The sequence below is a fragment of the Equus quagga genome, chromosome 14 (assembly GCF_021613505.1).
Source record: "Equus quagga isolate Etosha38 chromosome 14, UCLA_HA_Equagga_1.0, whole genome shotgun sequence".
Lineage (NCBI taxonomy): Eukaryota > Metazoa > Chordata > Mammalia > Perissodactyla > Equidae > Equus > Equus quagga.
In genome coordinates, this window is record NC_060280.1 from 92,564,387 (window position 1) to 92,634,516 (window position 70,130).

Below are 70,130 nucleotides of genomic sequence, written 5' to 3' on the forward strand. Positions count from 1 at the left end.
ACAACAGCATGAATATGTCAGACTATTGAACTGCACTTGTAAAACTGGTTAGGAGGGTAAATTTTATGTTAGGTGTATTTTGCCATAATATAAAGTCTTAAGTAAAAAAAACAAAAAAGTCTGGCCATATATGTGGAAGAGCATTTATCAGGCTCAGCCGACTTCTCTTGCAACAAAAGATATCACGATTCCCCAATGTGGACAGGAAGAGTTGGGCGGGGGAAAAGATAGTTAAACTCAGAGATGGGTCCAGGGATGCACCCTTCTGTCTTACCTACCCATCCCCAGTCTAGATGCCTTCAGAGTGATATGAGAAAAAGAAGGTTTCCTGGAGCCCTCAGATTCCAGGATTTAGCAAGCTCTACAGAGTTTCCCCACATCCTGCATATGGCGGCCATCCACTGAGTAGAGATGGCTGTAAAAGGGTGTGCATGCCATTTCTCTGTATTTAGAGAGAGTGTAGCAGACCCTGTTGGTGTCCCATTCATAGCTTCCCAGCACAGACAACATCCATACAGATTAATGGCTCCAAAATCACCTGTGGTTCTCTGGCCACCAGAGCAGGCACCACCTATCACGAGCAGCTCTCAGGCTCTGACTGACGGAAGTTGGTGGACATACCCCAGCTCCCTTGCCCCTCATCTCCAAGCCATGTTCTACACTGACTTCCAGAGGTCCCCAAAAAAGAATGAGTTCCCCCATTGCCCACAGCCGTCACCTGCTCATCAATGCTCCCTGTCTTGGCTCCTTCCCTTTCCCATCTCTCTTCCCCACTCCCTTCCAGCTGCTTCCTGGGATCACCTCCCAGATAAAATTTGCAGGCCCAAATCCTTGTCTCAGGCTCTGCTTCTGGAGAAGCCCAACCTAAGACGGTGGCCATATTATGTATCATTCAAACCAGGATGCTTTGGAGAATGAAAAGAATCATGATTAATAACTGCACCAGGACAAGAGTCAGGACTGTCCTGGGTACACCAGGCTGTATAGTCATTCCACCCAGCATATAAGGGGAAACAGCCAGATGTCCTGCATGTGGAAGATGCAGAGGAACCAAAGGTGACGCGGATGCCATGACATGTCAGCAGGTGGCAGTGTGACAGAAGGTAACCACCAAGGACCAGGGGTTTCCCCACTGCCCTAATGCCGGATCCCCTGGAATTTAAACATGATCTGGGGGAGAATTGACGGGGAAGACCCAGCCTTAACTGAAATGAAGTTTCTGCCACTTCGCAGAATTGGAGGAGCTCCAAATAGGAATTAAGTTCTATGATAGAAAAAAACATGTGAGAGTCAGGTTTTCGTGATCTGGAATCCGTGAGCGTAAAATTCTTTCCTGCTAGACGGGGTCGCGTTTCCCTCTTCTGGTCTTATTTTAAATGGCAGAGAAAAGTGATAACGCCAGAAGGCAGGGATTGGTAAAAGGGCTTTTCTCCACGCCCCGGTGCCCTTCCACATCTTTCCCCTTCCAGGTCCTCCTGAACGACACCGGCCCCTCCATTCATCATTTTATTAAAAGCGGTTGCCTTGAGCCCCGCCTTCTCGGGGGACCCAAGAAGAAATCAGTGTGTTATAAATTAACCATGACAAGGCATCACCCCAGGAGCCCTGCCAGCTGGATGCCGGCCCTCCACAGTCCAGCCCAGATTCTCAGCCTGCCAGGACCTGTCACAGCCCCTGGTCCAGCTGCCTGCTCGTCCTGGGCTCAGAGCCTGGAGTTTCTCCTCTCTCTGCCAGCATGCTGAAGCTCAGCAGTATTCAGAATAATCTTCCTCCACATAGTTGGAGGGGAACCAGCCAACCTGGAAAGAGAGGAGGAAATAGTCAGGGCAGCCTCTCCACATTCTCTTGCTGTTCATCAACACACCAGGCAGCTTCGCTCCCACCTCAGGGCCTTTGCACCTGCCATAACTGCTACTGCAGAAAGCACATCCCCTAGATATACACACAGCTGATTTCCCTTGCTTCCTACAGTTCTCTACTCACATGTCACCTTATCAGTAAGGACTTCTTAACTATCTTGCTTAAAACTGCAAACCCCATTCACCCCAACACTCCTTATCTCTTTTTTCCCGCCGAATTTTTCTCCATGGCACTTATCAGCATCTAATTGATTATATATGTTATTTATTTATGTGAGCTCCACAGGGCAGAGATTTTTGTCTGTCTTATTCATCATTAAGTCCAAAGAGCTTAGAATAGTTCCTACAACACAGTAGATACTTAATAAATTTAGTTGGATGGATAGATAGATAGATAGATAGACAGACAGACAGACAGACAGAGAGATAGATAGATGGAAGGAAGGATGGATGGAAGGATGGAAGGAAGGAAGGATGGATGGATGGATGGATGGAAGGATGGATGGAAGGAAGGATGGATGGATGGATGGATGGGTGGATGGGTGGATGGATGGATGGACGGATGGACAGAAGGATGGATGGATGGATGGAAGGATGGGTGGGTGGGTGGATTGATGGAAGGAAGGATGGATGGATGATGGATGGATGAATGGACAGATGGATTAAATGATGGATGGATGGGTGAATCCTTTACAGCTCAGACCTTCCTAAACACCCCAGAAGGCTCTCTCAAACCCTAATTGTCCTCCACTGCAGACTAAACTTACCCTCCATGGTTCTTAACAACACTGCACACTTAAGCAATTATCCAGGTCATTTTGTCACATACATTTCCCCAGGTAGAAAGTAAACTCCTAACCACTGTCCTTGTCATCATTCAACAAATATTTTTGAGAAACCATTACAAGTGAGGCAGTATTCTAGTGGCTAGGAATTCATCAACAGATGAAATAAAGAAGACTCTCTGCCTTTGTGAGACAAAAATAAGAACCAGGCAGAAACAAACTTTTTGAGGAAATTTGAGGCCCCTTCCTGACAGTCTGAATTCAAGCAGGCAAAGGAGCACAAAAGGCAAAAATGGTTAGTCCTGGCTCTGCCTCTTCACTCATTCAATATTTATTGAGTACCTACTATGTGCTGATCACTGTTCCAGGCGCTGGTGACATTGCAGTGAACAAGATAGACACAAATCCCTGCCTTCATGTTCCCCAAACATGCCAATCACTCTCTCACCCCAGGGCCTTTGCACATGCTGATCCTTCCACCTGGAATAATTCCTCCCAGCCCCCCTCATGACCTTTTAGCCTGGCTAACTTTACTCATCCCTCAGTGATCAGCTTGGTCTCTCAGAAGTTGTCCTGACTTGCTCTCACGGTAAGTCAGGGGTTCCCTTCGGGGGGAGTCCCATGCTGCCCTGTGATTCCCCATCTCAACTTGATCATGCAACATTGTAACTGCTTGGTTGCAGGTCTATTCTCCTCACTGGACTACAAGTTTCATGAAGGCAGTGATTGTACTGGATTTTTTTCTGTCTCCTTGGCACCCAGCAGAATGCCAGGCGCATAGAAAATAAATGCAATAAACAAATGTAAGTTGCATAAATGAATGAAATCTCTGTGAAATGAAATGTCCCTTCCTCCCGTCCGACCGGGAAGACCTCCACGTGAGCCACTCCCCACCTTCTCCATTCCACAATTCCAGGGCCGCTCCACCATGACCAGGTCACCCCCACGCCCTTTCCCCAGGCTGCCAAGCTCCCCCCAACTCACCCGACCGTAGATCTCCCCTCGCCACCAGCCTTGTTGCCCCTTCTTATTAATGATTTTGATGATGTCACCCTCCTTGAGGGACAGCTCTGATCGGTCCCGGGCGCAGAAGTCATAGCGGGCTTTGGCGGTACCAAAATACTTGGTGCTTCCAGCTGTGTAGGGAAGAGCAGAGGTGGGTGAAGGACCTGGGGCAGACACCTGCCCACTGTCAGGGAGACAGGTGAGGGAAGGTAATGCTCTCAGGAGGGTGATATCAAGATGCAGGGTCCCTCAATGCTTCTTTATGCAGAACCTCGGGTGCCCTGTGCTCTGGTGGGGCCACCATTGTACTCCTGGAATCATCGTTCCAGCCCAACCGGCATCCAAATTTAGAAAATAATACCATTTATAAATTTTTTAAATGGTTTGTACATATTTATAATAAAAAGAACAGAGGAAAGATGTGGAAAATTTCATTCTAGGCTGTTAACGCTAATATCTCAAGGAGGACCAAGGGTCCAAAAACAGAGAGGGAGTGGGGGAAAAATAAGAGGAAAAAAAAAGAAATGAAAAACTTTCCATAGTACAATACTAAGCAACATTGTAAAACATAAAATTAATTTGTAGTATTTCTGCAAATATGCCAAGACTGAACACCCATATATCCACCAGGACAAATAAGTAACACACAGACAGATAGAAATATTTATTTTGGGGTCAGCCCGGTGGCACCGCTTCTCGGTAGCCTGGAGTTCACCAGTTGGGATCCCGGGTGTGGACATGGCACCGCTTGGCAAGCCATGCTGTGGCAGGCGTCCTGCATATAAAGTAGAGGAAGATGGGCACGGATGTTGGCTCAGGGCCAGTCTTCCTCAGCAAAAAGAGGAGGACTGCTGGTTGTTAGCTCAGGGCTAATCTTCCTCAAAAAAAAGAAAAAAAGAAATATTTATTCGATTGGGTGATGAGAATAGAGGCAATTGTTGTCTCAGAGTCCTGATGTTACATTGGTGTTGCTTTTTAAACAATATAACAGTTTAACAATAATTAATTTTTAAATCCCTCTTTTAAAAACTTTCGGACATATAAGAATTTAGACACTATACCGCCTGTACGACTTTTCTGAAAAACGTTCTCCAGAATACACTCCAGCAAAATGAAATTTGAATCACAATGAGGAATTTAAAAAATAAAGAAAAACATGGAAAACAAGAAATATAGATGGAGTCTAAATAATTCTTGATACTATATTTTCAAAGTTAAATGCAACTGTCAAGAAAGGATTCCTAAAATAGGTCATAATTGTTTTAATTCATAGAAAACTGTAGCCAGCATTCCAGACAATTTCAACAAACCTGGTGGGTGAGAGATGCAAAGAGAAAGGAAAGTAAGAGTGCACTAAAGGTCTTGCCTTTTTGTGGGAGAAGGTTATAGATACTAAATAATCCTTGATATTGATACAAAAATATAGGCTTACAAGGTATAGATGAGGATCCTTCTGTTCCTAGTGTCCTCATCTTCCCAAATACAAAGTAACCCCTGGTCCCCTCTTCCATCCAAGCAAACCACTCAAGAACAAAGGGACAGCCAGGAGTGGGAAGGAGTTCTTGCTGTTTCACAGCTATGACCTCTGCACACCCACTGGAAGGAAAGCCCATGGCACCCCCAAACTTTCCCTCCACAGTGGGAAGGAGCTGGGGCTGCAGGCCCCCAGCCTGAGACCTCCTACCTGCTGGTTTGCTAATGGCTCTCCTCTCTGGCTCCTTGAAGGGGAACTGCAGGGTGGTGTCCAGCGACTTGAAACAATCCTTTAGGGAATTCTGCTGATAAAACTCCACCAGCTCCTGGAATGAGGACAACAAGACAGATGCTATCCCAGCGGGCCAGCCCAGCATGGGGCAGAGCAGGGAGGAGCTAGAGGGGCCACATCCAACTCTTCGCGTGAAGCAGGCCGCCCTGCTGGCCTCCCTGGCAAGTCACTCTTTGAATGCTCCCCATGATGGGGAGCTCATTCTCTTCCTGAGCAGCTAGGACCATTTCATGGGGAAGAGACCACATCGCCTATGGCCTGTTTTCCTAGTAGCCAGTTCACTTCATGATAAATTTACCAACTTGTCTGATGACCAGCTCACCAAAATCAACCTCCCCGTGGGCGTCAAGAGTCTCATTTTTACAATTACTTATTATAATAACAGATGCTGTTTCTAAAGCACCTACTATGTGCTGGCCAGTGTGCAATCACACATTATCAAAATCTCCTAAAAACCCTGAGAGGGGAAATGCATTCATGATTCCCCTATTTTCTAAAAGGAGAAACTGAGTCATTAAGGAGCCAAGTTCCTCAGCCAGGGTCCCACAGCTGGAAAAGGGCAGATCCAGAATTCAGCCCCAGGGGAGGGGGCAGTAGCATGGAGTAGCCAAGAGCTGGCTTCTGTGTCATTATAGACTGATCTGAATTCAAGTCCCAGATTTGTTGCACATGTGAATATTTCTCCCACAAATGCTCAAGCTGATTCTAATAGTGGGGAGACAATCAGGTCAAAATTAAGAAACAGTCTTCAAAATAAAATATCTTGTGTTTTGGAGTCCTAGCCTCCAAAATTGCTAATATCGTGAAAGACCAAAAAAATAAATTAAAGACTGGGGAACTATTATAAACTAAGGAGATAAAAACTAAATGCAATATGGAATCCCTAGTTATGTCCTGGGGGAAAACATTGCTATAAAAGGCATAATTGGGGCAACCAGGGGGATTGGGGTATGGACTGCATATTAGATAATAATTTTGTATCAGTGTCCAACTTCCTGAGTGTTATAATGGTCCTGCAGTGAGGCGTGAGAACGTCTTGGTTCTCTGGACGTTCATGCTAAAGTATTTATACTGATGCCAACCACTTACCCATAAATAATGCAAATAAATGTGTGAGTGTGTGTGTGCAGAGAGAGAGAGAGGGAAGGCAAGAGGGGCAGAATATTAACAATTAATAAACTAGGTGAAAGGCTTACAGATGTTCATTACACGATTCCAGTAACTTTTCCAAAAATTTTCAGAAATAAAAAATGGAGGAAATATTCTTCTGAATAAAAAGTCTGGGGGAAACAAAGGTTTGCGGAGTGAATTATCAGTCCCTAACCTTTTGGGGAGTCAAGGATCCCTTTGAGGAGCAAGCGAAATCTGAGACACCACCCCGCCCCCACCCGCCAAAAAAAACCACAAAAAACACACGTATGTGCAAGAGTTGGGATTTTCTTTCAGAGGATCCAAGAATCCATAGGCCATGGGTAAGATTTATGTGATTTAGTGCGATGGGGTTAAAATGTCTAAAACCTAGCCCAAAATTACAGGACATCAAATAGAAGCAAAAACACTCGAAAAGCATTTGAATTCTCAGTGAGATGGTCAATAAGCAGATTAGGCAGAGCTGAGTCATGAAGTCTGACAAAAATAGGGGCTCTACAGACCTCAGCTTTACCCATCTGTGAAATGGGAACTCAGAGAGTGAGTTGAGGGGATTAACTGGAGTCCCATCTATAATATGACCATCACTCGGTAAGTGATCCATAAATGCTCACTGTTGTTATTTATTATTACTATTAATAATCTCATTGTTAGTCATTAAGAGAATGAGTTTAAAGCCAATTGCTCCATAGTGTCCTTGGAGGGGCTGCTCTGAACGTAGGTAAGTGGGGGATCCTAAGATAGAGCTTCAAGGACAATCCTGGCCAGATTCTGGGGGTCTGGGGTTAGGGGGTAGATTGGCCCTTACCACAAGCCCCCGGAAAGCTTTCTTCTCTGTAATCCGGTACAGTCCTTCCGCTGTCATAATTTTAATATGCTTGACCTCAACATTATACCTGGAAACAGAGAGAGAGAGGGCCAGGAGTTCTTGGGGAGGGGTCTCAGCCCCAGACCACATGCCCCCGACAATGGAGGAAGCAATCTTGGCTACTTCCTGGAGGGGGCGACCACTGGAGCCCAAAGAATGAAGCTGCCTCCTGCTGTTCCAACAGGATCCCTTCCCTGGGGCCATTGCTGCTCTAAGCCTTCATTTCTTCCTCTTTAATAGGAGTCATCTTCCCTGACTCATGGGGTTGCTGAGAAGTCGAGAAGACCTTGTAAAGAAAGTCATGTTCCAGAATAGAGAGGACGAGATCTCCATTGCCATCAATACGGCGGACACAGATTAGCAAGGACACAGGAAGGATATTCACTTCTGCCAATATGCAAAACTAGATTTAAAATATCTACTACAGAAAACCCCTAGAAATGTTGGGAAAAAAAGTGCTGCGCTCTCAAAAAAGTAAGGGAAATTCCTGGAGGCCAAAAATGAGGATGAAACTAAAAACTGAGCAATAAGCATCAACTGCTGCCCTAAGGAGTTGCTGATCTTAGTAACCAAGGAGTTCATGCTTTGATGATCACGTCGAAAGAGGAGATGAGTTACTGGGTCTACACAGGGTGGAGGGTTGGCATTGGGTCCAGCCATAAGGCTGGACTGTCGAAAAGCTACACCTTCAGGAAAAGAGGTGAGCTAGAAAAACCACACCCATGAGCACGATAAGAAGCAGGGACAATAAGAAAGCTTGTCTCTGGGGCCGGCCTGGTGGCGCAGCGGTTAAGTGCGCACATTCTGCTTCGGTGGCTCAGGGTTCGCTGGTTCAGATCCCGGGTGCAGACATGGCTCTGCTTGGCAAGCCATGCTGTGGTAGGCATCCCACATATAAAATGGAGGAAAATGGGCACGGATGTTAGCTGAGGGCCAGTCTTCCTCAGCAAAAAGAGGAGGATTGGCAGCAGGTGTTAGCTCAGGGCTAATCTTCCTCACAAAAAAAAAAAAGAAAGAAAGCTTGTCTCAGAGACCCCAAACAGAAAAGTCACCCTTAAGAATTTACAGCCTCAGTCCTGCCCTCACGTAGATTTGGGATTTGAAGTGAAACCACCTGTGTGGTCTGGGAAACTAAGAAATTCACCTAAAATTTTTTAACCTGAAAAACAAATGAACCTGTGGGTGATCCCCACAGGAGCGAATGCAAAATTTCTGGAGACCCAGGCAGCAAAAGATACCCATGGGGAAAGCCCCGCTTAAGATCACAAGACAAAATTAGAAAATCCACAAGGAAACGGGTCACCGTGGGCGAGAAGCTGTGTACACAACAGACAGAGCCAAGGTCTGCGAGACCTGGGTTCAGACTATGTTTCTGCCTCCTCCTAGGTTGTCAATGCAAAGAAATAAAAAAGATTTTAAAACACTGAGGACCCACAGGGGCTCAATAAATCGTGGCTATCGGGACTGGACATTCTCTTCCTCTCAGGCACCTGCAACACCAGGTCACAGGACAGATAAGTCAGGGAGGGAGGAGTTACTTAATGCTGATGGCAAACTCCGCCGCGTCCTTCACCCTCTGCCGCACCAAGAACGTCCCGTCCGACCGATTGGTGAGGATGCTTTCCGCTCCCGCGCGCTCCATGGGGCCAGCATACCTGGCAAGAAACACCAAAGAGAGAGGTCCACACAGCCCTCATATAGTTATACGGAGGCTGCTTTTCCTCCCAACTCTGCGATTTCTTAAGTTGGCGACAGCCTGGGTCCAGCAGGCTTAGACACTAATGTAAGCCCGGAGGAGGCAGTGGCCAGAGTTCAGAAGTGGGCAGTGACCATCACACCTCTGTAAGTCACACCTGGGGTTTTGGCAAATGGATTGCGGGAGAAAACTCAGTCCTTCGGGTCTGGTTGTGTTTCTGTGCGACATCATAAGAAATACATATTTGGTCTCTGACTCCACTTCCCGGCACATAGCTTCTAAAACCTTCGAAACCTCTGAAGAGATAAACATCTTTGTATATACTGACGAGATGTCTGGGGGCTGGGGGCTTCTGGACAGCCTCTGGACGGGGGAGGGTGGCCAGAAGAGGAGCCAACCACGTGATCAGAGGGTTGGAGCTTTCTGCCCCATCTTCCCGAGCTCCCGGGAAGTTGAGTGAATCACTAATGGCCAATGATTGACTCAATCATGGCTATGTAAGGATGCCTCCAGTTAAAAACCCTAACCATGGGCATCTGGAGAGCATCTGAATTGGTGAACACATGGAGGTGCCAGGAGGGGGGCACGCCTGGAGAGGGCATGGAGGCTCTGGACCCCTTCCCCCACACTTTGCCCTCTGCATCTCTTCCATCTGGCTGTTTCTGAGTTGTATCCTTTTAGAGGAAACTAGTAATCGGGCAAGTAAAATGTTTCTCTGAGTTCTGTGAGTTTTGTGTTAGCAAATTATCGAAACCAAGGAGGGGGCTGTGGGAACCGCATTTTCAGAGCCAGTTGGTCAGAAGTACTGGAGACCTGGGCTCGAGACAGGCATCTGAAGTGGGGGCAGTCTTGTGGGACTGAGACCCTAACCTGTGGGATGGACACTAACTCCAGGTAGATAGTGTCAGCGTTGAATTGAATGGTAGGACAGCCAGCTGGTGTCGGAGGATTGGAGCACTGTTTGGTATGGGGAAAAGATAACACATTTGGTTTCAGAAGTATTGAGAGTGTGCATATAGAAAAGCAGTTGCTGTTTTTTCTTTTACTGGAATTCGGCATTCTCGGATAGGCGTTTACTGAGTGTCCACTGGTTACCCTTCTCTGTGGTCACCAGAACAGACAGTGAGGAAGGTGAGGCACTAGCCTCGGGTACACAATTTAAAGGGGGAGCCAAAAAACTCAGACATCAAGATAAATAATAACAAATAAAATAAGTAGTATCTTCATGCAATATTTTTAAAAATCCAAATGACAGGAAAAGTGGCTACAAAAAGGAAGGAAGTACCGATATGTGCTACCATGTGGATGGACATTGAAAATAGGATGCTGAGTGAGAGAAGCCAGTCACAAAAAGTCACATGTTTTACGTTTCCACTTATATGAAATGTCCAGAACAGGCAAATCCACAGACACAGGAAGTGGATTTGTGGTTGTCACAGGCTGGGGCAGGGGGATGGGGAGTGACTGCTAACAGGGATGAGGTTTCCTTTGGGGGCGATGGAATATTCTGGAGCTAGATAGAGGTGGTGCTTGCACAGCATCGTGACTGAACTAAATATCATTGAATAGAAATGTGAATATGAATATATTTATGCTGTAAATGTAAATATATAATAAGTACTATATATTAATTATAGATGATATCTAATTATAATATAGAAATGTGATTATGAATATATTTATCCTATAAATGTAAATTTATAATATATGCTATATATTAATTATAGATAATATATAATTATATATAACATACAAATGTGAATATGAATATGTTTATGCTATAAACGTAAATACACAACATACATAAGATATGTTAACTATAGATTATATGTTATTATAGGTGATATGAAAATGTGAGTATCTCATGCTGTAAACGAAACACAACATAAATAATATATATTAATTTTAGATAATATATAATCATATATGATATATAAATGTAAGTATGTAACATAAATGTAAATATTAACATAAATGCCACTTTAAATGGTTAATTTTACTTTATGTGATTTTCACTTCAACTTAAGAGATGAATGCAAAAAAATCCACAGTAAACAAAATGTCAAAATTTTAAACAAAGCCAAAATTCGACTCCACACTTGCCCAATTCACTGCAGCCACCCCTCCCTCTTCCCAGCCTTGTCATGTCCTGTTTTTATTTACAATCTTGATATTTTGCTCATCGTGAATTTTTTTTTGCCTCGTTTTTGATTGATTTTTTAAAACATTACGGATCTCGATAGCTGAGTTTTTTGGTGCCCCCTTAAATTTTGCACGTGAAGAGAGTGCCTCACTCTCCCCACCCTAGTCCCGGCCCTGGTCCCCGGTGACCACGTCTGGGGAGGGGCGGGCAGCGTGAGCACAGCCTCCAAAGACCCCGGTTCAAATCCTGGCTTTGCCACTTAGTCGCTCTGTGACCTCAAGAGCTGATTTGGTCACTCTGAGCCCCAACTTCCTCTTCTGAAAAGAGGGAGATGAAACTACCCACTCCAGGGCGACATTTTTGACCAACGGTGACAGTGCCGTTGAAGCACTTCGTTCATGGGAGACACTCGGGAATTCTGTCTCTTGTGTTATTATGACTTCCAAGAGGCAGTAAAGTCTGGCTTTGGAGTCAGGCAGACTTGGGTTCGAATCCCACCTCTGTCACTTCCTCACGGTGTGACATTGAACAAGTCACGTCCTCCTCTCCCAGCCTGGGTTTCTTCCTTTACAAGAACGGAGTAAGAATAGCACCTACCTCAAAGGGTTATTACCAGAATTAAAGGAGCTCCTTAAAGAGCTGGCACACGGCCACAAACACAATACCACATCACATCACGTCTAAGACGCCGAGATTGTAAAAGGCACTGTTCTTTTATGGGCCATTAGGAAATAAAAATTACTACCCATAAAATCAGGCAGAAAACTGAGACTCCACTGATGTAAGAGCCATTCTAATGTCAGAGATGTTAAAACGTGAAAAAAAAAGTGCATTTTAGAATTGATGCAATGTGGTCCTAGCAGCTAATCCTAATAATAACAGATAATAAAGTGTTTACATGTGCCAGGCACAGGACTAGGCACTTTACAGGTAGTAGCTCGCTGAAGCTTCACAGCAACTTTATGAAGCAGATACAGGTATTAACCTGTATTTTCCAGAAAGGAAAGCAGGAATAACCAGGTATTTTACAGAAAGGAAAACCGCAGCACAGAAAGGTTGAGTTACCGGCCCAGGGTCACACAGCTGGGAAATGGTAGAATCTGGATTTGCACCCAGGTCAGTGTGCTCCAGGAGCCACACTGTAAACCTCCACCCCTCATGCTCCATATGCAAAAGGTGATCAAAAAAAGGAGGAAGGGGCTGCCATTACCATCACCACCATCATTTTCTTCCAGTGGGACCATAATCTCCAAAAGGACAAAAGGACTCTCTTTTGTCTGTTCTCTCCTTGGCAGCCCTCCAGTGCAGGGCTGGACCCTAGCAGTCGAGGCCCAGGGTTTGGATAATGAATAACTGATTGGTTTGGAGCCCCCTCCCACGCCCACCCTAGGCACCCATCACAGAGGCCCCAAGGTAAAAATAAGAAAGGTGGTTCTACTCACCAGAGATGAACAGACAGGTCTTGAGGGGGACCCTAGGGACAGAGACAGAGACTGAGACTTAGGGAAAAGGGCCCAGCTTGGCAATAGACTACAGGGCACTTCATTCATTCATTCATTCATTCAGAGACTGGTCCATGATCAATTAAATCAAGGAGTGTCCAACCACCTGTTTTAGCATGACCCTCAAGCTAAGAATGGTTTTCACATTTTTAAATGGTTGACAAAAATCAAAAGAATATTTCCTGGAATGCAAGGATTATATGAAATTCACATGTCAGGGTGTATAAATTCAGTTTTATTAGAATACTTCATGCCCACGCATTGACAGATCATCTGTGGCTGCTCTTGCGCTGCTATGGCAGAGCTGAGCAGTCTCAACAGAGAATATCTGACCTACAAAGCTGAAAATGTCTACTATCTCTTTACTTACAGAAAAATTTTGCCAATCTCCGATCTAAATAAATGTAAAAGTGGTTGCTTTCACCACCTTACACCCATTAGGATGGCTACTGTTTAAAAAAAAAAAAAAAAGAAGGAAAGAAAGAAAGAGGGGCCAGCCCAGCAGCTCAGTGGTTAAGTTCACATATTCCACTTTGGTGGCCCGGGGTTCACTGGTTCAGATCCCAGGTGTGGACATGGCACCACTTGGCAAGCCATGCTGTGGTGGCGTCCCACATATAAAGTAGAGGAAGATGGGCACGGATGTTAGCTGAGGGCCAGTCTTCCTCAGCAAAAAAGAGGAGGATTGGCAGCAGTTAGCTCAGGGATAATCTTCCTCAAAAAAAAAAAAAAACTATAAAAAGAAAGAAAATACCAAGTATTGGTAAGGCTATGGAGAAATTGGAACCCTTGTGCATTACTGGTAGGAATGTAAAATGGTACAGTTGCTGTGGAGAACAGATGGCTGTTCCTCAAAAAATTAAAAATAGAATTACTATATGACCCAGCAATTCCTCCTCTGGGTATACACCCAAAAGAGTTGAAAACAGGGACTCAGAGAGGTATTTGTACATCCGTATTCATAGCAGCATTATTCACGGTGGCCAAGAAAGGAAGTAACCCAAGTGTCCATCAACAGGTGAATGGATAAACAAAATGGGGTATATACAAACCGTGGCATATTATTCAGCCTTAATAGGGAAGGGAATTCTGACACCTGCTACAACATGGATGAATCTTGAAGACATTATGCTCAGTGCGAGAAGCCAGACACAAAAGGACAAATGCAGTATGATTCTGCTTATGAGACCCCTACAAATTCGTAGAGACATATCTAAATTCATAGAGACAGAAAGCAGAACGGTGGCTGCAGGGGCTAAGGAGTAGGGGGTAGTGAGAAGTTAGTTTTATCGGTACAGACTTTCAGTTTTGCAAGATGAAGGAGTTTCTGGAGATGGATGATGTGATGATGGCGGTAAAACGAAGTGAATGTACTTAATACCGCTTAACGGTACACTTAACAAATGGTCAAAATGGTAAACTTTATGCTATGTGTATTTTACCATAGTTAAAAATAATGTTCCAAAACGTCATCCCCAAAGAAAACCCACACCCATCACCCATTAAGCAGTTAGTCCCTATTCACTCCATCTCCAGCATCTGGACACTACCAATTTGCTTTCTGTTCCTACGGATTTACCTATTTTAGACATTTCATAAAAATAGAATCATTGCAATGTTTACTAAATACCACTGAAGTGTACGCTTTAAAATGCTCAAGTTTACATTGCCCAACTTTCATCTCAATTTTTTTAAAAGGGAGAAAAAAGAATGAAGTGTTCCGTGTACAGTGATAGAGAAAGATCCTAAGATATGTTAAGTAGGGAAAAAAAGCAAGCTGCAAAATAATGAGTATTGCACCTTTTCAGTAAACCATGGGGGAAACATAAATCCATATTTTTATCTGTTTGTATTTGCATTAAGAAACTCTAGGCAGACATACAAAGAACAAAGAATAGTAATTATCTTGTGAGTTGGGTGGTGCCAAGAGGACAGGGAGCCTTGAATAGAAAGGAGAATTGTCATTTTTTTCTGAGTTTTCTCAGAGCCGTCATTGTAACAGGAGAAGAGGAGGCAAGGATGGGTGTAGATTTAAAGAGGCAGCTACATTTGCAGACAGAAATTGGAGAGATGTCCAGATCTTGGCTTCTGAATGCATGTCCCACTGGAAGGACCAGGGCTCCTTGGGAAAATGGTGGATTCCAAGAACAGGGGAGGGAAGATACAAGATAAGTCTGATACTGTGCTGGAAAATAAGGCAGGGCTCAAAGAATGATGAAGACATGTCAAAGGGAGAGAAGAGCCAGTGTGAAGGGGCATCCCGCTGGCAAAGGCTGGGATGATTTTAAAATAAGAATCCACAAGCATTTCCTGAGATAGACAGATACACACAGGCATAGATGATTGATAAATAAATAGATACTTAGACACATAGATACAAAGAAGATTGATAGATACCTTGATATATAGGTAGATACATAGATGATTGATAGATACATAGATAGATAGGTACATAGATGATGATCATTAGATACATAGATGATTGATAGGTAGATGAATACACAGATGATTGATAGATAAATAGACATATAGATGATTGATAGATACTTAGATACATAGATACATAGATGATGATCACTAGATACATAGATGATTGATTGATAGGTAAATGAATACATAGATAATTGTTAGATATATAGATAACTGATTGATACATATAAAAATACATGCATAGATACATACATACACAGATAGATTGGAAGAAACAGCTCCTCCCTACTCTAGAACGCCAGCTAATAAATTTGGAAGGGATGGTGGGGTTGGAAATTCATAACGTATCTCCCCAGGAGAAACCTGGACAACCCCAGGCCAAAAAAAAAAAAAGGAATCTCTAAAAGAGTTTTTGGGGAAAGCTGGCAAAATTTAAATACAGACTATGGATTAAATAATAGTATAAGGTCAATGCTGAGCTTCATGCTTTTTAAAATCACGCGATGGTGACGTAAGAGAGGGTTCTCGTAAACATACTTAGGGGTGAAGGGTAAATATGTCTGTAAACTCACTTTTCAGTGTCTCAGGAAAAATAAATAATATAAATTTCTAAAAAGAAAGAATTAAAGTGTGCAGAGAAAGAGAGCAAATGGGAGCAAATGTTGACAGCTAGTGAATCCGGGTAAAGGACATACAGAGTTCTTTGCGTTATTCTCAAGACTTTTCTGGAAGTCTGAAATGATATAAAATTAAAGCAAGAAAAATGGAGAAAGTTTCCCTCTGCAGGCTCCTATTTGGGCTGTGAAGCGGGCAGTGGGGTCGTTGGCTGTGAAGGAGGGAGGAGGAGAAATGGCTGAGGTCTGGGGACCGTGGGAAAGATGCTGAAGTCCTCATAAAGAGCGAGGGAACAGCTGAAGAATGACAGAGGCTGGGCAGGATGGTGCACAGGTCTGTTCACAGGAGCTGAGCAAGGAGGCACAGAGAACTGACACCTCACAGGACTCCGTTCGGTGCCTCTGAAGGAAGCCAGGGACTGGCCAGCCTTCTGGACCCCTGCTCCTTGTCCTGTATGAGGAAGAGGACCTTCATACAAGAAGAATTGAGGAGGAAAGGACTGGTCGTCACTCCCAGGGTGGACCCCACTCTGGGCTCAGTCAGGTAGGTAGGCAGAACCTCGAGTTTGAGAATGACCCACCATGATGGGTAGCCCCCTCCATCTCTCCGCTAGTGTCTCCCCAAGGCTGCCCACCCTGGCAGGACCCTCTGTGGACCCCCTTTCCCTCGCTCTGTCCAGAGTTGAGGCACTCACATGCACATAGGGCTTGACCCTGTTACAGGGAAACCAGCCAACTTCATTGGTAGATGTGTTCCTGCCCTAAAAAGTTGGGAGGGAAAGAATAAGAGGTTATAAGCATCCATGCACATGTGTGTCCATTTTTCCACCCAATGGACACTCCGCCTGTCCATTTATCTCTCTGTGGCCTGATTGACTCAGAGAGGCACCAGCCAGCATCAACTTCCTGGGACGACAGCCAGCTCAGAAGATCCACACCAGCCCCAGAAACTCCTGTCTACACCACCCTCCCCAGGTGTCTCCTCCAGAACAGCCCTTCCTTGCTGGAGTCCAGTGGGGCCGTGACCCCATTTCCTGAGGTCACCTACACCCAAGGCCCCACACTGGAGTCCTTCTACATCATTCCCACAGCCCCAGCCTGTACCTCCCACCAGTTCTGTTCGGCCTCAGCCTTGGTGAGCTCCACGATGTCTCCAAGGTTGAGCCGTAGAAAAGGTCCGAAGGCTCCAGGGGGTGGAGGTAGCCCGTAGTACTCCTGACACACCTCCATCTTGGGCAGGCCTGGAGGAGAGGGAAGGCGGTGGCACCATGTGGTCGTTAGTTAAGGATTTTCAAACCTGAGTCTCACTACCCACCGGGATGGTGAAAATGAAAAAGTCTGACAATACTAAGTGGTGGTGAGGACATGGAGCAAATGGAACTCTCCTGCATTGCTGGTGGGAATCCACTTTGGAAAACTGTTTGGCAGTATCTACTAAAGCTAAGTAGATGCCTACCTTGTGAGCCAGCAATGCCACTCCAGTGTATACACGCAAGAGAAATGAAAACATATGTTCACAAAAGACATAGACAGGAATTTTCACAGCACTTTCATTCACAATAGCCAAAATCTGGCAACAAACCAAACGTCCTCAATAAGATGGATGAACACAACATGGTATAATCATACAATGGAATACTATACAGCAATGAAAAAGAACAAGCTACTGCTACAAGCAACCCCATCAGTGAATCTCAGCAACATCATGCTGAATAGAAGAAGCCAGATACGGTAAGCCATATCCATTTTATATATATAATATATATATATAATGAATATGTATAAGTGTGTGTATATATAAGATACATAAAACACATATATGTATGTATATATAGGATATGTATAAGAATATACATCTATAATATATACACTCACACACACTCATACATATTTCCTCCTATTGAGGACATTTGAGTGGTTTCCAGTTTTTGACAAAGCTGATATATACATTTTTAGTAAATAAAGCTGAATATATATTATGTTATTATATTATATATAAATACTACATATATATATTTCCTTCTATTGAGCTTATTTGGGTTGTTTCTAGTTTTTGACAAAGCTGATGCATACATTTTTGTATAAAGCTGATTATATATTATTATATTATATATATAAATATTATATATATATTTCTCCTATTGAGGACATTTGTGTTGTTTCTAGTTGTTGACAAAGCTGATACATACACTTTTGTATAAAGCTGATTATATATTATTATATTACATACATATTCCTCCTATTGAGGACATTTGAGTTGTTGCTTTTTCGTGTGTGTGAGAAAGATTGGCCCTGAGCTAACATCTGTTGCCAATCTTCCTCTTTTTGCTTGAGGAAGATTGTCACTGAGCTAACATCAGTGCCAATCTGCCTCCATTTTATGTAGCATGCTGCCACAGTGTGGCTTGACGAGAGGTACTAGGTCATTGCCTGGGATCCGAACCTGCGAACCCCGGGCCGCCAAAGCAGAGTGCCTGAACTTAACCACTATACCACTGGGCCAGCGCCAAGTTGTTGCTAATATTTGACTGTTCCAAATAAAGCTGGAATATCTATATCTCTCTATCTATAATATGGATAGATACCTATATATCGATATAGATAGGTAGGTAGATAAATAGACACAGATAGATATGAAATCTGAGTCTTTACACTGACTCTGTATAACTATGAGCAAAGAGTTTATTTCTCCCAGCCACACCAAACTGTTCTCACTTCTTTCCTAATGCCTTGTCCTCCTGCTTCCTAGCCTTTGCATGTGTTCCCTCTGCCTAGAACACTCCTGCCCTCCTCCTCACCTGTCCAACTCCTCCTCATCCTTCAAGTGTCCACTTAAATGTCTCCTCCTCTGAGAAGCCTTCCCTGAACACTCAGCTTCATCGGGTCCCCCAGCTTCCTGCTCCAGAAAACCCTCTACTTTGCCCACCTCAACCATAATGTCTTAACCAAAGTCTGTCCCCCGTTACCACCTGGGAGCTTTGGGAGAGCGAGAAGTACTACTGTTTTAGTCATCATTTGCCCCAGGTGATATATACGGTAGGATGCTGAATAAAAGTCAGTCATCACTGCTGCGATTCCATAAAACTCATTAACATATGAATGAATCCAGCCTCTTCCCCTGACACTGGGCTAAAAAGAATTCTGCCTGGGCCAAGCTGTGTCTTCTGCTCCCCCATCTTCCAGGTGGAGAACACTTGGCTGAAACCACCATATTACAATTGGATTTTGTGATGCAGAATCAATAGGAGAAGGAATGAGGGCAACTCTCAGAAGTGTACCTGGCTGGCTAAGATTACTAAGGAGTTTGCCAGCAAGGGGGTAAAAAAAAAAAAGATGCAGTGGATGGAGGAAAAGGAAAAGTGGATAGAAGAGAAAGAATCTTAACAAGGATTGCTGGGGTCCACGCATCGCCTTCCTAGTGTATGAGCAAATGAAGTAAAGAATTTGAGTCGGTTATTTTTAAGCTCCTTTTGAGTTTCTAGGACTGGAACAAATGGATCACAATTTTAGAAGCAGGACATTATGTGGTCGTTCATATCATTGGTGAGACCTGTCCCTGGGCCAGCATCATGGGGGCAAAAACCAGATTTCCTCCTGCCCCACACAGCACCTTCTGCTGACTCACCCAGTTCATTCCTTTTTTTGTCCTGAGCGCGGCGATGTGGCTTATCCTGGAGGGAGAGACCGAGAAAGCAAGGATGACTACCTACGTTCAGCCTGAGGCATCCTCAGCCCCTATCTGAGCATCCAGCAAAGGGACACGCCCACTGCTGGGGTCTCCTGGGTCCTCCCCTCTTTACTCCAGATGATTTTCCATGCACAGAAAGGAGCATGGGGGTCTTACCTTCTTCATAGTTCCTGCAGAATCTATGGGAGGGAGAAGGAAATAGTTAGGATGGGAAATCCCCCACGCAGAACCAACCCCACCTCCCACCCTGTCTCCCACTGGTTACCTTGCCCGTGTCGTCCACACGGAGGGACCCTCCCCAGACACTCCTTGTGTGCTGGTGCCCGGCACCGATGACAACGGTAGCCCTGATAGAAGGTGCCTCTGGGGTGCAGGGGGGAGATAAAGGAGAGTCAATGATGTTGAACGGAAATAGCCAATCATCTTTCCAACAATGTGAAGGGTCGCTGTGGGTTCTCTTTAGAGCAGGAGAGAGATGGAGAAGCTGAAGATCGAAAGAGAGCCTCCCACCTCCCAACTCAGGGGACTTGACAGCCAAAAGGACCCCCTCTAAAGAGGAAGAGCTGACCAAGCACAGGACACAGGCGCGTCCTCCCAGACTCCCACCTCAGCAGCATCTGGCAAGCTTTGCAGGATGTAGTCTCTTCAAAGGAATACATCTGGAAGTCATGCCCATTGGCAGTGGCATTCTCAGGGTAGATGTTGGAGCTGAAGAGGAAAGATAATTCCATGCAATGGAATAGTATTCAGCCACAACAAGGAATGAAGCACCAATACATGCAGCAACTTGGAGGTATCAAACTTCGTTCCTTTTGATGGCTGTATACTATTCCACTGCATGGACATATCATATTGTGTTTCTCCATCCATCCATTGATGGACATTCAGGTTGTTGCCACCTTTTGGCTACTGTGACTAGTGCTGCTATGAACATGAGTGGAGATAGAAAGGAGATGAGTGGTTGCCAAGGGCTGGGAGTTGGGGAACGGAAAGTGATGCTTCATGGAAAGCATCTCCTTTTGGGGGGATTAAAATGTTTTGGAACTAGATAGAGGTGGTGCTTGCACAACACTGTGAACGTGCTAAATGCTATTGAATTGTACACTTTAAAACGGCCACTTTTTGGTTATATGAATTTCATCTCAAGAAGGAGGAGGAGGAAGAGAAGGGAGTTCCAGGCAGTGGCTGAAGCTCACACAGAGCCTTGGCATTCTGGGGATACAAACAGCCTTAAAAGCCTGTCCCTCCCATTCCCCAGATGAGGAAACTGAAGTTCAGAGTGGTTCTACAGAATGTCAAGGCAGAGGTGAGACCAGAGCACAGAATTGCCTCCCACCCCTGCACCCACGTGACCTATCCTCTGAGGATAGAAAGATGGACGAGGAGGGGGTCTCACAGGGCCATCTCGAACTGCTCCATCCACTTCTTCTTCAGCTCTCGCGTCTTGAAGAACAGCTCATAGCCCTGAGCACCTTGGTCTTCGATTAGGAGAAACATGTGAGTCCACTGCAGAGAAGCAGGGTTCAGGATGAAGGCACTCACCCTGCAGAGGGTGGGACCACACACCCACTGACCCCTCTCCCTCTAGGGAGAAAAGGATCGGGCCAGGAACAGCCTCCCTGCCCCCAGGGACGGCATGGGTACCCTCGTCCAGGGCTACGCAGGAGAACCAAATACACACCCACAAATCTAAAATCACACACGCATAATACACACTCAGGTCTGAGACACACACACCACACACACACACACAAACACATTCCAAAGGCCAAATGGAGATCCTTAGACTGCACTGGGGCTCTGGAGCATTGGGATTCCCCAGTTCACGCCTCAGAGCCCCACCTTCTTGTTGTCGCGCTCTCCGGAGGAGTCATCTCGAACCTGGAAGCTGTGCAGGTTCACAAAGTCCTTGAGGTCGTAGGAGTCCCCTCGGCGCTTACAGATGAGCAGAGCTTTGTCGAGCAGGAAAGCGTACCTGGGAGCAGCTGGGTCAGGTGCTTCTGTCTGGCTCCTCCCAATAGTCCCCATCAGCTGACCCCTTTCACCTTCCTGGCCACACCCACCTGTCCATCTTGACCTCACCCAGTCCTGCCAGATGTCAGTCTCGGCTCCACCCACACGTCCATGCTGTCTGCGCTCTGCTGGTCCATCTAGGCTCCAACCCATGGTCCAGGTAGCCCCACTCACCTGTCTATCTAGAAACTGACCCAGCCCCGACCCAGGCTCCACCCCATATTCCTGTTGGCTCCACCCACCTGCCTATCTAGGAGCCTGGCTCCGCCCCTGCCCAGGCTCCGCCCCAGATCCCTGCAGGCTCCACCCACCTGTCCATCTTGGAGCGCCGCTCCACCGAGGTGATCTTGAGCTCTCCGTCGATCTTGGGCCGGCCGTAGTGGGCTAGAGACTGGTCCTAGGTGGCAGGCAGGGGGTCCGTCCAGCAAGGCGCCACCAAGGAGGAGACCACACACCTTTCCCACGTGGCCACACCCCCGGCCCTCCCTGCCCCACCCCCTCACCAGGTTCTCGATGGACAGCTGGAAGTTGGTGATCTGCCGCATCGTCTCGTTGTCCCGCTTGACCTCGTTCACGCACTGCGCCAGGTCCTGGGGGTGGGGCAGGGGTGAGCCTGGGCCCCCCACCCGGAACAGTCCCCTGCCTGGGCAGGGATAGGGGGCCAGCCCCCGCCAAGGGCCGGCAGGAGGCATGGACAGGGCGCTCACAGCATGTCACTGTCCCCAAGGGGGATGCTGCGAATAACTCATTGGACATACAGACGTGTAGCCGTGGGGCAGGGAAGTTGCCCGTGGGTGTGACCGTGGCCTGCACGGCGCTGCACAGCACCGCCTTGAGTGTGCATGTACATGTGCGTAACTATCGCTCCTATGTGTGACCGTCACCCCCACACCTCACTCACCCTCATGGCATCCAGGGCCAGCCGCAGGTTCTCCTTCTCCACGGTGTCTTGTGTGTGTTTCACCAGCTCCTGCGTGACCCAAGGAGACAACCATCACGTGGGTCTGCCCCTTCCTGCTGGGGGGCCTTCTAAAGAAGCCTGGCCCATCGGCTCCTCCTTCCTTCCCCTGCTGTCCCTGGAGGCTGGGGGGCGTGGCCAGAATGACCCATCCAGAGTGTCCTATAGCCCAGCCCTCAGAAGAGAGCCCCAACCCCACTCCCCAGACACAGAGAGGTCGGTGTGCACCTGGAGAAGGAGGTGGTACTTGAGTACCCGCTGCATGGGCACCATCAGCAGGTCCCGCAAGGTGAACCTCCCATTGTTCGCTCGCTGAGAACATTCCTGCAGGACCAGAGAGCCGCGTGACTAAAGTGAGATGGCGGCAGATGTAGATTCTCCTAGAGCCTGAAACGTCCTATCTTCCCCAAGGAAATAAGGAATAAAGGATGCTGTGGCGTGAGGGGTGGTTTAAGAGCCAGCTGGAAGGCTAGCAAACACTGCCCCAGGTAGAGGCTCAGGATTCCGCCAGCTGAGAAGAGCTGGAGAGAGAGAGATGGACACGTCTGGAGCATCCCCGCTGGAGGGAGCAAAGAAGCTGGATGTAGGGCCCACACAGGTGGATCCTCATCATGCCTGCCCGCTCTGTGCTTCCACTAGACCCACGGGTCCAGGTTGAGGTTCAGTCCAGGATCAGGCTCAACCCTGGATCAGGGCTTGGCTGGGATCAGGGCTCAGTGTGAAGTTGGAGCTCAGCCCAGACTTGGGGCACAGCCAGGATTGGGGCTCAGCCTGGAGCTGGAGTTCAGTTCAGGGTCACAGTTCAGTTCAGGGTCAGGACCACAGCCTGGCGTCAGGGCTCAGCGCAGTGTCGCGGTTCAGCTGGGGTCAGGGCTCAGTGCTCCAGCCCATCACCTCCTGCTCCATTTCCCCTACCTGGCTGCCCAGTACCTCCCTCCCCAAAGCAGGAAGACCCTTGGCTGCGCTGCAGCAGAAAGTGGCGCCATCTCCAATTCAGTGTCCTCCTGACTGCCCCCAGGGCCTCAGAAGGACTGGGAGACACGCCCCCACCAGATGTGGCCCCGCCCCCACCTCCAGCTTCATCTGCACATCCTCCCGGGCTGTGGCCACGCGGTCCAGGTGCTTGCTGGCCGACTCCACCTGGCTGCAGTAGCGGCCATAGACGAGGAACCTGCGGGAAGAGGACAGGCAACCAGGTAATTGTGGCTGTCACCAAGGTCAGGCAGATCTGGGTGTCAGTCCCAGCCCCGCCTCTTCCCAGCTGGGTGATGCTAAGCCCCAATCTTGCCATCTGTAAAATGGGCATCACAATGGCACCTCCCACATGGGGTTTTGTAGCATTAAATGAGATAATGTACAAGAAGCTCCTAGCACATCACCTGGAGGTTGTCTCCACTCAATGCTCATTTACTTAACAAACACTTATTGAGCACCCACTGTGTGCCAGGCCCTATGCTAAGCACTTTAAACATCAATTTATTCAATCCTCACCACCATCCTAGGAGGTACATTCCTATATCACAATGATTTTATAGTTGTGGGAGCAGAAGCACAGAGAGGTTGAGTAACTTCCCAGTGCCACACAGCTCGCAAGAGGCAGAGCTGGGAATTAAACCAGAGATGGGTGGCCCCTTGCCCATGAGCTTACAAGGAAAAGCCCTCCCGGTTCAGTGGTCCCCAAGAGCAAGTTCTCCCAAAGGCCCAGGGCTCCAGGCTGGCCAGCTGGGTCTTACCTCTCCTTGTATTTGATGAAGACCTGGTACAGGGTGGGTGCACTGGGAGTGGCCAGGGCTTCCTTCATCTCCCTTAGGAAGTGGGTGTGCACACGAAGCAGGTCCTACTTGGAAGGAGGGATGAGGGCTGGGGCCAGGGCCTGGGGGCACATCCACTCCCCGCTATGGTGCTCAATTCCCAACCCCCACAGTGCAGGGACAAGTGGGGCCAGCAGATTGTCCCCACTGGACAAAGGTCCTGGGCCACTGGGCATCAGCTAGCTCACCTCAATATTGATGAAGATGATCTCGATGTCTTGAGGTTTGAGGAACCGCTGCAGGGGCTTCATGAAGTGCTGTGGGGAGGGGAGAGAAGGATGAAGGAAGATGAGACCCCTCCCTCCAGCCTAGGCTCAGAGAGACAGGGACAAGGAGACAGAGACAGAAAGAGACAAGCAAATGGAGGGAGAGGGAGAGAGATGCAGAGAGAGAGAGTTGGAGAATGTCCACACAACAGCCTGGACATGACTGTTCATAGCAGAATTATTCATAACAGCACAAGAGTGGAAACAACCCATACACCCATCAATAGATGAACGAATAAACACAATGTGGCCCATCCATACATTGGAATATTATTTGGTCATGAAAAGGAATGAGGTACTGACACATGCCACAATGTGGATGGACCTTAAAAACATGATGTTCAGTGACAGAAGTCAGACACAAGAGGCCACATGGCATGTGATTCCATTTATGTGAAATGTCCAGAACAGGCAAATCCATAGAGACAGAAAGTGCATCAGTGGTTGTCAGGGGCTGGGAGAAGATGGGGGCTGAGGGAGTGAGGGTGAAAGGGTATGGACCTTCTTTGGGGAATGGTGAAAATGCGCTCAAATTAAAGGACCTGTGACAGCTGTGCAACCCGTGAATATACCAAAAGCCATTGAACTGCTGACATTAAATGGGTGAATTGTATAGTATTGTAATTAAATCTCAATAAAGCTGTTCGAACAGTGAGGGTGAAAAGATAGAATAAAAGAGAGACAGACAGAGACAAGGATACAGGGAAAGGTATAGACAGGGATAAAGAGACACATCAGGAGAGACAGACAGCCAGAGGAAGCAGAAAAGAGACGCATAAAGAGGGAGACAAGATAAGGAGACAGAGTGAATGACAGGGAAACCCAGAGACGAAGAAAGACAAAGCGATGCGGTCAGGGAGGCAGCCAGGCCCGCTTGGGACAGGCGGGGTCTCTCACAAGCATCAGAGGCGGCCACACCTGTGGCCGTGCACCTGCCTGCCTGGCTCCCCCGCATGCACCTGGCAGGGGCTGTGTCGGAGCATCGCACCTGCTGAATGGAGCCCAGCGTGTCCGTGTACTTCTCCTCCGTCTGCTGGATCTCTCGCAGGCAGCAGCACCGCTTGTCATACTCTGTCATCTTGGGCTGAGAGCGGGGAAGAGAAGCAGGTGTTGGGGGTCCTGGGGCTGCCCCCCACCCCCAGAAGCGCCTCCCACCCCCAGCCCGGCGCTCCCCTCCCCACCACGCACCAGCATGGGCACCGGCTCTGAGCGCATGAGGTCCTCGTAGATTTCGTCACCCTCAGCCTCCTCGTTCTCCACGCAGTCGTACAGGTCCTCATCCTCCTCCACCGTGTCGCTGCAGGACCCAGAGTCAGGCAGGGCCGCCGGCCCGTGGCCAGGGACCCCTGTGACCCCTCCCAGCCCAAAGTAGTGTCCCCTCACACGCACAGGGCAGGGCCATGTCTCCCTCAGACCCACAAGGATAGGGTCATATCTCCCTCAGACCCCCCCAAGACAAGACCATGTTCCCCTCAGACCCCCAGGGAAGGGCCGTGGTCCCAGACACTCACTCGATCTGGTCGGACAGGCCATTGTAGATGTCTTCATCGCCCACACTCTCCTCCTCAGTGGGGAAGGGCCTGGGGGGGGGGGTGGTCAAGACTGTGTGAGCCAGAGGCTGGAGGCCAGGTGGGGAGGGGGCTACAAGGAGGAGGAGGAGGATTGGGGTCACGTGGGTCCACAGATGTCAGCTCAGATGGTTACTCACATGATCCCCTTGTTCTGGGCAATCGGAGTCCAGGACAGAGCGGACAGGGTGTAGATGACCTGTGACAAGGTGCACGGTTGCTCGGTGAGCCCCTTGCCCACCCACATGCCAGAACTCAGCCTCGGACTCCCAGCACCTGAGGCTAGATCTTGAGGTTAGACCCAATGCTTCTGGGAGCCTAATTCAGGATTTTCTCCACCTTCCCATCCCCCGTGTCAGCATTCCCTTATCTGAGCGTGCACTACCTGATCTCCTTTTTCTATTTAGTCCTCATAACCACTCAGAGAGGAAGGGATGATATCATTCCTGCATTACAGATGAGGGACCTAGGACTCAGAGAGGCATGGCCACAAATCTGAGATCACACAGCAAGTACTTCCTAAGCCATACTCTTTGCACCTGGTGTACAACCTAGTCTGACTTGTTCATCCTTCCCCCGACAGCCCTTAGCTTTCCTGGCATAGACGCTCATGGAAATGGACTGAAATCCAGTCTTCTAGCTCTGTGTGCCCAGCTCATGGCAGCTCGTCCCCAGCTCACCTTCCCAAAATCCTGCACATCGAAGAGGTCAAAGGCCTCGAAGAGTTCACTCCTCTTGAGGCCAAACTTCTCGCCGCACGTAGACAAGAAGGTGCGGATGTTCTTAAGGCACAGGAACTGCAGAGAGAGAGAGAAATGACAGTGGAGGAAACATGACACTCTCTTCTGATAAAGATCAAGCTGTACCTGAAGCCAGATCTACCCCTCGATTGTTTTTATTGAGGTACAATTCATATAACATAAAATTAACCATTCACCAATAACAAAATGTGGTATAGGCATACAATGGAATATTACTCAGCCATTAAAAAGGAATGAAATTTTGATTTATGCTACAATATGAATGAAGGAACCTTGAAATCATTATGCTAAATGAAACAAGCCAGACACAGAAAGACAAATACTGTCTGATTCCGCTCATAGGAGGTCCCTGGAGGAGTCACATCCACAGAGACAGGAAGTAGGATGGTGGGACCAGGGGCTGCGGGAGGGGGATGGGGAGTCAGTGTTTAATGGAGACAGAATAACGGGGATGATGAAAAAGTTTTGGATAGAGATAGCGGTAATGGTTACACAACACTGTGAATGATGCCACTGAATCACACACTTCCGAAAACTTAAAATAATAAACATTATCATTTTATTTCTATATTATTCATATATTTTATAAATTTTTATTTATATTTATAAAATACATATTTCCATAATTGTCTTTATATATAATGATAAATATTATATATATTTTGTCACAATAAAAAATTTAACCATTAACCATTTTAAAGTGTATGCTTCACTGGCATTTAATACATCCACAGGGTGGTGCAACCATCACCTCTATCTGGTTCCAAGACATTATTTTCACCCCAAAAGGAAGCCCTGTACCCGTTAAACAGTCATTTTCCATTCCCAACTTTCCTCACTTCTCCCTGGCAACCACTAGTCTGCTTCCCATCTCTATGGATTTACCTATGTCCATCAACTGATATTGAATAAACAAAAAGAAGTATATCCAGACAATGGAATATTATTCAGCCATAAAAAGGGGCGGAGCACAGATCCACAGTACAAAGTGGATGGCCCTCAAAAACAAGATGCTCAGTGAAAGAAGCCAGACACAAAAGGTCATATGTTGCATGATCCATTTGTATGCAACACCCCCGAACGGTTCCATTTCATGAGCCAACACTCCTTCTTTGAATAAACCAGTTTGGGTTGGGTTGCTGTGACTTGCAACCAAAAGATATTAAGTGATGCAGCTGTCAGACACACAGGATGTCACTGTGGCTTTTGGGTATTGAATTCTGATATAAACAAACTCTCACATCCTTGCAGCTGCCCGACATTGGCTCATCCAAATGTCCCAATGGGCTCAGTTCTCTCTAAGGTCCCTCAGGTTCTAAAGCGTTCTAACCAACCTCCAGTCCACCAGCCTCCCACAGCATGCAGAGCTGGCCTCTCCCATGGCTCCCAGCACCCTCAGTGATGTCAGTGTGGACCAAGATTACCAAAGCACATTCATCCAGAGAGCTGGTTGCAATGCATCTTCCAAAAGCCACCTCTTGTATCATTGCATTCACACGAAGTGTCCAGAATAGGCAAATCCACACACTGGAATATTACTCAGTCATAAAAAAGAACAGCGTGGATGAAACTGGAAAACGTGATGCTGAGTGAAAGAAGCCAGTCACAAAAGACCACATATTGAATGATTCCGTTTATAAGAAATGTCTAGAACAGGCAAATCCAAAGAGACAGAAAGTGAATTAGTGGTTGCCAGGGGCTGGGGGAGGAGATAATGGGGTGTGACTGCTAATGAGGACGGGGTTTCTTTTGGGGGTAAAGAAAATGTTCTAGAGTTAGTGATAATGATTGCACAATTTTGTAAATATATTAAAAACCACTAAATCTTACACTTTAAAATGGTGGTAGGGTATATAAATTGTATCTCAATAAAAAATATGCATCTTTCAGGTCCTTGTTCTCACACCTACTCGGTCTGCGAGCACCCAAGTCAGATCCTGTCCCCTCTCTTCCCACAGCCCTCCAAGCCTCCCATCTTCCTCAGGGTAGAAGCCCAAGTCCTCCCTGTGGCCCACCAGGCCCCACACGACCTGCCTCGTCCCCTCCCTGCCCTCCCTCCTCCCTCTCTCCCCCTCGCTCACTCTGCTCCAGTCACTTAGGCCTCCACACTGTTCCTCCAACGTGCCAGGCAGTGTCCTGCCCCAGGGCCTTTGCACTAGCAATTCACTCTTCTTGGAATGCACTTTTCTCTGTGCTACACACTGAGGTGTGTCCCCCAGCCCCAAATGTTGAAGCTCTAACTCCCAGGACCTCAGAATGTGGCTAGAAGGCCTTTAAAGAGGTAATTAAGGTCAAATAAAGTTATTAGGATGGGCCCTAATCCAATGTGACTGGGATCCTTATAAGAAGAGGAGATTAGGATGTGGGCACACACAGGGGGATGACCGTATAAGCACTCAAGGAGAAGACAGCTATCTACAAAGACAAGGAAAGAGGGCTCAGAAGAAACCAAATCTGCTGACACCTTGATTTGGGACTTCCAGCCTCCAGAACTGGCAGAGAATATGTTTCTCTTGTTTAAGCCTCCCGGTCTGTGGAACTTTGCTGTGGCAGCCCAAGAAATCTACTACATGCCAATGTGCACAAGATTCCTTGCTACGTTTTTCAGGTCTTTGCTCAAAGGTTGCTTTGTCAGTGAGGCGTCCTCTGACCACCCTATTTAAAATTGCAACTCCCCCTATTCTGGCATTTTCTGTTCCATCTAACTGTGCATCATTTCTTTTCTTTGTTGTTCATCTTCCCCAAATAAAATGTCAGTTTAGGAGGACAGGGTCATGGCTTTGCTGCTTGGAGGATGTCCACCGTCTACAATAGTATAATAGTCCCTTGATAAATATTTGTTAAATGGATGGATGGCAATGAGGCCTGGACATCTGCATTTTTAACAAGCTCTCCAGGTGATTCCTGTGTACTTGCTAACCCCTATTCTCTGATTCTGCAGTACCAATATTTGCATTTTTTGGCATGCCTCCTACACATGGTTAGGCGCTCAGATTTATTCCATTCTTGTGACTTCAAACACCATGCCACAGCTGCATAACTCCCCACCTGGGAGTTTTAAATGCCCACTTCACCTACAAGGAGGCAGGCTCAGAGAGGGAAAGAAAGCTGCCTAAGATTATGAACAGCGGGAGTAAATCCATGGAAGAGCTGAAATTTAACTCCAGGATGACGTGAATCCAGAGCTGACTTTCTTGACCACCGCTTCATCTCATTGCCTTGCATGAGCACCCAGCATGCACTCAATTCCCAGCATTCTCTCTCTATTTTCTAATTCATATATATATTTTAAAATATGTATACTTGACGTGTACCATTTGATGCCTTGAGGTATATAGTCATAGCGAAATGACTACTACAGGCAAGCTAATTAACAGATGATCTCATCTCCTTGCATAGTCACCATTTTTTGGTGTGTGATGAGTGTACCTGAAATCCACTCTCTTAGCACATTTGCAGTGTTCAGTATAGTATCAAGCCTAGTCATCCTGAGTGTACATGACGTCTCTAGGCTGATTCATGCTACATAACTGCAACTTTGTACCCTTGACCAACATGTCTCTATTCCCCCACCCCCAGCCCCTGGTAACCACCATTCTACTCTCTGCTTCTATGAGCTTGACTCTTTCTCTATATAGATATATATCATGGAATCCTTGCAATCCTTGTAATTACTATTATTATCCTCATTTTACAGCTAAGGAACTAAGGCAGGGACAGCCAGCTGAGATGCAAACTTAGGCAACGTGACTCCAAGCACCTTGCCATAGCTACACATATGAATCAATTCAATACTGTGTTATTGCACCCGTGAATCTCACTCTTCCATCTTCAGATTGTATCTTCTTCTCAATTATTACCACAACCACCATCTACTTAACTCGTTTTATATGGAATACAGACTTCAAATTACCTTTAACACAAATCAATGCATTTAAGAATTTTACATCCTACTATCAAAGGAAAGTAGGATCATTTGCTATAAACAGAAGCCAGTGTGGAATAAATACGATGTAAACAGTGTTCTTAAATTCTAGTTGGATCCCGTGGCCTGCCCAAGGCCTGTTCTCTCTTTGTCAGAAAGAGAGTAGCAACAGTTAGAGACACGTAAAAGAAACAGTAGCGATTTCAACATCCATTCTTGACAAAAGAAAGAAAAAAAAACTCTCAGCAAAGCAGGAATGGAAAGGAACTTCTTTAACTTGATGAAATGCACCTTTGAAAAATCTTAAACCTTTGTTTTAAACAAAAAAGCAAAACATTATAGTTAATAGTAAAATGTTGAAAAGATTCTCTTTGAAATCAGAACTAAGGCAAGGGTGCCCAGTATAACCATTCCTCTTCAACAATGTATCAAAGATCTCAGCCTGCACTGCAAGATAAGAAAAAGAAAGAAAAGGAAAGAAAGAAAGTAAGAAATACAATAGTCATTTGTGCAGATGATATGACTGTCAACGCAGAAGCCCTAAAGAATATACAGACAAATAACCAGAATTAAGAAAATAAGTGAGCAATGTTACTGAATACGAAATCACTATACAAAGCTTACTGCATATCGGTACCACAGCAACAATAAATCAGAAAATGTTATTTTTTTAAAAAAGAGAACATTTGTGAAATCCTAGAATAAGCAAAACTAACCTATGGTGATAGAAATCAGATCAGTGGTTGCTTCTGGAGTGAGGAGGATGGCAGAGATTGACTCAGAAAGGCCACAAGTGATGGAAACGGTTTGCGTCTTGATAAGGTCGTAGGTTGCACAAATGTACCCATTTGCTAGAACTGACTGAATGGTGAACTGAAGAACGGACTATCTCAATCCATGAAAATTGGACTTCGATTTTAAACAGATGTCATTTACTATAGTCTTAAAAATGTAAAACAAACAAGTCTGGTGATGTCTAACAAATCTAACAAAAAGAAGTGTAAATCCTTTATATAGAAAATTACAAAATTTTATTGAAAGACATGAAAAAAGATCTAAATAGAGTGAAATATATACTAATTCTTAGCTAGAAAGACTCAATATTTTAAATTTTTCAACCCTCCACAAAATTGAGCTATAAGATTCGATGCAGTTTCAATTAAAATCTCCAAATGTTTTTTCACTGAAGTTGACACGTGAATCCTAAAATTTGTATGGAAAAGCACAGACTCACAAATCACCAAGACAATCCTATGGAGGAAAAGATCAAGTAGGAGTAACAGTTCTATCAAGTCTCAAGACTTAACATAAATCTATAGTAATTAAAACAATGTAATTATAGTAGTTAGCTTCCAAGATGGCACTCAATGGTCTGTGGATTCCAGTATTCAAGCCCTGTTTCTAATCCTCTCTCACATTGAAACTGTGTGACCAGTAGAGTATGGCAAAAGTAACAACATCTGATTTTTTCAGCGCTAAGTAATAAAAGGCACTGAGCTAACATCTGTGCCACTTTGAATTGCTCACCAGCCACCATGTTGTGAGGCCCCACAATCAGTCCTCTGGAGAGAAACTGAGGTTCCATCTGACTGAGCCACCTAGGAAGTGGGTCCTCCAGCCCCAGTCAAGTCTTCAGATTATTGCAGCCCCAGTTGACATCTAACTGCTACCTCATGAGAAGCCCCAAGTGAGAACAGCCCAGCCGAGCCATTTCAGAATTCTTGAGCCAAATAATTAATGAGCATAGCAAAAGGTTGCTTTACACTATTAAGTTTTAGGATAATTTGTTATTCAGCAATAGATAATTAATATAGGAGTAAAGATAAATAAACCATAATAAAGGGCCCCAAAATGAACCACACATATATGAAAATGTGTTTTATGACTGAGCAGGTATTGTAGATGCATAGTAAAAAGAGGTACTATTTTATAATCATGGGTCGTCCAACTGGTTATCCATAAGTGCAAAAGGAATTTAAGTCAAATTCCTACCTCACATCGTACTCAAAACCAATTCCAGATGGTTTAAAGACTTAAACACCAAAGGCAAGACTTACAGAAAACAGTTTAGGAGAATATCTGTACGACGTCAGAAATGTGAGTGATTCTGAAACAATAAACAAAAAGCCCAAACTGTAAAGGGAAAGATTTGACTACAAGAAAATAAAGTTCTATTCATCGAAAAGCATCATGAAGAGAGTAGGAAAGATCAGCCACAAAGTGAAAATGGGAATTTGCTACATATTTGTATCCAAAATTTATAAAGAACTCCTAATGATTCAACAAGAAAAAGACAAACAATTCAATCAAAAAATTGGCAAGACATGAGCAGGTGTTTCACCGAAGAGGAATTATAAATGCCCAAAACCCATGAAGAGATGGTCAACCTCAGTGGTTGTGAATGTAGTGAAATTAAAAGTCACAAAATAGGGGCTGGCCCAGTGGCGTAGTGGTTGATTTCACACGCTCTGCTTCAGTGGCCTTGGATTTTCAGGTTTGGATCCTGAGCGCAGACCCAGCACCACTCATCAAGCCATGCTGTGGTGACATCCCACATGAAGTAGAGGAGATTGGCACAGATGTTAGCTCAGCGCCAATCTTCCTCACAGGAAAAGAAAAATCACAAAATACTATTTCTCACCCACCAGATATGCAAACCAAAATTTTTTTTGAGGAAGATTAGCCCTGAGCTAACATCTGCTGCAAATCCTCCTCTCTTTGCTGAGGAAGACTGGCCCTGAGCTAACATCCATGCCCATCTTCCTCTACTTTCTATGTGGGACGCCTGCCACAGCATGGCTTGCCAAGCAGTGTGTAGGTCCGCACCCAGGATCTGAACGAGCGAACCTCAGGCCGCTGAAGCAAAACATGTGAACTTAACCACTGCACCACCGGGCCAGACCCCAGATATGCAAAATTTTTAAAGTCCGGCGAACACTAAGTATTGGCAAGGAGGTGGGGGTCCCAGAAACTCTTATACGCTACTTCTTGGAGCGTAAATTGGTTTTAAAACTTTGGAAATCAGCTTGGCTTTATCTACCCTTTGACCCCTAAATCCCTAGGTTTAAACCATAAAGAAACACTTTCATATGCTCCCAGAGATGTGTCCAAGAATGGCCAGAGTAAGAATGCTTGTGAGAACCCTGCTGTAGCCAACTTTCAAGATGGCCCCAGCGATCCCCACCTGCTGGCATTCATGCCCTTACATAATTGCCTCCAGTTGAGTGTGGGAAGGACTGTGACTTGGTTCTAATGAGAATAAGATGGAAACTAGTTCATAAGTCAATGTGTCCTCTTTCTCCCCACCCTGGTGAAGCAGCTCTGTGATGAGGCCCACGTGGCAAGAAACCGAGGTCTCCCACCAACAGCCATGTGAATAAGACACCTTGGAAACTAACCTTCCATCCCAGCTCCTGGTGATGGCAGCCCACACCAACGTCTTGACGGAATCTCATGAGAGACCCTGAGCCAGAACCACCTGGCTAAGCTGTTCCCAGATTCTTAACCCTCAGAAATTGTATGAGATAAAATAAATGTTTCTTTCCTCCTAAATCTTAGAGTAATTTGTTATGCAACAATAGCTAACTACTACAAGCCCTGAACTGGAAACAACTCAAGTCACCATCAAAAGTCGAGTGAATAACTAAATTGTGGTAATTTCACACAGTGAAATACTATATAGCACTACACAAGAATTAACTACAGCCACATACATAGACATGGATAAATTCCAAAAATGTAATGTTGAATAAGAAAGCAACTCTCATGCATATACTATAATTCCATTTTTATCAAGTACAGAAATGGGCAAAATTAAGTGATACAATGTTCATGGATACACACATAGGAAAACTATAAAGAATATAAAAAAAAATTTCCTAAAAGTTCAGGATAGTGGCTACCTCTGGGGAGTCGGGGAAGGGAAGGGTGTGCAATCAAGGAAGGGCACACAGGATTCTTCTAAGGCTCTGTTTCCCAAACTATGGATTGTGACCCATTAGCAGGTCATGGAATCAGCTTATTAGATCCAACTAGAATGGACTAAAATACATTACAATGTTTCTAGTATAGAAAAGGTAGGAATGGATTCAGAAAACTTTCATTTCAGTTGCGTGTGTTCATGTGCTCTTGTGGCAGTGGGCTGGGGCGTGATATAAAAAAAATATATTTCTTACTATGGTTAAGGTGAAAAAAAAAAAAAGAGCTTGAGAAACACGGTTTTAAGGATTCCCAAGGAACGGTAACGTTCTGATTCTTAGCCTGAGCAATGGGTACTTTGTTCATTTTATTATTCTTTGAATGTTTCATATAAGCTTTATAGTGCTTTGTGCATATATGATATATTTCCCATTAGGAAAAATATGTAAGACAATAAAACTAAAATGAGACTGTCTATGATGAAACTAGAAGGACTGAAAAAGAATCAGAGAGAATAACCTTCATCACCATGTGATTTACATTCTTTGTATCCATAGTCTGCCTAAAATCATCTCAGGTGCCACATGTAGTAACTTGTGTCACCCGGTGATTAAAATTACATACATATATTTTTTGTATAATATGTTACAGTTGTCTTAGGGTGTTTTTTTACGTTAAAACTGAGGAGTGTAGAGGCCAGCCCAGTGGCAGAATGGTTGGGTTTGCGTGCTCAGCTTCAACAGCCTGGGGTTCACCGGTTTGGATCCCGGGCACAGACCTATGCACCGCTTGGCACGCCATGCTGTGGCAGGCATCCCACATACAAAGTAGAGGAAGATGTGCATGGATGTTAGCTCAGGGCTGATCGTCCTCAAAAATAAATAAATAACTGAGCAGCATAGTCAAGTTGGGTCTCCACTTTAGTTTGAGTTCCTGGAAGGAGCCTCTGAGAGAAGGATTTGGATACAAATGTAGTTTACCTTCTGGGAGGTGATCCCAAGAAGTACTCACAGGGCAGTGGGGCAGTGGGACAGGGAACAGAAGGGAGCCTATACAGGAGGTGTTAATTAGCACCTGTTGGAGTCAACTGGAGCTCATTATTCTGGGGACCTCTGGAAGATGGGGCAGACATTGCCCAGATTTGTTCCATCTGAGAAATGAGAACTCCGAGACATTTATTTGTCGACTCTCATCCATCACTGATCATGGCAGCCTCCCAGGGTGTTACCTTCCCAGCACTCCCAGCCTGCCATATGCAGGCTGAGCATCTTCCTACAGCCGGAGAACGTTCTCAGTCAGAGAGACTCAGGGGGCCATCCAGGAACCCTCTGGGGTAGCTGACCCCAGAGTGGGCTAAGAACTACAGGAGGCGCATCCAGAGCACCTGCTAGAGTCTTGGACCTTTCTCTTTTGTCTCACTCTCAACCCTCTAAACTTCCAGAGCTTCATATTGTGTTCTCTGCAAGAACGACTGCTACTCACATGCTTGAAGAAATTGAGGTTACAGAAGGAGCCCGAGTAAGGAGCATGGGATCAGGAGGAACTTCCTGGAGGTGTTGGGACAGGAAAGCGAGGCACTGAAGGTGGGAGGAGGTCCAAACACATTTCTCTCATCAGAAAATTCACTCCTGACCAGGGTGACAGTGCCTTTGGTGTGAACATCACTAAACTCCAGAGCTTTCTCTCAAACTTACTATCATCAGCCCCTGGAGTCAAGAGGGAGATCCTGGGGATGGTAAGATAGGGAACAGGTTGGAGAATAAACTCCCAAAGCGCTCCTAATCCAAAAGAACATGGGTAGATCCTCCTGTGTGTGTCTTTGGACAAGTCACCTCCCCTCTCTGAACTTGTTTCCACACGTACGAAATGGTAGCCATCATAACGCCTGCTGTGTCATGTCGTAATTCAATAAAATAATGCATGTAAAGGGCTTGGCATGATGAGCCTTCAATATTTGGAAATGGTCATTATCATCAACATCACCACCATTATCACCATCATCGTACCCACCATTATCACCATCATCACATCACGATTACCACGTCATTATTATTATTATCACCACCATCATCATCTTCAGCAGCAGCAGCATAAACATCATCATCCTCATCATCAATATCACCATCATAATCACCATCACTGCCACCATCATCATCATCATCATCATAATCACCATCATCATCTTAGCTCCAGCTAGAAAAGCCCAAGAATATTCATTGACCCATCAATTTTCAGAACAGGAAAAGACCTCCGATATGAACCTGTCTCTAATACTCATCACCCAGAGAGAGGGAGAAACCCAGAGAAGAAGGAGATACTCAAGGTCACAAAGCAAAGTGGGTATCTCCTGCCACCTTCCAGGCCTTAGTTCTATTCCTGCTGCCCACCTGTTGCAGAGGCCAGTCATGGTCCACCAAAATTCACGTTTTCTCTTTTGTAATATGGAATTGCTGCTGGAAAGTGGCTGCCTAACCAAGGACTACATTTCCCATCCTCCCTTGCAAGTGAGTGTGGTCATGTGACTAGTTCTGGCCAATGGAATGTGAGCATTTGCCATGTGCAGCAATTTCAGGGCAATGTATTCAACAAACGAGGTTGCCTTCTCCACCTTCCTTCTCCCTGTTGTTTGCAGCTGGATGGAAATGATGCTGAGACTCTTAGGGATGGCAAAATCACAAATGAAAGCAGCCTGGGTCTCTGAATCACCCCGTGGGGAAAAAACTCCCACCTGGTACCAGGAGAAACATTGGACTCTTATGTGAAGGAGAAATAAATTTTTACCGTGTTAAGTCATTGAAATGGCTTATTTGTTACAGAAGTTAGTGTTATCCTAATACAGTATCTTTAAGGTCCAGAGCCCACTGTGGTCTATCTTATCCTCAGATGTCCTATGACTGCCCACTCTAATTCCTCTTGCCAAATGTCCCACTAATTATACACAAGAAGATGAACAAAGGACTGGCATCAGGTCCTAAAGTTCCTCTCACATCTGCCTGGTGAACTCCTATTCATCCTTCAAAGCCCCTCTCCACTATTTCTTCCTCCAGGAAGCCTCTCCCAACTTCTTTGCCCAAGCAGGGTCCTCACCCCCACTACCTGACCTTGGGCTCTCTTAGTACAATGTCCCTCCCCACCCCAGGCCTGACCACAAGGCCTGAGACCAGTTCCGTCCCCTTTACCAGATGAAGGCAGGGCCCAGGGTTGAGTCACCTCTGGAGCCTGGACACACGGTGGCATGCAGGAGTTCCCAATAAACGTTTACTGAATAAACAAACGGACAACACAAGAGTAACGAGAAGAGAGTCTGGACCTCTTTTCCAGCCCGGGGTCAGGTTTTCAGAACAACAGCTAGAAACACCCCTTTTCATTACCATCAACTTCTTCATTTACAGCTGGGGAAACAGGTTCATTCACTCATCAGTGGGCGCCTCAAACTCAACAGGTGCGAGGCTGACATCACTGCCACTTCAAACTCGCTCCTCCTCCAGCCTCTCCACCACCACCAGGGACTCAGCTTAGGAACACAGGATGCTTCTCAGCACTCCACATCCTTTGTAATCAAGTTAGAGTAAGTTTGTGGAGTATTTTCTACAAGCCAGGAAGGCATCTAAGTGTTTTCCAAGTATCGATTATTTAATTCACTTCCAATCAGTCAATAGGTCCTTCAGATTCTACATCCGAAATATCTGGCAAATTCAGGCTCCTCTCACCATCTTCGGTTAAATCCTAGAGCATCCACCATCATTTCTCACCTTTGTGACTGTAACAGCCTCCTCAGTGGTCTCCCTGATTCGTGTATTGTCCCTCCCAGCCCACCTCCACACAGCAAATCTGACCATGTCACTCTCCCCTTGAAACCTTGCCAAGATTCCCCAACGCCCTGAAGATAAAGTCCAACCTCATCATGGCCTGCAAGAGTTGGCCCCTGTGGACTTCTCCAATAACTTTTTTCCCTCACTCTTCATCTCCTACCTCTGGTCCAGCGGTGGTAGAAATAGTTGCCAAGCCCTAATGCAACATATGTTAACTTTCCCTTGCCTGCAAACCTTGTACACATTGTTCCCTCTGCCTCAATGCCCCTTGCGATCAATTACAAATACTTTTCAGCTCCTACCATCTAGAAAAGGAATCTGTTTCCCCATCTTTTGCGTCCAGGCTGGTCTTATGACTTGCAACAGCCAATAGAATACTGCGGAAGTAACATTGAGTAACTTCGGAGCTTAGGCGCCCAGAGGCATTGCAACCTCTGCCCTTGCTTTCTTGGAACACTGTTGCCAAATTAAAGGGCTCAGGTTAACCTGCTGGAGGATGAGAGAAGAGACAATCAGGTTGATGGAGGCGGGAGGGAGGCAAGAAAACACGTGGTCAGCCCCCTTTGGCATCCATGGCATCTCCATCAATCCAGTCCAGGGGCTCTAGTCCGCTCTTCCTTCCTTCCTTCCTTCCTTCTTTTCTTTTTTATAGTAGACTTTATTTTTTACAGCAGTTTTAGGTTCACAACAACATTGAGCAAAAGGTACAGAGATTTCCCATATACCCCCTGCCCACACACAGGCACAGCCTCCCCCGTTATCAACATCCTTCACCAGAGTGGTACCTTTGTCACAATCAACGAACCTACATGAACACATCGTTATCACCCAGAATCCATAGTTGACATTAGGGGTCACTTTTGATGTTGTACATTCTATGGGTTTGAACAAATCTATAATGACGTGTATCCACCACAATAGTGCCACGCAGAGTGTCACTGCCCTAAAAATCCTCTGTGTTCCACCTATTTATCTCCCACCCCCACCCCTGGCAACCACTGATCTTTTCACTGTCTCTATAGTTCTGTATTTTCCAAAATGTCATAGAGTTGGAATCATACAGTATGTAGTCTTTTCAGATCAGCTTCTTTCACTTAGCAATATGTATTTAAGGTTCCTCTATGTCTTTTCATGGGCTGACAGCTCATTTCTTTTTAGCGCTGAATAATATTCCCTTGTCTGGATGTCCCACAGTCTATTTCTCCATTAATCTACCAAAGGACACCTTGGTTACTTCCAAGTTGGGGAAATTATGAGTAAAGCTGCTATAAACATCCATGTGCTGGTTTCCGTCTTAAGACATAAGTTTTCAACCCCTTTGTGTAAATATATTTTAATCGTTACATTTCAAGCCGGCATACAATATTCTCTAATTTCATTTCTGTCTTTCCCTCCTCACTAGCACTCCCATCCAGAAATGGGTTTGCATTGTTCCTGTCCAGGTCCTCATTCTTTTACCACACACACATATACCCACGAACAACATATAGCGTTGTTCTGTACTGTTCCATGCCTCCTTCTTTTCTGTCCCACATCTTGCCTTCCCTCCCTCCCTACAGCCTCGTTTCCCAAAGTCGTCCCTGGAGAGTCACTTGGTGCATTAACACTGCCCGTGTGAGCCAGCCCCTCACAGAGCTTGTTAAGAGAAGGCACCATTTATGGAGAATTTAGCCTTTTGCAAACTTTATACTAAGAGTTTGACATGCACAGTTTTTTTCTTTTTAAAGATTGCCACCTGAGTAACATCTGTTTTCAATCTTCATTTTTTTTTTCTTTCTCCCCAAAGCCCCCAGAACATAGTTGTATATTCTAGTCGTAGGTCCTTCCAGTTTTACTATGTGGGGCGCCACCTTAGCATGGCTTGATGAGTGGTGCTAGGTCTGCGCCCAGGATCTGAACCTGTAAAACCCCAGGCCGCTGAAGCGGAGTGCACAAACTTAACCGTGAGGCCACAGGGCCGACCCCCACAGGCACAGTTTTGTTTCCTTCTCTCAACAGAGTCACTACCAAGATCTAGAAGGTAGGCTCTAATAACGTGTGTCTTTACAGTTATTCAGACCAAAATGCTGGAGTCATCTTGACTCTTCTATTTCTCTCTCACTCCACTTCCAGTCCATCAGCAAATCCTATTGGTTCCACCTTCTGAATATACTCAGAATCCCAACCCTTCTCTCCACCAACCTGGATCTCTCCAAGCCACCATGATCACTCACCTGGATTATTACAATGGCCTCCTCACTGGACTCCCTGTTTCTGCCCCTGGACCTCTGTAATTTATTTTCAACACAGCAGCCGGCGTAATATTGTCAAAACCCTCTCAAGACTCCTGTCCCACCCAGACACAAACCCAAGGCCTCCCGTTAGGCCACAAGACCCTGCATGACCTGACCTGCCCCCTCCCTGTGCTCCCCTCCTCCCTCTATCCCCTTTGCTCACTCTGTTCCAGCCACATGGCCCTCCTTGCCATTCCTAAAACATGTCAGGCGCCATCCAGCTCCAGGACCTTAGCATGGGCTGTTCCCTTCTGCTTAGAATGCCCATCCCCTAATTAACCTGGTGCCTCCCTTCTTTGTCTCTTTCAGGCCTTTGACAAAATGTCACTTCTCAGTGAGACATTCCCAGCCACCCTATTTAAAAGTGCAACACGCATATGTTTCACTTACTTATTTCATTACTGTCTGCCTGTACTCTGCCTCTCACCCTCCCTAACACACTAGAACATCGACTCCACAAGGGCAGGACTCTCTGTGCATTTTGTTCACAGCTGTGGCCTCAGCACCTAGTAAAATGCTTGGTCCCGAGTAAGTGCTCAGTAAAAGTTGATGAATGAATGAATGAATCCCCATCTGACAGATGGGACAACTGAGGCTCAGAGAGGTGATACCACCTGCCCGAGGCCATGCAGGTAGGGATGGGGAGCCAGATACCAGCTCTCTGAGCCCAGAGGCCATGCCCCTAACCACTGCAACACCCTACCTCTTTGCATCACACCAGGCTGCCTTCTGGAACCACATAGGAGGTAACATAATGGGGTGTTGGCCACGTGACGAGAACCACATGTACCACTCTGCAGCCTTTTGCAGGGTCGTGGGCTGACTTCAGACAGGGCTTACAGATCCCCGGGGGCAATAGAACAGATGGCACCATCTGGCCGGAGGGAGGAAGTACTCTGCTGACCTCAGGGAGATCAGCTGAGCCTTGAGACTGCTTCCCCCCAGTCATGTGACCCCTGAAAGGGGGAAAGAGCATATGACTCATCAGCCCTCCAGGCTGGGGTGGGGCCAGCTGAAAAACGGGGCTCCCTCAGACAGCAGACGTGATTGAGGTCAGACCACCAGAAGGACTTCCCGGTAACCAGAAGGACTTCCCGGTAACCCGAAGTGTGAGAGAAGGTGTCAAAGGCCAGGAGGCCCTTTACACATAGGTGGGTGGGGGGCGGGGGCATGTGAGAACATGTTCTCCCTGTTGGGGGGCAGACCCCTCAGCTCCCCTCCTCCTTCCACCAGAATATCAGAGTTGGGCTGGCATCTTGCCCATATGCAAATCAGCACCCAGACACTTCCCCTTCACCTTGGATCCCCTGTCAGCACAGCCCCTGCCCAAGACACGAAAGAACCGGAAAGGATCTAATTTGCCACCTTCCTTCAGGGAACCAGTGTGTAGGGACAGAGGCCCCTTTTGGTGGCTGGGGACAGGGAACAGGAGACCGAGACCCAGAGCTGAGCACAAATGCAGCAGTCAACTCCCCCACCCCCACCCCAGCCCCAGGGAGCTGGCCGGAAACAGGAAATGCCTGTTACCAGGGCTTGCTCAGGGAGACTGAGCTGGGGGGCCCTCTGCATTCAGCCCTGCAGCCCCTTAATCTTGGGGCTCCAAAACTTCATCCTGCAGACCAGAGAGGGTGAGTGTGCTGTGTGCCCTTTAGAAGCCTGGAAGCAGAGGTGCAGAGCACAAACTCCTCTTCCTGGCCTTCAAAGTCCTCCCCACACCACCCTGTCTCTCTTCTCCCCCATCAACTCCTACCCCAGCACACGTTCAACATCTCAGTGCTGGTCGAGGGGGTCAAACAGACATGGTTCGACTCCCAGCCCAGCTGCTGCAAGCTGAGGAAACTTGGATGGGTTGTTGCACCTTCTGGTTACTTGGTTTCTCATCTTCACATCGAGAATGGAAATACTAACCAAACCTCCACTCTAGTACCTGGTCCCACCAGGCAGGGTCATATATTCATTCAACAAGCACGCATTGAGTGCCTACTGTGTGCCAAGCCCTGGGACTTGGCGGAGGCCAAGACAGACAAAAGCCTGTCCCCACAGTGCTTGTAAAGTCTAGTGGGGGGACCGGCCCCGTGGCCGAGTGGTTAAGTTAACACGCTCCTCTTCGGTGGCCCAGGGTTTTGCCGGTTTGGATCCTGGGCACAGACATGGCACTGCTTATCAGCCCATGCTGAGGCGGCATCCCACATACCACAAGTAGAAGGATCCACAACTAAAATATGCAACTATGTACTGGGGGGATTTGGGGAGAAAAAGCAGAAAACCAAAAAAGATTGGCAACAGTTGTTAGCTCAGGTGCCAGTCTTTAAAAATAAAATAAAATAAAGTCTAGAGGGGAGACAGACACTGAGCAGAGAGTGACGGGAATAACTGATGGATTGCAACTGTGATGAGCGAGTGTGCAGAAAAGCACAGAAAGCTGTGGGGTCTGGCAAAGTGGGAGGCACATCCGATAAAGCCAAGGACCAAGAGATGGCGAAACGAAAAGGAAAAGTGTTCCAGGCAACCCTTGCATGCTGCTGAAGGGGATGTCAAATGGCACGACTACTTTGGAAAAACGGCTTGGTGGTTTCTTAAAAAGTTAAGCATGCGCCTACCCTATGACCTATTCCACCTCCAGGCATTTACCCAAGAGAAATGAAAGAAAACGTTCATATAGAGACTTGCACATGAACGTTCCCAGCAGCTTTATCTGTGGTAGCCAAAACGTGGAAACAACCCAAATGTCCATCAACAGGAGAACGGAGGAGCAAACTGCGGTACTTCCGTCTGATGGAATACACTCCGTGATGATAAGGAATGAAGGACTGAGACATGAGACAGTATGATGAATCGCAAAAGAATCATGCTGCATGAAGGAAGCAGACTAAAAAAGGACATAGTGTATGATCTTATTTATATAAAACTGTAGAAGATGCAAACTAATCTATAGGTACCAGAAGCAGATCGTGGTTCCCCAGGGATGGGAGGCTGGGGACAGAGAGGGTCAGGGAGGAAGGATTACGAAAGAGTAGGAGGAGATTTTGGGGGGCGCTGGATACATTCACTCTCTTGCTTGTGGGGCTGGTTTCACAGGTCACGTGTATCAAAATTTACCAAATCATGTATTCGAACATGTCATTTATTGTATGTTAATATAACTGTTTTTTTTTTAAGATTGGCACCTGTGCTAACATCTGTTGTCAACCTTTTTTGTTTTTCTCTTTTTCTCCCCAAAACTCCCCAGTACATAGTTGTATATTTTTAGTTGTGGGTCCTTCTAGTTGTGGCATGTGGGATGCCACCTCAGCGTGGCTTGATGAGTGGTGCTGTGTCCACACCAGGGATCTGAACTGGTGAAACCCCAGGCCGCCAAAGTGGAGCGTGCGAACTTAACCACTCAGCCACGGGGCTCGCCCCTAATAAAACTGTTCTTTTAAAAAGCCTGTGGGTGGTCAGCTACCTGCTGTGTCTTTCCCCTAAACCAGGAGATTTAGCAGAGCTTTCAGGGGATAGGAGGGTGGGAAAGAAGGAAATCAATATAAGCTACCACTGGTCAATAATGCAAAATGTACTCTCTTGTCACATTTTTGTTCCTACCCTTGATAAAACATACTAAATGAGAGACAAATATGTGTTCTTTCTGTCTGAATAAATCTTACTTAAGAGTGGGGGTGGGGAGGGGGGTGCTCCCGGCAGAGGGAACAGGATGCAAGGGGGCTCTGACCATTCAACCACCCCCCTTCATTGATTTGGCAAGTATTTGTTAAGGACCTACTACACTCCAGGTACTGGTCCAAGTGCTGGGGTTACAGCTGTGAGCAAGAGATACACATGTCTGCCCTCATGAGGCTGACATTCTGGCAAAAGGAGACAAGCAATAAACATCTTACATGAATAGGAATATAATTGTTAGAAGGTGGTAAATATTAAGGGAGGAAAAGATGCCAGAAGGAGGTGCCATTTTAAATAAGGAGGTCCTGGAAGTCTTGTTGAGAGAGTGACATTTGAGGAAAGGCTTGAAGGAAGGACTGATCTAGGTGGGTGTCTGGAGGAAAAGAATCCCGGGCAGAGCTGACTGCCAGTGCAAAGGCCCTGAGGCTGGACCCTGCCTGGGGCCTTGGAGGAAGAAGTTGGAGGCCAGCTGGCTGGAGAAGAGTGAGAAAGGGGGCTGTGGGAGGGAGTAAAACAAAGGTGGTATCAGATGCCGATTTGCCAAAACTGGAGCTGCGGAATCAAAATGGGCAAGTGATTGTCACCCAAGCACCCCACCATCTTGCCACATCTCCCAGAGTCCTTGAAAGGGAAGCACAAATGACTGATGCCTTTTGAAGCATTTTGCCCAACTCCTCCTGGTCCCACGTTCAATCAGACAGAAGGTAAAAGCCCCACACCTCCTGGGGTGCTCAGATGCTGCACCCAGGGGTCATCCTTGGATCCCCCAGGCAGAAAGGAACAAGACAGACACCCCACGGTGGAGTTCTGGAAGCTCTGTCCATTGAGGAACCACGAAGGGGCTGTGGGTGTTCTCGCTGGGCTAGAGCTGATGTGGGGGAAGCCCAGGACATAATCGTGGTAGGCAGATCTCTGACGAGTAGTCTGGAGGAAGAATGATTAGCTGTGTGCTGGTGGCCCGTGATAGGGAGAGTCCTAAGACAGCAGATCTGGGCTTTACTGAAGAGTAACCTTAACTCCAAAACCAACAGGTCCATTTGAGCTGAGGAGGACCCTGCCACCGGAAATAAAGTCGCTGCGTATTGTCAATTCTCAGACAAGTAGCAGTAACAGCAGCTCCCGTTAACTGAGATAATTTAACACACTGAGCTCCAAGAGACAGTCACCTGCTCGAGGTCTTACAGGGTCCTTACCCTCTTTGCTCACAGAGCCACTCCCTGCTCTTCCTTTGCTTTCCTCTGTATGAAAGAAAACTACATTTCCCAGGCTCCTTTGCACCCTGGTTTCCGGGTAGTTTCAGCCAATGGGAAGCCCAGGCAGGAGACCAGGGGGCGGGAGAAAGAAAGAAATCCCGGTATTTCTCCCGCTCTTGCCCTGCTTCTCCAGCAGCAAATACATCTCCTCTGAGGTCTCAGCTTTCTGAAGACAGTTCTTGCTCGAGGTTCCAGCTCTCACTGAATGGCCATGGGCCCTGGGCCCCAGCCACACCACCTCCTTCTACTGTTTCTCCAGCCTAGAGGCTACTCTCTGGGTTACCTTACTATCCCCATCTATCTTCTCAGCAACCCCATCACCCATTAGCCAATTCCCTGAATTAAATTCTCTCTATTTGAAAGACTTGACATGATTTCTGCTGGTTGAATTCCAACAGGGAGAACTGGAAATTTGAATCCACGACTATCTCCATAATCACTTGAAAGACTCATATGTCCCCCAAAAGAGGCAATATTTTCATAGTGTTTATGGCCACAGATTTTGGGTCCTGGCCTTGGGTTCAAATCCCAGGATAGCCTCTTAGTCACTTGGGCAACTTACTTAAACTTTGCACATTTCCATTTCCTCATCTGTGAAATTAGGATAACATATAATAGTTTGTACTTTCCAAAGACGGCTACAAAAATATCACCCATCCCGCGTGCTCTTCTGCAGTGTGACTTGTCACACCCCCATCAACAGGTGGAGGCTGTGGGCCGGCCCAGTGGTATAGTGGTTAAGTTTGCACGCTCAGCTTTGGCAGCCCAGGGTTTGTGGGTTCGGATCCCAGGTGCAGCCCTAGCACCTCTCGCCAAGCCACACTGTGGCAGCATCCCACATACAAAGTAGAGGAAGACTGGCACAGATGTTTGCTCAGCGACAATGTTCCTCAAGCAAAAGGAGGAAGATTGGCAACAGATGTTAGCTCAGGGCCAGTCTTCCTCACAAAAAAAAAGAAGAAGAAAAAGAAGTGGAGTCTAATTCCTCTCCCCTTGAATCTAGGCTGGTCTCAGTGACTTGATTGTCACTAAGAATGCAGCAAAGTGACACCATGTGATTTCCAAGTAGGTCAGAAGAAACCCTGCAGCTTCTGCCTTGGTCTCTTAAGGAATACTTGCTCTCTCTCCTTACTCCTTCTCAAAATCCAGTCACCATGTTATAAGGAAGCCAAAGCCACATGGAGAGGCCACATTCCAGGTGCTCCAGTCAACAGCCCTAGCCCAGGCACCCGACATGCAGATGAAGAATCCTCCAGATGATTCCAGCCCCCAGACACTCAAGGTTTCTCATCACGGAGCTGACAAACCACCATCTCCACGCCCCGTCTGAATTCCTGACCCAGAGAAGCTGCGAGAATTATAAAATAGTTTCTGTCTTACGTCACCAAGTTTGGGGTGGTTTGTCTCACAGTAATAGATAACCGAAACCTAAAGGTACCTGTTCCATGGGTTTGTTGTGAAAATCAGATGAGTTAATAAGACTAAGAATAACACTTACACATAGTGAGTGCTCCGTAAATGAGACCTGTCTCTGTTATTGTTATTTCTCATACTTTCTATTTCTATCCACTTCATTAAAACTGTTCTTTTCAAAGCACCAATACTTCCATGTGGATACAGTTTCCTCTTTTGGGCTCTTGCTACATAATCCTCTGGTTTTCCTCATATGTCACTGAATTCTTCTTCTCTTCTTCTTCTTCTTCTTCCTCTTTTTTGGTGAGGAAGATTGGCCCTGAGCTGACATCTGTGCCATTCTTCCTCTATTTTATGTGGGACGTTGCCACAGCATGGCTTGACGAGTGGTGCTAGGTCTGCACCCAGGATCCAAACCTGCAAATCCCGGGCCGCCGAAGTGGAACATGCAAACTTAACAACTATGCCACCAGGCCAGCCCCTGAACTCTCCTCCTCTGACTTCTTTGCTGATTCCACCTCTCCCTATCCTCCCAATGCTGCTACATCCTGGTGCTCAATTCTTACACCCCCTTTCTTCTCTTTCTCTCCTGCCTCTCCAAATGATCTCATCTCCTCCTATGGATTTTTTACCAATCGTAACAGGTACTGCCTGCAGCTTTACAACTTTACAACTGTTAACTCACTTAGTTCTTATAACAGTCCCGTAGAGTAGGCATTATCTTTACCCCTATTTGAAAGATGGGGAAACTGAGTCACAGAGAGGTTAGGAACTCATCCAAGATTCCACAGTCAGGATTGGAACCCAGACCCTCAGGTAGCTGGAATCCATGCCCCTCAAATGGGGTTTCTCAGCCTCAGCACTGTTGATATTTTGGGGGATGTCTTGGGCATTATAGGTCTCTACCCACTAGATGCCAATAGCACACCTCTCTCTTCAGTAGTGACAACCAAAAATGCCTCCAGGCATTGCCAAATGACGCCTAGGAGGACAGAGTTGCTCCCCCCACCCGTGGTTGAGAACCACCGCGCTAACCACTATGCTGTACTGCCTTCCATGTCCAGTGTGACGGGGCCCAATCAGAACTCCCCAAAACCTGTTCCTCCTCCAGCATTCATGTCTTAGTAAATGATACCCCCACTCACGCAGGTCTCTAAGTTATAAACTTAGACATCATCTTGCCTCCTTTCATTCCCCCCAACCTCCCGCCATTCAATTTGTCAGCAAGTCTGATCAGCTCAACTACCAAAATCTGAGCTTGATCTTCTATTCCTGACTCCTAGTCCAGGTCACTGTCACTTCTCGCTGGGACAACTTCATCAACCTCCCCCTCCTCCCAGATCCCCTTGCTGCCACCCCTATTGCCCCTACAGTCCGTTCCCCACAGAGCAGCCGGAAGAACCTCTTAAAACACTGATCAGCTTAAACCCTCGAAGGATTTCTCATCACATTTAAATTCCACACATCCTCACAGCCGCTCTAGTGAAGTGCCTTCCTCCAAAAACTCATTCCTCACCACTCTCCCTTCATTCACTCACCCTCCACCAGCAGATCCTTCATTCAGATCCTCCCAGCCACAGGGCCTTTGCATGGTCTTCACCCTCCCTGCTCCATTCTTCCCAGAGCCAGCTCTTCATCCTTCAGCTCTTGGCTTTCCTTGACCACCCTCCAGAAAGCATGCCCATTGTTCACTGCTCCATCTTGAGGCCTGGTTTATTTTGTCTGCAGCATTTATTACAACCTCTTATTGATTTGCCTGTTTATTGTCTGTAGTGGGTTGAATAGTGGCCCCCCAAAAAGATAGGACCACATCAGATCCTTGTAACCTGTGAAACAAAAAGGACTTTGCAAGATATAATTAAGGATCTTGAGATGAAGAGATCATTCCGGATTATCCAAGTGGACCCTAAATCCAATGATAAACGTCCTTATATACACAGACAGACAGACACGGAGGGGATGGCCATGAGAAGATGGAGGTAGAGGCTGGAGTGATGCAGCCACCAGCTAAAGAATGGCCGGAGTCACCAGAAGTGGGAAGAGGCAGAGAACAGATTCTGCCCTGGCACCTCCAGATGGAGCACAGTCCTGCCAATACCTTGATGTCAGATCTCTGACCTCTGAACCGTGAGACAACATATTTCTGTTGTTTTCAGCCGCCCAGTTTATGGCACTTTGTTGCATCAGCCACAGAAAACAAATACACTGCCCTTTTCCCCCACAAGACCATGAACTCGGGGGAGCAGAGGGTCTATCTGTTGTGTTCTTTCCCCTAACGCCGACAATCAGCAGATCACCTGTTGCTGATGATGAAATAAATGAGTTCAAACTCAAAGACGTTCTCAATATCTTCTTTGCTGTCCCCAGCCAGTAGCTGTTCATTTCTCTTTGAATCTCCCCTGAGATAGGAAGCTCTCTCCCTCCAAAACAGGAGCTCTCTCATTCAGGGGTGATTCTGTTCTCCAGGGGTCATTTGGAAACATCTGGAGACATTTTACTGTCACTGCTCCAGGGAAGAGGATGCTACTGGCATCGAGAGGGTGGAGGTCAGGGATGCTGCCAAACATCCTACAATGCACAGGGCATCCCTCAGGACAGAGGATGATGGGGCTCCAAATGTCAACAGTGCTGATGGTGAGCACTCTGGACCAAATTTAGTACTTGATGCCAACATAAACATCAATTGCCTCTTGACATCTTCTGCCCTTTCTTCTGCTAACAGTCTCAGTTTCCCCTATGAAACTGCCCCTCCCCTGATTTCAGTCTAGCTCCTCTGAGCGGAGTCAATTCCACCTCCAACTCCAGGAATGGGCGAGAGAACTCAGCCTGGCCAATCAGAGTGTCTTATTCTCCCCGCCTCAGTGATTGGCTCAGGAATGGGCGTGAGAACTCAGCCTGGCCAATCAGAGCGTCTTATTCTCCCCGCCTCAGTGATTGGTTCAGGAACGGGTGTGAGAACTCAGCCTGGCCAATCAGAGCGTTTTATTCTCCCCGCCTCAGTGATTGGTTCAGGAATGGGCGTGAGAAGTCAGCCTGGCCAATCAGAGCGTCTTATTCTCCCCGCCTCAGTGATTGGTTCAGGAATGGGTGTGAGAACTCAGCCTGGCCAATCAGAGCGTCTTATTCTCCCCACCTCAGTGATTGGTTCAGGAATGGGCGCGAGAACTCAGCCTGGCCAATCAGAGCATCTTATTCTCCCTGCCTCAGTAATTGGTTCAGGAATGGGCGTGAGAACTCAGCCTGGCCAATCAGGGCATCTTATTCTCCCCGCCTCAGTAATTGGTCCAGGAATGGAGTTGAGAACTCCTTCTGGCCAGTTAGAGCATCCTATTCTCTCAGCCACAGCAATTGGTTCAGCAGTTGGTGGTCTCCAAAGAAATCATGTCCAGTGAAAGATAGATTTTGGCTTATGTGGTCATTTTCCATGGGAGGCAAAATTGTGGGAATATAAATTTAGAATATCTGGGCATCCCTGTCTATCTTCATGAGGGTAAAGAACAACTGAGGATAGAGGAAAACATCTAAAAGGAAGCAGATTTAAGAGACGGAGGGCGGAGGAGGGGAGGGGATTTCCTGAGATATGTCTGTGCCTCCGGATCCAGCTGGACCTGAAGGCATTTTCTCCTAAGCTTTTCAGTTATGTGAACTAATAAATATTTTTGACTAAGCCAGTTTCGGTTGGGTTTTCTGTTCGCCAGATGTAAGACTCTCGGTTGAAACTTCTGCAGACTAAGCTCAGAATTTCCTCAAACTTTAAACTTCTCCAACTGAACATGCCTTATTTCTTCCCTGAAGGACTTGATTCCCAAGTTCCCCCTAAAGCCTCAGGTCTCAGAATACCGTCTCCCATATCAAAGGGGGACAGTCCACCTCTGCAATGTAGTGAGATCTTTAGAAGCCCAGCTATACCCATCCAACACACCCTCAGGTCCTGCCCACTACCTGGCACCACTAGTGTGTTAGCAAGGGAGACAGAGAACTCCTTTTAGCCCCTCAAATATGCCCCAACCTCTCACACTCAATTGGCATGTCACCTCCTCCAGGAAACCTATTCTGATTGCTTCCGGAAGTTCCCTCCTCTCTGCTCCCAAAATACCCTGGGTTCCACCCACACATCGCTGAAAGTGTTAAGCTGCGATGTAACCGCCTATTTTCTCGCCTATTTCCATGAGCTGTGTGAGCATCTGGGTCTCATTCATCGTGGAATTCTCCATCACTCAGCACATGACCTAGTACAAAGAAATGTCTATGAGGTGGGTGGTATTATAATTATAGTCATTATTGTTATTGTTAGTATCACCATCCTTTTCCCCATTTTATAGATGAGAAAGCCTAGCCACTTGCTCAAAGTCACATAACTAGAACTAGTAGAGGCAGAATCGATCCCAGTCAATCCATACTCAACCACAGCTAACCAGCTCCACTATGATGGGTGAGTGCTAAGCACTATGGAGAAAAGTTAACAAAGGAAGAGAATGGAAAATGTGTGTGCGTGGGACTGGGGGGGGCGTGCAATTTTACTGTGGAAACCAGGGAAGATCTCTCTGATAAGAAACCTGAAAGAGAGAAGAGAACAATTACAGTGAATCTGGGAGAAGAGGGATCCATGGAGCAAGAACAGCCTGTGCAAAGGCCCTGAGGCTGGACTGCACCTGGTGGGTTCTAGGAACAGTGAGGAGGCCCGTGTGGCTGGAGTAGAGTGAGTGCGAGGGGGTGGGTGAGAGGGAGAAGATGAGGACTGAGAGGCAGGCAGAGGCTAAATGCATAGGCTCTTCTGGGCCATGGTGAGGGCTTTGTCTTTTGCTCCAAGGGCAATGGGGGGCCATGGGAGGGCTGGAAGAACAGAAGAGGGATAGGTTTCTCCAGCATATCCTGACTTACACCACATCCTACAGGCAACTCCAGCTGAAATCAGATTAACAAAAAGAACGACTCCCATTAATTTAGCACTTGCTGTTCCTATTTATAGATACGACAACCAGGGCTCAGATAGGTTAAGTCACTTTTTTTCCTCCAAGACCACAAAGCTAGTAAATACAGACTTGAAATTCAAACCAGCCTCATATATAAAGAGCTCCCAGAAATCAATAAGAAAAAAAAAAGCCAACCATCCTGGAAAGAAAAAAATAATGGGCCAATGATATCAACAAATATCATTTTGCAGAGAGAAAGTACAAATAGCTCTCAAACACAGCAAAAGAGGCTCAGTCCCACTCAGAATAAGAGAAATGTAAATTGAGTCATAATGAGCTCCATTCGTCACCCTTCAAGTTGGCAAAACTCCAAAAGCTTGACAACAGAACAGTCTGTTGGTGAGGCGATGGAGAAACAAGCACCCTCGTGCATTACTCATGGTAGAGTAATTGGAACAATCCATATGGAACAATCCCATATGGACAACAATTTGGCAATATCTATCAAAAACACAAAGATTCATACGTTTTGAGCCAGCCAACCCTTCTGAGAATTTATCTCATGAAAATATTTGCTCATGTGTATGGCAGCAATGATAACATTTTATATGTAGCTTGGGACTTCTCTGGGTTTTTTTTTTTTTTTAATAGTATCTCATTTATCCCTCACATCAATGCTTTAAGATAGGTATTTATTATCCCCATTTTACAGATGAGGAAACTGAAGCCCAGAGAGGTTAAGTAACATGCCCAATGTCACACAGCAAGGAGCCTTAAAATGATTCATGGACAAGGTCATTGGTTGCAGTAAGCTTGTCAAAACAAAAGCTTGGCGCAATCTAAGTGTCTGTTGATAGCGGGGATAGTAAAATAATCGTCAACCAGCTATGCAACGGAATAGAGGCAGTTTAAAAGTAATTGTTAAATTCCCTGGGGGGAACTAGGCTGCCTGGGTTCAAACCCCAACCTGCCACTTTCAAGTCGGGTGCCTTGGAGCAAGTTACTGAACATCTCTGTGCCTCAGTTTCCCCATATGAAAAATGAAGTTAATGATACCATCTACCTCATAGGCTGTTGTGGGAATTAAAAAAGTTATTTATAGAAAGAGTTTAGACCAGGATCAGGGAACTTTTTCTACAAAGTTGTGGATAATAAATATCTTCAGGTCCTTAGGCCAGACAGTCTACTCAATTCTACGGTTGTAGCTAGAAAGCAGCCATAGACAATACATAAACAAATGGGAATGACTGTGTGTCAATAAAACTTTATTTATAAGAACATACTGTGGTCCAGATTCAGCCCTCGGAATACAGTTTGCTGGCCCCCAGCTTAGACGAATGCCTGGCACATAGTTAGCACAATAGAAGTGGTTTGTTAAAGAAATGGAATATCTGGAATATCATGCAGCTTTATTTTAAAGAAAGAGGACAATCTCTATGTACCAGATTGATTTGGAAAGATTTCCAAGACAATTATTAAAGCAAGGGAAGCAAGAAATAAAGCAGTTGGTTGAATGCCAACTTTTGTCTTAAGGGAGGAGTGTAGAAAATAAGAACGTAAATTCCTATTTGCTTATGTTTGCATAAAGAAACTCTGGGAGGGTGTACAGTCAACTTAAAAAACAGAAGGGGGCCAGCCTGGCGGCGCAGTGGTTGGGTTCACATGTTCTGCTTCGGCGGCCCAGGGTTCGCCGGTTCGGATCCCCGGTGCGGACATGGCACCTCTTGGCACGCCATGCTGTGGCAGGAGTCCCACATAGAAAGTAGAGGAAGATGGGCATGGATGTTAGCTCAGGGCCAGTCTTCCTTGGCAAAAGGAGGAGGATTGGTGGCAGATGTTAGCTCAGGGCTAATCTCCCTCAAAAAAAAAAAGGTAGTTACTTATAGGGGCATGTGTTATCTGATTACAGGACTAGAAGTTAAATTTGTCCCTGCACACCTTTTGATGTGTTTTAATATTTAAATGATACAAATGTATTATTTAACCAAACACTTACGTATTTTAAAGATTCTGTAAGGCGCTCTGTTCCCTAGCTCAGGGTTCCTCAATCTCTGCGCTGTTCATTTTGGGCAGGATAATTCTGTGTTGGGTGTGCCGTCACAGGATGCTGAGCAGCACCCCTGGCCTCTATCCACTAGATGCCAGCAGCGGTGTGTGATATGTGACAAGCAAATAATGTCTCCAGACATTGCCAAATGTCTCCTCGGGGGCAAAATCGCCCCAGTTAAGTACCACCTAACCCGAATTCCTACCTGCTTTGTTACACTGGTCACCTACCCACCATACCACATCCTTCCTAAAAAGACTTTTAGTGAGGGCTTAGCAGGTGTCAGACGCTGTGCTGAGCAATATTGAAATATTACAACAATCCTCCCAAAAAAAGTTGCCATTTTTATCCACGTTTCCCAGTTGGGGAAAATGAGGCTCCGAGCGGTGAAGCCAGGAAGTGGTGGTGCCAGGATCTCAACCCACGTCTGGCTCCTTTGAGCCACCACCCCCAGTTCTAACTCTCTCCCCCTCTCCCTTCCCTGCCTCCGCCAGTGGCACCAACACTCGCGGCCTGGGGACCCTGCCATCATGTGGGCCCCAGCGACCGCTCCTGCTCTGAGTCTCATCACCCTCCCACAATGGCTGTCACATTCGTCCCTCCCTCTCCACTCCCTCAGCCTTAACGTTTCATCTCTGAAACCCAGAATTTGGGCTCCAAGAGAGCGGTGGAGGAGATCTGGGGGGTCCGGTTGTCACTGCAGCCACCTATGATCATATCATCCTCTCTCTGGGCCACAGATCTCAGAGGGACCGTCCAGCTTGGAGACTCGCTCCAATCTGACCTCACCCATGAAGCATTCCCAGCAGCCAGGCCACTCACCGCCCTGCAGTGTTTCGTAGACTATGTGGGCACCGACCAGCTCCCACTTCAGGGCCTTTGCACTGGCAGTAGCCCCTGGCAGGAGCACTGTTTCCCCAGATTCGCATGGCTCTTTCTCGCTCTTTCCCCAGGGACTCTCGAGCCCCCTTGCCTGCTTTTTTCCCTCCAGAGTATGTACCACCTCCTGACAGTGTACACGGTTCCTTATTTGCTCGCTGTCCATCTCCCCCCCTAGAATGCGGTTCCCACTGTCTCAGCACCAAGAAGAGGCCTGGCATACGTCGTAATCATGGATGAAGGAAGGAAGGAAGGAAGGAATATGCTCTCCCCACCCTGTTTCCGGGAAATAACTAAGCTAGAGCAGAAGAAATGGGAGAGGGGCCGGCCCCGTGGCCTAGTGGTTAAGTTCGCGCGCTCCGCCTCGGCGGCCCAGGGTTTCGCCAGTTCGGATCCTGGGCGCGGACACGGCACCGCTCATCAGGCCATGCTGAGACGGCGTCCCACATGCCACAACTAGAAGGACCCACAACTAAAATACACAGCTGTGTACTGGGAGGCTTTGGGGAGAAAAAGGAAAAATTTTAAAAAAATTAAAAAAAGAAGAAGAAATTGGGAAACCTCCTAATTACAACCTCCATATCTGCATGTATGCTGTTCCCCGGTCAAGAGCACCCTCTATTTTCTCTCTCTGCCCTTCCAGGTCCCACGGGCAGTTCTTGGCCCCAGCTTAGATCTGTTGACTGACAGGGACTTGAAAACCCAGAAAGGTGGTACCTGTGGCACCTCCCTCTGGCTTAACGTGATGGCCTTTTAGCTTCCCGCACACATCCCCACTGTGAGCAGGGCACACGGCTGAGCTTCGAAAGGAGACAAAAAGAGGAGGGGCTGGAAGGGGGAGGAAGGCACAGAGTTCCCAGGCGGGGAGTTTCGGGGAACACCCCTGCCCAGCCTGGCGCCTGACACAGCTGGGCACAGGAAGCCAGAGCAATGAGAAAGCTCCTACTCATTCTTCAAAACCCCACACAAATGTCCCATCTTGCATAAAGTTCAACTCTCCCAAGAAATGTCTTGCCTTTGCTCCAGGGCCCCCAGCCCAGAGGTTGCTCCCTCTGTCCAAGTCCTGGCAACACAAGGCTGGGGGTGTCTGTCTCCCCAAGTCTGGGAGCCCCTTGAGGGCCAGGCCTGGGCCATAGCACAGAGAATTAGGATGCATCTCTGCCATCCCTGAAGCTGCCTTCCTAGAGATTAAGCCACCCCGGCTTGTCCTTCATCAGAGAACCATCTGGATGTAATATGCAGGCAGAGATGTCAGTTCATCCTTAAGTCCACCCACTTTTCTGTTAGCCACTGTTGAATCCTCACTGGGGACCTGGACTGCCTGTAGGTCTGGGGCCTGACGGGTCCTACAGCTACTTCCTCCTGTGCTGGGAGCCAGAAGGAGGCAAGCAAATGTAAGCAAATTTAAGATGGCCTCTGGCCAGAGGGGCTGGTCATGGGGGAAGCGGGCCTCTGAGGTTCCCTGATCCTTTCAGGAAACCCTGCCTGGGCTAGGGAAGGCTCTGTCCCCAGGAGACGCCCCCAGGGACCCCCATGGGCCCTGCTCCCTGAGTAGTTACTTCCCCTCCCCCCATCTGCACGTGGCACCCTGGACCAGAGGGGAGCACCCCCCTCCCAGCACCCACAGTTCCCAGGGTCAAGGCTTTGATTCCAAAGTAGAGCCTGAAGTCAGAAGGCAAGTGTCCCTGAGACCCCTAGGGCAGGCGGGGGCACCCCCAGCCCCCAGCCAGCACCACTTCCACCCAGCACCCAAGAGGCCACAGGGAACCAGAGAAGGTGCTTCCGAGAGAGGATCCAGGCTCTCTACCTCCCCCAGCCCGACCGCATTCAAATAAGGATTTGAATATATTTCCTGAGCCTCAGGGCGGCTGTCACAGTCAAATCGACCTCCCTCTGGACTCTGGGCCCTTGCAGGATCCCTGCAGAGAAAGAGCAGCTATTTCTAGGCTCCAAAACCCCAGGACCTGCTCTCCAGCCTCAGGACCAGGTCCTGCCTCAGTGTCCCCCCTGGGATGGATGGAGCTAGGAAAACCAGAGCCCCGGGCCCCGCAGCCCCCCACCCAGCCCACGCCGTCCCAGGCCCAGGCAGGAAGCCAAGGGGAAGGAGATGTGAGGGGAAGGAAGGGGCCCAGGGGCCTGGGAGGAGGAGACACATGTGGGGGAAGAAGTCAGTGGAGGCCCCTCCCCCATAGCCAGAATCTGGGGGTGGTCAAAGGAGTCAAAATACTCAGGCCCCCTGTTGGCCACACAGGGGGTTCCCAGGCGCCCCTCAAGACCCCCAGTGGGTCCCCTCTGGGGGCTTGAACCCCAGTGGAGTCAGAGGGGCTTGGGAGCGTTAACCCTAATTTTGCCAATTCTCAGCGTAGGTGTGGGTTAACTCAGAGCCTATTAACCCATTGCTGTTAACCTTGGTGGGTCACCCCAGAATCTCAGAGTGTTACCGCCCCCGACATCCACCCCCTACATCCCCTGTGCCAGCCCCAGAGTCGGGAGCATATTCCCCTCTACGCTGCCAACGCAGTGCATCGCACCCACAGGCGCCAGCGTGGGGCACCCCCCGCCTCCAACCCTTGGCACACCAGCCAGCGGCGGGCTCACCTGGGACATCTGGGGGCGCAGGTTGACCTCGCGCAAGTTGATGGCGTGGGGCAGCAGGTTGTTGAGCAGCTGGCAAAGGAGAACCCCATCCCGGAGGGCCTGCGCCAGCTCGCACACCTGGGCACCATCCCAGGTCACACGGTGGCTGGGCGGCAGCACGCGGCACTGGATCAGCCAGTGGGTACACTGGCGCCACAGCTCCATGGCTGCTGCCTCCCTGGGGCCGGCCCGCGCACCCTCGAGGCCTCCAGCACCCGGCCCACCCGCCCGCCTGCCTGTGCTAGCTAGCTACCACTACCACTTCCTCTTCTTTGCCTGTAACTGTCGCCCTGTGAGGGGGTGGAGGAGGAGGAGCCGTGGGGGGTGGCGGGGCGGGGGAGCACCTGCAGCCCAGCCCAGCCCAGCCCCTTCCGTGCTGGACCTCGCCTCTCCTCCCCTCACCAGCTCAAAACAGGCCTGGGCTCCTGGCAGGTGGGGGGCCTGGAGGTGGAGGCAGGCTAACCAGACGGAAGGTACTCCCTCAAAATCCGCCCTCTTCTCACCCCTCCCTCCTCTGCCTCCACCCTGGCCCAGCCCTCATCATCCTAGCCTGGACCAGTGCAGTCTCCTCCCCACTGGTCCCCGGGCTCCCTTCCTTGCTGCACCCCCCCCCCCCCCCCAGTCTGTCGTCCCTGCAGCAAAAGGCAGCAGTAAGATCTGAGTCAACTCATGACATCCTCCTCTTCTCACAGCCCACCTCATTGGGGTCACAGTCCTCCCCGCAGCCCACGAGGCCCTGCACAACCTGCCCTCAGCACCTCCCTCTCGTCCCCTCCTCCCTCTCTCCCTCTCGCTCCCTCTCCTCCTCAATCTTTCTCCAACACATTAGCCCCAGTCCTGCCCCAGGGCCTTTGCACAGGCTGCTCCTCTGTCTTAGGCAACTTCATGGCCAGCTCCTTCACTTCCTACAGGTCTTTGTTCCATGTCCCCTTCTCATGAAGTCTTGCCAAATGTCCCCGTTTCAAATCACCGCCATTTTTCCCACCCCATCACACCCTATCCCACTTCCCAACATTAAGCCCTGATCACCATCTGACAAACCTGATACTTTATTATACTTATTTCTTTATTGTCTATTTAGAAATTTGTGCCTCTGATGTACTGCTGGATCCCCTCCTTATAGAAATCGATAGTGTCATTCATTCATTCATTTGTTTAGCAAACATTTACTGTCTCCGCAGCCCTTGTCGCTCCCCGAATCATCTTGTCTAGAGGTCTCTCTCCCCTCCTCCGCCCCACTAGACTGTGCCCAGCCTCGCTCGCCTCTCCATCTCACTTGGTACCCACCTTGGGTTTATTTGTTAATTCTTGTAACCACTAGGGGGCGCTAGACCCCCTTCACTGGACCTACCCCTCTGGCTGTACCAAGACTAGGCGGGAGGGTGTCAAGGAAAAGATGCTCCCCTCAGCCTTTCTGGAGCCTGGAGTCACTTCTAATTACGGGGTGTGTGTGTGTGGGGGGGGGGGGGGGGTTGATGGGAAAGCCCAACCTGGAAATGCCCAGCTTTGTGAGCTTTGTGATCCTACAGGCACCCCAAATTTTCATCCCCGAGCATCCTTGTCTCTCTCCGCGTCAATTTCATCTCCAAGATAGGTGACAATAACCTCTACCGTTTAGAATTACGGTAGGGATCAGAGATGGGGGAGCCGCAAAGATGAAAGCGAGGAAGACAGGATGGTGCCCCGGCAGGGCTCCGGGTTTGAATCCAGCCAGACCCCTCGCAAGCCGGATCAACTTGAGCAAGTGACGGATCTGCTGCTCTGTGCCTCAGTTTCTGCACCTGCAAGACGCGGGTGATGAAAACAGCACCCACCTCATTGAGAGGTCTATGTAAAAATTAAATGCGTTGAGGCAGATCAGGCAAGCAGAATAATTCTGGCATACAGTAGGCGTTCAATAAATGTTGGCTGTGGCTACTGCCTTCAAGACCGTTGTTATTATTATGAGCCGTGGCCAGAGCGCGTCCTCTCTCTCCATCCAGATTCCCCCACCTTTCTCATGCTTGTTCCCAGACACCATGATGGACGCCCCCCCAACACACACACACACCTCCTTCCTCCCACCTGGGAAATCACCCGAATGTTTCCTCCCCCCACGTCCTCCCAGAGTCTGGGTCGTCTCCATCGTGTTGTCACTGGAAGAAGCGGTCGTGTTTTTCCGCATCTCTCTCCACAAAACCTGACATTCCGCTGGGGTTCCTTTCCCGGAAACCTCGGTGGGCGGTCTGGAGGAAGCGCACCCTTCCACGTCACAGCCGCCGCCCTGCCCCTTGCCCGGAACCCTGGGGGACAAGGAGAGGAGACACCCCCTCCCCCGTCCCGAGGGGCCTGGGTGCTCAGGGCCAGCCTGAGGGCCATGGAGGGGCCGAGTCCTCAGAGGCGGGACCAAGAGAGGAGCGGGGTGCTAAGTGGACGTGGCCAGTTGGAGGAGGGCGGGTGACGTTATACGGGGTGGGGCCCACCGGACCGGACGAGCGGAGTTCCCAAGGGGGCGTGGTCTACGGGGAAGGAGATGTCATCCAAAGGGGGCGTGGTTAGCGCAATGACAGGTTCTAAGGGGGCGGGGCGAGAACGAGGGGGCGGGGCGAGAACCTGGGAGGTTACCATTGGAGGCGGGTTCCGAAGGGGGCGTGGTCTGCTGGGGGTGTGGTTTTTAGGGGTGGGGCCAGGTGCTTGGGCTCGGTTGCCGCCAGGCGCTGCCGGTGACGGCCGGACCTGGCTGGGGCGGGGAGGGTGGGGCCCGGAGCCGCACAGCCTCAGGCTTGGGCTCGGCCCCAACTTCTTGGGAGCTCCGCGGGTCCCGGCCCAGGTGAGTGAGGGGCCCCGGGCGGATCCAGCACCAGGGAATTATTGGGGTGGGGAGTCCTCTCTTTTCCAGGTGGGACCACCTGCTCCCAGGGAAGATGTGGGTGTTTGTCCACGCGCGTCCGCGAACGCGGAAGAGGTCGCCAAGTGCTGGATTGGGGTCGCGTGTCCGTGCACCTGGGCGTGCCTGGGCGTGCGCCTTTCAGCGTGTTTCCTGGGCAACACAGAAAGCCGCCCTGCTTCCACTTTTGCCTGAGTGGTTTTGATAAACCACGAGCCAGATCGTGCCCCTCCCTCACTTAAAACCCTTCCTTCCACGGCCCCAATTTCATCCCACTGAGATGAAAATTCAGGGTCCACCAGTTCCTGCACGGTCGCACCCCTGCCGGCCTCCCTGACTTCACTGCCCTCTCTACCTGGCTCCTTACTCGCCGCGTTCCAGCCACATCGGCCTCCTGGATGATGTAAAATGTAAAAAGCAAGCTCTATCTCACCTCCAGGCCTTTACACACGCTGTACCCCCTACCTGGACTGCTCTTTCTTCAAGTCTTTGCATAACTGTCTCCTTCCCTTTATGGAGGTCTCAGAGCCAATGTCACCTGGTGGCACAGACTTTCCTGACTACTATTTAAAGTAGCCTGTCGCCTCCAGCCTTCCTTATCACAGTTTCAAGACGCTATCGTCTTCATTCATTGTGTGCTTGTTTGTGGGTGTGTTGCCCACCAGACGGCGCAGGGCTGGGCGTTGGTCGCATCCATCACTGTATCTCCAGAGTCTAGAGCAGGGCTTTTGCTCAATGTCAAGTCTGAGTCTCTGTGTCCATGTGTCCATGTGCAGGTGGCTGCCCCCTGCACCTGTGTGCACATGTTTATGGTCTGTAGGGCCTGAATACTCCTCTCCCTCCTCTCCCTGTGCTTGCCCCTGCCCCACCCCTGCTCCTGATTCGGCCCTGTTCCTCTCTCTCCTGCCCAAGTATCCAGAAATTATTCCAAAGGACACAGGGCAGGAAAATGACTTAGTTGGCCTGTGGCTGACCTGTGCCCACCCTGGACTGCCTCCGGACTAGCCAGAGCCTTGTCAGTGACCTACCTCCACACCCACTCAGGGGGACATGAGACAGAGGCACCTGGAATGGGGGGACTCTTAAGATGAAGGCCTGTCCCGGCCCAGCTGACAAACAGGAAGGACACAGGCTTCCAGGAGACACACCTGGCATTCAGGTATGTGGTGCCTGGAGCCAGCTCCCGGCCCAGCTCTCCACCCCTAAAGCCACCTAGCGTGGCTTTCAGGTCCTTTCAGGCCCTCAGCCTGGGCTGACTCAGGATGTAAGAATCCTGGTGCTGTTTCTCTGCAGACTTCTCCAGGCTGACATGGCCTCCGGGGGTGGGGGCAGTGAGGCGCAGACCCCTGCTTCTCTCCCATCCAAGGCGAACTTTCTCCAACAACCACCTGAGCCACACAGGGTGTCAGGCCTGTGACAGGATCCAGGGAGCCCCAAAGTGTCTGAGACCTATTTGATCATAATAATAACAAAATTAGTGGCTCCAAAATATAAGAACCTGTAAACACAAAATTGCTGTTTGCTGACATTTCTACAAAAATGTGACCTTTTAACGTCCTTAAAAGTGGGTTTCCACTGGAAAGCCAGGTATGGGTTAGATTTTCTTACATCCTAAGAATCCTTGAGTGTGCACATGGATTGCTAAGAAGCTGTGGACATTGGTCATTAAATTCCACCCTGCCTAGAATGTTCTTTCACCTGGCTCGCTCCCTCAAAATGCTTCCAGTTGTCGCTGAATGACACCTCCCCGGGCCACTCTATGGAAAATTGTAACTCCACTCCTTGAAACTTCATATCCCGTCCTTTTTCCTTTCTCCACTTAGCTCTCTCTGATCTGCTCCTTCATTCACTTATTTATTCTCTTAACCATCCTCTCAGCCCCTAGCCGGCAGCCCCCCCAAGGGCAGGGGGTTTGGTCTGTTTTGTTCACTGCTCGATTTCTAGTGCCTAATATAGTGCCTGGCACACAGTGGGTGCCCATAAATATTGGTTTGAGGAAATTAATTAAATTTCTACAAAACGTAACATTATGTCATCTGCATAAAAATGGCATTACTGTACATTTGAAAGCAATGCATAGGTCTTCTCCTTTTGCAAGAATTCCAGTGAAGGCGTGACTGTTTCCACGAAATTGTAGCCAGTTCTAAATGAAAGTTACTCATAGCCCAATTTTATATGTATATATTTATATATATTCTGGCATATATATATATAATCAGGCATATATATATAGTCAGGCATATATATATAAAGTCAGGCATATATATATAAAATCTGGCATATATATATAAAACTGGCATATATATATATAAAATCTGGCATATATATATAATCTGTCATATATATATATAAAATCTGACATATATATATAAATAAAACCTAGCATATGTATGTAAAATCTGACTATGAATAACTTGTTTCATTTAGAATATAATGTATATTTTTATAATATAATAAATAATATATTTATAAATATATAATATACAGATTTATATAATATATATATGCACATACATATACATATACAGAGAGAGAGAGTTGCATTTTAAGGGTTGATATGATGTAGGCTGCTGTCTCCAAAACCAAGAGGAACGTGGAAGGGCCAACCCAGCCCCTTGGGAAGTGGGAACAATGATTGCCATTTTACAGATGCAGAAGACTGAGGCCTGTTGACAGTCCAGAGCTCAGCCCCTGCACCCTCTGCACCCAAGAGCTCCATGCAGGTGCCACAGGATGGAGAGGACATTGCCAGCCAACCCTGGTACCATGGCCCCCTGTCCCGCCAGGTACGGCTGCCTCCTGCAGGGCCTCGGCACCCTCTGATGGGGAGCCTCTCCCACCCTTGACTTACTGGGGGCTCTTGGGTCCCAGATGCGGGACTTAGGATCAAGGTTTGTTGGAAGGGCAGGCTGGGGGACTGGAGACTGTCTTGAAGCTTGGTTAGCATGGCACGTCACTCTTTATATTTAAATGATCACTTCCTTTGGGATGATGTCGAAGAGAGTGAAGGAGATTGAAGAGGGGTCTAATGCCCCCTCAAACCACACCCCTCAAACCACACCTTGGCTCTGCTTGTCACTCTCTCTGGGTCCCAGGCACCTGTGGCCACCAGGGCCCCATCTCCCTCTCAACCCGTGGCTCCCCACCCTCATCTGCAACTCAGGTGTCACCCTCAGGAGTCCCAGGACCCTGGGCATCCAATTAAATCATGAAAGGCAGCGTGGCTTAGTGGTCAGAATCCCGCGCCCTCGCTCCAGACATCCTGGGTTCAAATCCCAGCCCTACAACTTATATCCGGTGTGACCTAGGGCAAGGTATTTGGCCTCTCTGGGGCTCAGTTTCCCATCTGTAAAATGGGGATAATAGTACCTCCCTCTTAACCTTGGTAAAGGACTAAATGAGTTCATATGTTTTACACCTAAAGCAGTGCCTGGCATAGAATAGGGCTCCACATGTGTCCACGGCGTCTATTGTTCAGTCCCCAGCCCCCATCACCAGCTGTGCTTTGACTCTCTCTGGTGTCATGGTCCTCAGCCCACGTTTTAACACCAGCCACCACGGCTGGCATAAGACCGCTTGAATATATTTATAAAGGAGGATTTATAGGCCACAATCTATTTGGAAGGATCCAGCCAATGGCTTTTCTTGAAGCCGTATTATTTGCATAGCCAGCCCAGTGCATTTACTCAGGTTGCAAGATGCATCTGTCAGTGTCGGCTCTCTGCTGTAACAAACATTCCCAAGATGTCAATCAATCAGTCAGGGCCTAAGCACTTTCCATCTCGTGGCTCTGCCATCCCCCAGGTTTTGGGGACATTAGCTGACAGGGAACAGAACCTGGAGGATTGTGTGGGAGGGTTTTATGAGCCAGGTCTGGACATTCTCCACAGCACTTCTGCCCCCATCCCATTGGCCAGGTCTTGTCACATGATGACTAACTGCAAGGAAGCCTGGGAAATGTAGTCCAGAGTTGTGCCCATGCAAAAAGGGGAAATGATTTGGTGCAAAACTACCCAGTCTCTGGGGTGGCTTTTCTTGAGTTGGGGGGTGCAGGTAGGGAGTTACCATTAATTGATGGTCTGGGCTCATGCCTAAGCCCCCTACCCCCTGTCCTCCATCCCCAGAAGGCTGAAGCCCTCCTTCAGCAAGATGGTGACTTCTTGGTTCGTGCCTCTGGGTCCCGTGGGGGCCACCCTGTGATCTCCTGCCGCTGGCGGGGCTCGGCCCTACACTTTGAAGTGCTCCGTGTGGCCCTGCGTCCCCGGCCAGGCCGGCCCACGACCCTCTTTCAGCTGGAGGATGAACGTTTCCCAAGCCTGCCAGCCCTGGTTCGCAGCTATGTGACCGGCCAGCGCCCACTGTCCCAGGCCACAGGGGCTGTGGCCTCCAGGCTGGTGGCACGGCAAAGGCCTATTCGACATAGCCTTAGCGAGGACACCCTCCTAGACAGCCCAGCTCAGATAGAGCCACTCAGGTACCCTCGAGCTCCCTCCATCCCGAAGACACCCAACACCCCCGGGGTTTCTCCACCTGGGAACTATTGTCATTTGGAGTTGGGTCATTCTTGGTTGTGGGAGGCTATCCTGTGCATTGCCTGATGTTGAGCAGCATCTCTGGTCTCCATCCACTAGATGTCAGCAGAATCCTCCCCACCCCACCCTCCAGTGGTGACAACCAAAACATGTCTGCTGACACTGCCAAGTGTCCCTTGGGGATAGAGCACCCTGGTTGGGATCCACTGGACCTGAGTGACTGGAGGTAGGGGTTTCTAGGCATCAGTGGGAGCCGTCATGCTCAGGGTAAGACGACACATCTTCCCCGTCTCTGCCCCCAGGGCTCGGAAGAGGAGTGACAGTCAGCCAGCAGGCTTGGAGCATATGGGACAGTCAAGAGAAGGCCTCTCCGGACCAGGTGAGGGTCCACCAGGACAGCACGTGGCTCAGAGATTCCTCTGCCACTCGCTACCTGAGCTATGTTGGGCAGGTGACGTAACCTCTTGGAAAATGGGGACAATAATGATCCTAAAGTTGTCATGGTGATTTAAAAACATACAGGAACATTGCAGGTGCTTAAAAACATGGGTTACAATTATTCCAAGAAGCCTTATGCGTTCTGACCGTGCTGACCTCTCTAACAACTCCTGCCACCTTCCCTCCTCACTCCAGTCACAACGTCTTCTTTTCAGTGGCTGGAACTTTCCAAATTTGTTCCTGCCTCAGGGCCTTTGCACTTGCTGTTCTGGCCATTGGAAAGCAAATTCCCCTAATCTTTGCCTGACTGACTCCTTCTCATCTAAGTGAGTTCCTCAGAGCAGCTGACCCTGACCATCCTACCTAAAGGAGGACTCCCCTCCACATGTGCCCCACCTCCTCTGCCCACCCCTACTCAACATGAGCCCTCACTGCATGCCAGCCACTGTCCTAAAAGCTGAGACACATCAATGAACAAGAAAGACAAAGATCCCTGCTCCAGTGAAGCCAACATCCTATTAGAGGAAGATGGATCCCATATGAACAACACAAATAAGTCAATTATGTATGTTAGGGGGTAAAAATTAAAAGCAGAACAGAGTAAAGGAGATTGAGAGCATAGGAATGGGAGTGAGTATGAGAATTTTAAGTGCCAGTCAAAAAGGGCCCCATGGAGAAAGGTTTGAAGGAGGTGAGGGAAGGAATGATGTGGACAACTGGGGGTCAGATGTGGCCCAGGCAGAAGGAACAGCCAGTGCCAAGGTCCTGGGGCCAGATCAAGAGTTTGAACTGTTCCTTCAACCAAAAGGAGGTGAGTGTGGCTGAAATAGTGAGACTGAGGGGGAAGTCAGAGAGAGCCGAGGCTCAGATTGCGAGGGCTTTTGGCTACTGTGAAGACTTTGGCCCTTACGCAGAGTGAGTTGGGAACCATGGGAAGCTTTTAAGCCCCGTTAACACAGTCTATTTAAAGGCGTGGTAAATATAGTCTCCCAAAAGTCTGGGTGCAGTTTTAACTTCTAATAACCTCAGAAGTAAACAGGCCACAAACTTAACAGAAGACATCATTTGAAAGTCTGATAAGTTCATTTCTTTGATGTTCACGTAGTTTTTGTGAATTTTGAATAACGTGTTTTTATCTTAATTTTGTACAGTCGATGCTCACCATCTTCAATCAGAGGGGCAAAAACAAAAACTTCAAATTTAAAATATAGTATTCAGAATTCGCAAAACTACACAAGTGTCAGAAAAAGTTCATTTTCAAATCATCAATACGTGTGTTGCATTTATACTGGTGAAGTTGTTAAAATTCAAAGCCACACCAAGATAGGTTGGGATACCCCACTTTTGGCTGAATGAGTGGATGAACCAGGTGGGTGGTAGGCCATGAAGCCCCCGCTCCACCCAGTTATCTTCTCTGTGTACCCCCTTCACCTCTTCTTTTCTTTCTTTCTTTCTTTTTTTTTTTTTTGGTGAGGAGGATTGGCCCTGAGCTAACATCTATGCCAATCTTCCTCCATTTTGTATGTGGGATACCACCACAGCATGGCTTGATGAGCAGTATGTAGGTCCGTGCCCAGGATCCAAACCCATGAACCCCCTGCCACTGAATGAAGCGGAGCACACAAACTTAACCACTACGCCACTGGGCTGGCCCCTCACCCCTCTCTTGTATGACCCTTAGGAGCCTCTGCTGTGCCCCTATCTGCCCTGCCTCGGACGGGTAGTGACCCTGTATTGCTGACGACCCCAGCTCCCCTGGGATCCATTGCTGACAGCCTCAGGGCCTCCGATGGGCAGCTTCACACCAAGGCCCCAAACAAGCCACCTCGAACACCGTCCCTTATGCTGCCTGATGCCTCTGGACGCCCCCCCACATACTGTGAGCTGGTGCCTCGAGTGCCCAGTGCCCAGAGAACACCCGCTGGCCACAGCTGCCCAGAGCCAGAGGCCCCGTGGTGGGAGGCTGAGGAGGAGGAGGAGGAGGACGAAGAGAACAGATGTTTTTCAAGACCACAGGCCGAGGTCTCCTTCTGCCCCCCTGACAACCCCTTCTGCATGCTGGGCCCCCAGAATCGGCCCCTGGAACCCGAAGTCCTGCGTACTCTTCGGGGCCTGTTCCTGGAGCATCATCCTGGGAGCACCGCCCTCCACCTGCTACTGGTGGACTGCCAGGTGGGTCCCTCCTCCCCAGGCAGGGGCTGAAGCCAGGGCACCGGCCAACTGCACCCCACACCCATATATTCACAGCTCACTTGACCTTCCCGCCCCGCCCCCCACCCGCCCCTAGGCCACAGGGCTCCTGGGAGTGACCAAGGCTCAGCGGGACGCCATGGGGGTCGCCTCCGGCCTGGAGCTGCTCACACTTCCCCATGGGCGCCGCTTGAGGTTGGAACTGCTGGAGAGGTGAGCCAGCCACCTGGAACCTCCAAGGGTCTCCAAATCTCCCCCTATTCACAGCCCCCCAGGGAGGAGGGGAACGAGCAATTCCACGTCCTGGCCCCCCTCACCCCCGCATTACAAACCTCCCTACTGCCCCCAGACCCTTGCCTCCGCCTCTACAGGCACGAGGCCCTGGCGCTGGCCGGGGCGCTGGCGGTGCTGGGCTGCGCGGGGCCGCTGGAGGAGCGCGCGGCCGCCCTGAGGGGCCTGGTGGAGCTGGCACTGGCACTGCGGCCAGGGGCGGCGGGGGACCTGCCCGGACTGGCCGCGGTCATGAGTGCCTTGCTCATGCCCCAGGTGCGTGGGGAGCAGGGAAGGGGTGAGAGCCCGAGCGCAGGTGACGGGGAAGAGTGGAGAGGAGGCAAGCTCGGGTCTCTTGCCCCAGGTGTCCCGGCTGGAACGCACGTGGCGCCAGCTCCGAAGGAGCCACACCGAGGCTGCGCTGGCCTTCGAGCAGGAGCTGAAGCCGCTGATGCGGGCGCTGGATGAGGGCGCCGGTAAGTGGCATCGTTTGGAGCCCCACACCTGCTCTAACCAGAATCCGAATCCAATCCGAGGCTCCGCCCCCTGCCCTTGGCCCCGCCCTCACTTTGTCCTAGGCTCCGCCCCTGCCCTTGGCCCGCCCCTTGATTCAGGTCCAGCTCTGTGCGAGGCTCAAGTCTGCGTATTTGTTCCCAAACCTCTCCCTTGCTTCCACTCTAGGCTCTGCCGTGGTCCTATGTTCTGCCAACTGTTTCCGTCCTAGGCTCGCTCCTTTCACCATAGGCTCCTCCCTCTTCGCCCAGGCTCCGCCCTCTGCACTAGACTCCGTCCTGCGCCCCCTCCCTAGGCCCCGCCCTCACTCTGTCCTCGGCTCCGCCCCTGCCCTAGGCCACGCCCTTGGCCCGGTTCTGCGCTGCGCTGGGCTCAAGCCTCGGAGTCTGCCCCAAGCCCCGCCCGTCGCTTCTGTCCTAGGCTCCGCCTCGGCCCCATATCCCCACACTCTTCACCCTGGGCCCCGCCCCGTGCCCTCCGCCCAACCCGGTCCCTTCCCCCCCACGCAGGACCCTGTGACCCGGGCGAGGTGGCGCTGCCGCACGTGGCACCCGCGGTGCGCCTGCTGGAGGGCGAGGAACTCCCGGGGCCGCTCGACGAGAGCTGCGAGCGCCTGCTGCGCACCCTGCACGGGGCGCGTCAGATGGCCCGGGACGCGCCCAGGTTCCGCAAGGCGGCGGCCGGGCGCCTGCGAGGTGAGCGCCCCCTCCGCGCCCGCTGCCAGAGGCTTCTGACTTTAGGAGCACCCCGCATGCTCTAACAGGGTCCCCAAACCCACTAGGCCGGGGACTAGAGCCTCCAGCCACGCCTCCCAGAGTCCCACCCAAACTGGGACAGCCCCGTCCCCAGGGAGTCTCACCCCAAGCACGCGCTGCAACTAGCAGTGTTGACAGGAACAGTGCCCCGCACCCCAAAGGGTGCGGCCCCGTCCCCAGAGCCACGACCCCACCTGGGGACGGGGTCCCACTCCCACTCGCCCATCTGGGATGGCCCTGCCCCCCGAGGCTCTCCATCCCCCCAAGAATGCCCAGCTCCCTCCAAAATGAGTCCTTCAACGTCGTACGAGAACAGCGCCCCCGCTGCGCTCAGAGCCACTCCTCCCTCCTGTTCTGGGGCGGCGCGGCCTCCAGGATCCCCGGGCCTGGGTCATTCCCGCCTTCGCTGGCGATCTTAGCGCTCTTCTCCCTTCACCGTGGCTCACCCTCCCCTCAGGTTTGTCGCGCAGGACGGTCCAGACCCAAAACCCCGCCCCTGGGGCGGCTCCATTTCCGGGCGCAGACACTAAGGTGGCCGCCCCCCACCCCCAAGCATCTCGCCCCTGGAACAGACCACCCCCATGCACCCTGGGAGAGCCCACCTCTCCTGAGCCCCTCAGCCACCCCCACCCCCTCAGAGACTCAGGCACCCCCTCCCCCAATCCCCGCCCAGTCGTCCAGAGTACTTGGAGCTGAATACATCTTGGCCCCTGGTGGGTCAAAGTCCCCAGGGGAGAAGGCAGGTGCGGGGAGGGGTGAGGCAGGCGCCAGGGCCCCGCCCCCAGCCCGCCTGGCCCCGCCTCCAGGATTCCGTCCAGACCCGGAGCTGAGAGAGGCCCTAACCACTGGCTTCGTGCGGAGGCTGCTCTGGGGGAGCCGGGGCGCGGGGGCGCCGCGGGCCGCCCGTCTGGAGAAGTTCCAGCGCGTCCTCAGCGTCCTGTCGCAGCGCCTGGAGCCC

At 48.7% G+C, this 70,130-nt stretch overlaps 2 protein-coding genes across 8 annotated transcripts in view; one reads left to right on the top strand and one right to left on the bottom strand.

The window, feature by feature from the left end:
• Positions 1–1,499: 1,499 nt before the first annotated feature.
• On the bottom strand, positions 1,500–57,831 carry VAV1 (vav guanine nucleotide exchange factor 1). 2 transcript variants are annotated; one of them, XM_046638590.1, is made up of 27 exons: positions 57,570–57,831; positions 26,801–26,917; positions 26,261–26,319; positions 26,064–26,132; positions 25,741–25,849; positions 25,541–25,636; positions 24,475–24,543; positions 24,209–24,312; positions 23,547–23,646; positions 22,704–22,799; positions 22,419–22,487; positions 22,021–22,107; positions 21,829–21,914; positions 21,347–21,479; positions 20,901–21,010; positions 20,111–20,212; positions 19,770–19,867; positions 19,661–19,683; positions 19,442–19,487; positions 16,921–17,057; positions 16,512–16,577; positions 12,713–12,744; positions 8,970–9,086; positions 7,372–7,459; positions 5,334–5,448; positions 3,629–3,780; positions 1,500–1,799 (listed from the first exon to the last, which is right to left on the bottom strand). In XM_046638590.1, the coding sequence occupies exons 1-27, from the start codon at positions 57,771–57,773 to the stop codon at positions 1,746–1,748; spliced, it is 2,538 nt and encodes an 845-aa protein (XP_046494546.1). In that variant the 5' UTR covers positions 57,774–57,831; the 3' UTR covers positions 1,500–1,745. The 2 variants fall into 2 exon arrangements, with proteins under 2 accessions (XP_046494546.1, XP_046494545.1); XM_046638589.1 differs by lacking the exons at positions 1,500–1,799; positions 3,629–3,780 and adding an exon at positions 3,800–4,424.
• Positions 57,832–60,286: 2,455 nt separating this feature from the next.
• SH2D3A (SH2 domain containing 3A) overlaps positions 60,287–70,130 on the top strand; it is a 10,389-nt gene continuing 545 nt past the window's right edge. Inside the window, exons 1-10 of one of the 6 annotated variants that reach the window (XM_046685852.1) lie at positions 60,287–60,417; positions 63,124–63,260; positions 64,599–64,948; positions 65,309–65,385; positions 67,126–67,616; positions 67,732–67,847; positions 68,006–68,180; positions 68,269–68,380; positions 68,927–69,112; positions 69,979–70,130. The exon at positions 69,979–70,130 is cut by the window's right edge and continues 545 nt beyond it. In XM_046685852.1, the coding sequence (XP_046541808.1) occupies positions 63,192–63,260; positions 64,599–64,948; positions 65,309–65,385; positions 67,126–67,616; positions 67,732–67,847; positions 68,006–68,180; positions 68,269–68,380; positions 68,927–69,112; positions 69,979–70,130 (1,728 nt within the window). In that variant the 5' untranslated portion in view covers positions 60,287–60,417; positions 63,124–63,191. The other 5 variants (XM_046685851.1, XM_046685849.1, XM_046685855.1 and 2 more) reach the window with 5 other exon arrangements.

Bases quoted from the DNA above. Each gene is read 5' to 3' on its own strand.
- VAV1 (XM_046638589.1), bottom strand. From the start codon at position 57,773: ATGGAGCTGTGGCGCCAGTGTACCCACTGGCTGATCCAGTGCCGCGTG. The intron at 26,133-26,260 runs GTGAGTAACCAT...CCCCCCCCCCAG, and splicing joins GCCCAGAACAAGGGGATCAT to GCCCTTCCCCACTGAGGAGG. The intron at 20,213-20,900 runs GTGAGACCCCCT...TTTCCTCTTCAG, and splicing joins GAGCAGTTCGAGATGGCCCT to CTCCAACATCTACCCTGAGA.